Here is a 70,837-nt window from a genome sequence, read left to right as displayed (position 1 = left end):
ATTGTTGATGTGCGTTTTGCCTTTTGTCAAGTGAGCCCATGTCTGCCACACATGTAAGCCTTTATGAAGGCTTGGTGGTGTAAACTAGCACAGATACGTGTGCTATTAGTGCCTGAAGGCGTGGTGGTGACCCCTGCTTAGTGAATGGCTACTGCAGAGATAATGACTGGGGGAGGAGGTGGGAGAGGAGGGGAAAGGAAGAGAGAGGAGGAGAGCCTCAGACTAGTAATGATCCTCCTGTGCCTTTTATGAGTGTGTGTGTGCGTGTCTTTTATAAGGGTGGGCTCACAACGGCCCCCTAGCTATGATTTAAATTAGACTGCTGTTCCCTGTTACACCCCTTCAGTCCCTAGGGGCACAGGGACAGATCTCTCTCACTCACACACACTGCTATAACCAAAACCTGCTTACAAAGATACAACTGGAACCACACATGGACACCCACAGACAACCACACACAGTAGACAGTGATTAATGATGTTGTGTGTACCACCACATCTGCTGCCAGGGCCAGAGCACAGCATGAGCCCGAAACAATATGGCCATCACAGCCCCATTACACCAGGGGGTAAACCGCCCCTCACACACACACAGCCCGACACGACCCATACACACCCCACATGGCCCAACCCCCACCATCCCTGGTCTCTAACAGACGATGGCGAGGTGTGTTCCGTCCCTGAACACTTGCATGACCCTAGACCTACCTCGCACTCTTAGTGGCCTACATCCAACCCCAACCTTACTGCTAGCACACACCCCAGACAGCAGTCGGCTCTCTCAATTTGTCTCTCTGTCCTGTCTGCCGTTCTCCTGGCCTGGGGAAAAGGTTGGCTCTCGGCGAAATGTGCATGCATGTGCCTATGTGTTGCCGTCTCCCTTGTGTGTGTGTGTGATGTCCCTACCAAGGGCCACATATGAGCACAGCAGCAGGGGCCACATGGCCAGACAAAGCCTGGGCGTGGTGGGCAGTTTTGTGAGGCCTGACTGATGCGGGTGGCGCGCTGTGTGTATGTGTATCCGTGTGTTTATGTTTTCTCTGAGGACAATAGTGGGCGGGGCTAACAGCTGACTATAGAGGAATTACTACTGAGACAATGTAACATTTTATTCAACCATTTGGGACGCCCCTCTATTCACCCCTTCTGTTCATGGGGAGGTCACCTACAGAGCAAAGCAGAGGCCTTTTTTCCCAAAAGGACCCACACATAGGCATCAGTGGAGGCTGCTGAGGGAAGGACAGCTCATAATAACAGATGAATGGAGTCAATCAAATGGTATCAAACAACTCAATGATGGGTTTTTCCATGTGGTTGATGCCATTCCCTTGACTCCATTCCAGCCATTATTATGAGCCGTCCTCCCCTCAGCAGCTTCCACCGCTAGGCATAAAGTCATAAGAATCCCAAATCAAATGTTATTTGTCACATGCACCGAATACAAACGGTGTAGACCTTGCAGTGAAATGCTTACTTACAAGACCTTAACCAACAACGCAGTTTTAAGAAAATATTTTTTTTAAAGTAAGAGATAAGAATAACAAATAAATAAAGAGCAGCAGTAAATAACAATAGCGGGGTTATATACAGGGGGTACCGGTACAGAGTCAATGTTCAGGGGGCACTGGTGTCGAGGTAATTGAGGGAATATGTAAATGTAGGTAGGGCTGTTAAAGTGTCTATGCATAGATAGTAACAGAGTAGCAGCAGCGTGGGGAGGGGGGTTGGCAATGCAAATAGTCTGGGTAGCCATGTAATTAGCTGTTCAGGAGTCTTATGACTTGGGGGTAGAAGCTGTTTAGAAGCCTCTCGGACCTAGTCTTGGCACTCCAGTACCGATTCCCGTGTGGTAGCAAAGAGAACAGTCTATGACTAGGGTGGCTGGAATCTTTGACAATTTTAATCTTCCTCTGACACCCCCTGGTACCAAGGTCCTGGATGGCAGGAAGCTTAGCCCCAGTGATGTACTGTGGGCTGTACAACCCTCTGTGGTGCCTTGCGATCGGAGGCCGAGAAGTTGCCGTACCAGGCAGTAATGCAACCCGTCAGGATGCTCTCGATGGGGTAGCTGTAAAACCTTTTGAGGATCTGAGGACCCATGACAAATCTTTTCAATCTCCTGGGTGGAATACGTTTTGTTGTGCTATCTTCACAACTGTCTTGGTGTGCTTGGACCATGTTAGTTTGTTGGTGATGTGGACGCCAAGGAAATTAAAGCTCCCAACCTGCTCCACTGCAGCCCTGTTGATGAGAATGGGGGCGTGCTCGGTCCTCCTTTTCCTGTAGTCCACAATCATCTCATTTGTCTTGATCACGTTGAGGGAGAGGTTGTTGTACTGGTACCACACGGCCAAGTCTCTGACCTCCTCCCTATAGGCTGTCTTGTCGTTGTCGGTGATCAGGACTACCACTGCTGGGTCATCAGCAAACTTAACGATGGTGTTGGAGTCGTGCCTGGCCGTGCACTCATGAGTGAACTGGGAGTACAGGAGTGGACTGAGCACGCACCCCTGAGGGGCCCCCGTGTTGAGGATCAGTGTGGCGGATGTGTTGTTACCTACCCTTACCACCTGGGGGCAGCCCGTCAGGAAGTCCAGATTCCAGTTGCAGAGGGAGGTGTTTAGTCCCAGGGTCCTTAGCTTATTGATGAGCTTTGAGAGCACTATGGTGTTCAACGCTGAGCTGTAGTCAATGAACAGCATTCTCACATAGGTGTTAATTTTGTCCAGGTGGGGAAGGGCAGTGTGGAGTGCAATTGAGATTTCATCATCTGTGGATCTGTTGGTGCGGTATGCAAATTGGAGTAGGTCTTGGGTTTCTGGGATAATGATGTTGATGTGAGCCATGACCAGCCTTTCAAAGCATTTCATGGCTACAGGCGTGATGTGGTTTTGTGGAATGGAAGGAGTATGGTGCCCATTTGACAACCAATGTTCCTTTATTTGGTGCACTGATCAAATTGTAGGTCTTGTGAGCGGAAACTTGAACATTGTGAGAATTTTGTGCAACTTCCGGCACGCGTTTACAGTGAACACTGAGGCTGTATCCTTACAGTTTTAGACAGTAGCCAATAGGCTATTGTGGCTATTTGAGCATCATGTAGGTCTACCAACAAAACCATTGGAGCAAATCCCATAACATTTTCCCTTGGAAATAGCTTTTGATTTCTATGATATAGCCTACAGTAACCTATATGTGGTGTTCAATGCAGGCCTACTTTGCATGAGTCTTTAAAAACGTTTTTACATTATGAAAGTATTGACATTCATTATTTTTTACTTGGTCTGTAACACCATGGGCAAATAGGTGACAATAAATTGCCTTGTTTTGTGTTGTACGATGCAAGAAACCACTTTACAAAATCAAATGTATTATTATTTCTAAGACAATGTAGCCTACCCCTCTGCCTATTGGCTTATATTCAAGCCTGTCTCAAGATATAACTCTGCCCCGTTAATTGAGCTTTTTACCTGACTGGCTTTTCAAAGACACCTTTAAATGTAGGCTACGCGTTTTCTGCTCTTGTGTGAAGCAGTAACTCCTTCTCCATTGCTGACATATACTCATAACATGGTCTCATAACTCCCTGACTCACAAATAATATCAACAAATGTGCACAATGTGGGCTACCCTCTGATCTGAAAACAGCGCGTGGGCTACCCTGTCAATATAATTGTACTCCGTTGCGGTCTGGCTCTGCCTACAACAAAAGCACAGACTAAATTTTGCAAATTAAGATGGTGTTGGTTCTTTGCATTGAAAATGAACTGATACAATGTTGATTCGATAACAGATAAAACGTTGATCTATGTCGTGCAAACTAATGGGACGAACTCAGTGAAGTTCAATATTTTGCGTCTCTGCGCAATCTGGCATTTCTTCTGCGCAGCAGTCCTGCGCAGTTTAGAAGGAACATTTCTGTCAATTTACGTCGATGTATATAGCGGTCCTAAAATGGACACCATAAAAGTAGAGACTACAGTACTTATCTGATTAACATAACGCAAAACACATGTTCAAACAAAGAGTATTACACACACACACACACACACACACACACACACACACACACACACACACACACACACACACACACACACACACACACACACACACACACACACACACACACACACACACACACACACACACATACAGGCAAAAACAGCCTGAGCCAGAAAGTCAGAGACAAAATAACAAGTAGAATTTGAGAATCATTGTTGGTATCATTCACAGCCATTGTTTAAGTTCATGGAACCAACCTAGTTGTTTTATGCATACCTACCACGTTTCCCCAGACATTATTACAGATAGATGATTACATATACATCATCAAAATGATGGTAATAGCATATTCTGGAGCAGCATGAAAGTGATCTATCCTCTCCATTCATCCAGTAGTGTGTATGGTGGGATTGCAATCATAGGTTCTGTAAATGCAGACCATTCAGTATTATTAACTCACACTTAATGCTAAGACGGGGAGCAGCGCTCTAACACCCACAAACAAACACGCTTACACACACTTAATGCTAAGATGAGGAGCAGCGCTCTAACACCCACACCTACAAACAAACACGCTTACACACACACACTTAATGCTAAGTCGGGGGGCAGCGCTCGAACACCCACACCCACAAACAAACACGCTTACACACACACACACTTAATGCTAAGACGGGGAGCAGCGCTCTAACACCCACACCCACGCTTACACACACAATTAATGCTAAGACGGGGAGCAGCGCTCTAACACCCACACCTACAAACAAACACGCTTACACACACACACTTAATGCTAAGTCGGGGGGCAGCGCTCGAACACCCACACCCACAAACAAACACGCTTACACACACACACACTTAATGCTAAGACGAGGAGCAGCGCTCTAACACCCACACCCACAAACAAACACGCTGACACACACACACACTTAATGCTAAGACGGGGAGCAGCGCTCTAACACCCACACCCACACCCACAAACAAACACGCTTACACACACACACACACACACACACACACTTAATGCTAAGACGGGGAGCAGCGCTCTAACACCAACACCCACAAACAAACACGCTTACACACACACACACACTTAATGCTAAGACGAGGAGCAGCGCTCTAACACCCACACCCACAAACAAACACGCTTACACACACACTTAATGCTAAGACGGGGAGCAGCGCTCTAACACCCACACCCACACCCACAAACAAACACGCTTACACACACACACACTTAATGCTAAGACGGGGAGCAGCGCTCTAACACCCACACCAACAAACAAACAGGCTTACACACACACACACTTAATGCTAAGACGGGGAGCAGCGCTCTAACATCCACACCAACAAACAAACAGGCTTACACACACACTTAATAGGGAGAGAGCAGAGCTGTCTACAAAAGTAGATAATTAAACCAGAGGGAAATGAAAGGATTCTTTTATACATTCTCTTTCTCTCCCCCCCCCATCTCTCATCTTACAACCTCTCCCTCTGTGTCCGTCTGTCTGTCTGTCTGTCACTCCCCTCCTCCCTCTCTCCTCTGGTTCACCCTGCACCAACTGCTCCTCAGCAAATCTGTCTGATTGTAGATTAAACGGGGACCCTTGGGCAGGGTGGAGAGAGGGAGGAGTGAGGGATGGGGATGAGAGAGAGGAGAAGAGTGGAGGAGAGAAAAATACAATTGTTAGAAATAATGAAAGCAGGCACAATCCTGAAATAAAAATCTAATTATTCCATGTATTAATCCCATTTATAACATTAAAGGTGCAGTCAGTCACTTTCTCCTACACAGTATTGCTTAGTTTGAAAGTAATGTGGGTTATCAGTGGAGTCTGGGTGTGCAGACGACAGCTAACTGGTAATTTATAGGTTTAATTTAGCATTTAGTGACCCATCCTCCTCACTGGACAATGCTACACCCCTGGGTATAGTAGCTCTCTCCCCCTTTCTCTCTGTCTCCCTCTCTCAATACCCCCTCGCTTTCCCATCTCCCCCTCTCTTAAACCCCCTCTTTCCTTCTTCCATCTCCCCCTCTCTTAAACCCCCTCTCTTTCCCTCTTCCATCTCCCCCTCTCTCAAAACCCCCTCTCTTTCATCTCCCCCTCTCTTAAACCCCCTCTCTTTCCCTCTTCCATGTCCCCCTCTCTTAAACCCCCTCTCTTTCCCTCTTCCATCTCCCCCTCTCTTAAACCCCCTCTCTTTCCCTCTTCCATCTCCCCCTCTCTTAAACCCCCTCTCTTTCCCTCTTCCATCTCCCCCTCTCTTAAACCCCCTCTCTTTCCTTCCAATCTCCTTTCTCTCTCAATCCCCCTCTCTTTCCCATCTCTCTCATCTCCTTTCTCTCAATCCCCCCCGGGTAGAAATGTCCTTTTCCTTGGTGATTAATGTTAACAACCTGTGTGTAAATGGACCTACAGAGGTAATAGGTAACTGTCATCCTATCTGTCTCTACTACAGTTTACTGAACAGGTAAAGTAATCCTAGAGATCCTCACTGCCTCTCAGGTGACCTGACAAAGTTCTGTTTTAAGGCTGGGGGAATTAGTAGCAGTGTGTGTGTTTGTCGGTCTCATCCAAGATGATTATATTGGCTGCCTCCATTGTCCTCTAGGGCTCTAATATGAATAACAAATACACACCACAGCTGGGCAACAGACACCTACTGCCTTCTCCCTGAATATGCATTAACACACACACACAGCACGGGCTATTGTCTCTCCATCTAGCCAAGGACCGGAGAGGGGGAGGGGTGTTACCATAGTAACAGGAGTGACAGAAGGAAGAGGTGGCCTGGCTTGTGACTGCCTTCTGGCCCTTATTGAGGAGGTGATGGCTGTCACTTGTGTGTGTGAGGGGAGGGGGCATTGTATTAACACACACACACAGTATACTAATAACAACAAGATAACTAATGTAAAACATACTGTGTCCGTAAAACGTATATAGGGTAAAACATATAGAGGTTAAGAACTTTTGTGAAAGTGCACAGTTTGAAAGATATGGCAAATAGGAATCAAACCAGATGGACATCCGATATAGATGGGAGAGGTTGAGGGTAGAGGAAGGACAGGAGTGAAAACAAGCTAAATAAAACTATTGTAAAATAGACTGTGTCCATAAAATGTATATAGTATGTATTAGCTGGAAATGCAGGCCTAAGTGTTGTTGTTCACTAGTTTGCTCCAATTGGGGAGGGGTGGTAGGGTTGGAGGGTAATAAAGGAAAATATATATCTAAAAAATATGTATAAATATGCATGTATGTGTGTATGTATATTGTGTATATATATGCCCCAAAATATATGGGCGATAGGAAGTGATGCAAACATTACCTTGATGGAAGCTACACTCTGCACTATTAAGGCTGATCTACCCCCTTAAAAAAAAATATGGCATTCTCTCAACCAGCTGGTATGCATTTCACTTAACAGGTGTGCCTTCTTAAATGTTAATTTGTGGAATTTCTTTCCTTCGGAATTCGTTTGAGCCAATCAGTTGTGTCCAGTTGTGTCCAAGACCAAGTCCATATTATGGCAAGAACAGCTCAAATAAGAAAAGAGAAATTACAGTCCATTAGTACTTTAAGACATGTAGGTCAGTCAATCCGGGAAATGGCAAGAACTTTGAAAGTTTCTTCAAGTGCAGTCACAAAACCATCAAGCACTATGATGAAACTGACTCTTGTGAGGACCGCCACAAGAAAGGAAGACTCTTCTGCTGAAGAGGATAAGTTCATTAGAGTAACCAGAAATTGCAGCCCAAATAGATGTTTCACCGAGTTCAAGTAACAGACACATCTCAAAATGTTCAGAGGAGACTGTGTAAATCAGGCCATCATGGTCCAATTGCTGCAAAGAAACCACTACTAAAAGGACACCAATAAGAAGATGAGACTTAAATGGACCAAGAGACATGAGCAATGGACATTAGACTGGTGGAAATCTGTCCTTTGGTCTGATGAGTCCAAATTGGAGATTGTTGGTTACAACCGTCATGTCTTTGTGAGACGCAGAGTAGGTGAACGGATGATCTCCGCATGTGTGGTTCCCACCGTGAAGCATGGAGGAAGTGTCATCGTGTGGGGGTGCTTTGCTGTTGACACTGTGTATGATTTATTTAGAATTCAAGGCACACTTAACCAGCATGGCTACCACAGCACTCTGCAGCGATACGCCATCCCATCTGGTTTGTGCTTAGTTGGACTATCATTTGTTTTTCAACAGGGCAATGACCCAACACACCTCCAGGCTGTGTAAGGGCTATTTGACCAAGAAGTAGAATGATAGAGTGCTGCATCAGATCACCCAACCTCAACCCAATTGAGATGGTTTAGGATGAGTTGGACCGCAGAGTGAAAGAAAAGCAGCCTACAAGTGCTCAGCATATGTGGGAATTCCTTCAAGACTGTTGGAAAGTATTCCAGGTGAAGCTGGTTGAGAGAATGGCAAGAATGTGCAAAGCTGTCACCGGGGTGGCAGGGTAGCCTAGTGGTTAGAGAGTTGGACTAGTAACCAAAAGGTTGCAAGTTCAAATCCCTGAGCTGACAAGGTACAAATCTGTCGTTCTGCTCCTGAACAGGCAGTTAACCCACTGTTCCTAGGCCATCATTGAAAATAAGAATTGGTTCTTAACTGACTTGCCTAGTTAAATAAAGGTAAAATAAAACAAGGTAAAGGGTGGCTACTTTCAAGAACCTAAAATATATTTTTGATTTGTTTAACACTTTTTGGGTTACCACATGATTCCATATGTCCATTATTATACAAACGCTCCACACCGCGTGGCCGCGGCCACCCTAATCTGGTGGTCCCAGCGCGCACGACCCACGTGGAGTTCCAGGTCTCCGGTAGCCTCTGGAACTGCCGATCTGCGGCCAACAAGGCAGAGTTCATCTCAGCCTATGCCTCCCTCCAGTCCCTCGACTTCTTGGCACTGACGGAAACATGGATCACCACAGATAACACTGCTACTCCTATTGCTCTCTCTTCGTCCGCCCACGTGTTCTCGCACACCCCGAGAGCTTCTGGTCAGCGGGGTGGTGGCACCGGGATCCTCATCTCTCCCAAGTGGTCATTCTCTCTTTCTCCCCTTACCCATCTGTCTATCGCCTCCTTTGAATTTCATGCTGTCACAGTTACCAGCCCTTTCAAGCTTAACATCCTTATCATTTATCGCCCTCCAGGTCCCCTCAGAGAGTTCATCAATGAGCTTGATGTCTTGATAAGCTCCTTTCCTGAGGACGGCTCACCTCTCACAGTTCTGGGCGACTTTAACCTCCCCACGTCTACCTTTGACTCATTCCTCTCTGCCTCCTTCTTTCCACTCCTCTCCTCTTTTGACCTCACCCTCTCACCTTCCCCCCCTACTCACAAGGCAGGCAATACGCTCGACCTCATCTTTACTAGATGCTGTTCTTCCACTAACCTCATTGCAACTCCCCTCCAAGTCTCCGACCACTACCTTGTATCCTTTTCCCTCTCGCTCTCATCCAACACTTCCCACACTGCCCCTACTCGGATGGTATCGCGCCGTCCCAACCTTCGCTCTCTCTCCCCCGCTACTCTCTCCTCTTCCATCCTATCATCTCTTCCCTCTGCTCAAACCTTCTCCAACCTATCTCCTGATTCTGCCTCCTCAACCCTCCTCTCCTCCCTTTCTGCATCCTTTGACTCTCTATGTCCCCTATCTTCGAGGCCGGCTCGGTCCTCCCCTCCCGCTCCGTGGCTCGACGACTCATTGCGAGCTCACAGAACAGGGCTCCGGGCAGCCGAGCGGAAATGGAGGAAAACTCGCCTCCCTGCGGACCTGGCATCCTTTCACTCCCTCCTCTCTACATTTTCCTCCTCTGTCTCTGCTGCTAAAGCCACTTTCTACCACTCTAAATTCCAAGCATCTGCCTCTAACCCTAGGAAGCTCTTTGCCACCTTCTCCTCCCTCCTGAATCCTCCTCCCCCTCCCCCCTCCTCCCTCTCTGCAGATGACTTCGTCAACCATTTTGAAAAGAAGGTCGACGACATCCGATCCTCGTTTGCTAAGTAAAACGACACCGCTGGTTCTGCTCACACTGCCCTACCCTGTGCTCTGACCTCTTTCTCCCCTCTCTCTCCAGATGAAATCTCACGTCTTGTGACGGCCGGCCGCCCAACAACCTGCCCGCTCGACCCTATCCCCTCCTCTCTTCTCCAGACCATTTCCGGAGACCTTCTCCCTTACCTCACCTCGCTCATCAACTCATCCCTGACCACTGGCTACGTCCCTTCCGTCTTCAAGAGAGCGAGAGTTGCACCCCTTCTGAAAAAACCTACACTCGATCCCTCCGATGTCAACAACTACAGACCAGTATCCCTTCTTTCTTTTCTCTCCAAAACTCTTGAACGTGCCGTCCTTGGTCAGCTCTCCCGCTATCTCTCTCAGAATGACCTTCTTGATCCAAATCAGTCAGGTTTCAAGACTAGTCATTCAACTGAGACTGCTCTTCTCTGTATCACGGAGGCGCTCCGCACTGCTAAAGCTAACTCTCTCTCCTCTGCTCTCATCCTTCTAGACCTATCGGCTGCCTTCGATACTGTGAACCATCAGATCCTCCTCTCCACCCTCTCCGAGTTGGGCATCTCCGGCGCGGCCCACGCTTGGATTGCGTCCTACCTGACAGGTCGCTCCTACCAGGTGGCGTGGCGAGAATCTGTCTCCTCACCACGCGCTCTCACCACTGGTGTCCCCCAGGGCTCTGTTCTAGGCCCTCTCCTATTCTCGCTATACACCAAGTCACTTGGCTCTGTCATAACCTCACATGGTCTCTCCTATCATTGCTATGCAGACGACACACAATTAATCTTCTCCTTTCCCCCTTCTGATGACCAGGTGGCGAATCGCATCTCTGCATGTCTGGTAGACATATCAGTGTGGATGACGGATCACCACCTCAAGCTGAACCTCGGCAAGACGGAGCTGCTCTTCCTCCCGGGGAAGGACTGCCCGTTCCATGATCTCGCCATCACGGTTGACAACTCCATTGTGTCCTCCTCCCAGAGCGCTAAGAACCTTGGCGTGATCCTGGACAACACCCTGTCGTTCTCAACTAACATCAAGGCGGTGGCCCGTTCCTGTAGGTTCATGCTCTACAACATCCGCAGAGTACGACCCTGCCTCACACAGGAAGCGGTGCAGGTCCTAATCCAGGCACTTGTCATCTCCCGTCTGGATTACTGCAACTCGCTGTTGGCTGGGCTCCCTGCCTGTGCCATTAAACCCCTACAACTCATCCAGAACGCCGCAGCCCGTCTGGTGTTCAACCTTCCCAAGTTCTCTCACATCAGCCCGCTCCTCCGCTCTCTCCACTGGCTTCCAGTTGAAGCTCGCATCCGCTACAAGACCATGGTGCTTGCCTACGGAGCTGTGAGGGGAACGGCACCTCAGTACCTCCAGGCTCTGATCAGGCCCTACACCCAAACAAGGGCACTGCGTTCATCCACCTCTGGCCTGCTCGCCTCCCTACCACTGAGGAAGTACAGTTCCCGCTCAGCCCAGTCAAAACTGTTCGCTGCTCTGGCTCCCCAATGGTGGAACACACTCCCTCACGACGCCAGGACAACGGAGTCAATCACCACCTTCCGGAGACACCTGAAACCCCACCTCTTTAAGGAATACCTAGGATAGGATAAAGTAATCCCCCCCCCCTTAAAAGATTTAGATGCACTATTGTAAAGTGGCTGTTCCACTGGATGTAATAAGGTGAATGCACCAATTTGTAAGTCGCTCTGGATAAGAGCGTCTGCTAAATGACTTAAATGTAAATGTAATGATGTTGATGTCTTCACTATTATTCTACAATGTAGAAAATAATAAAAATAAACAAAAACCCTTGAATGTGTCCACAATTCTGACTGGTACTATACACACACACACACACATATATATAAATAAAAACTCTGCATCCCAGCCTGGCAAGAGCAGCCAAAAGGGTGTTAAGCATCCAGCCTCTGCAAGCGCAGAGAGGATATTCTTCGCTGCTTGCCTCTCCAGGCACCACATGCCTGAAGCCACAGACTTTGGCCAAACTGATGTTTCTGAAAAGGAATTCAAAGCTACTGTAGACTGAGTCTAAGGCATTTTTCATTTAATTTGTATTTAATTCTAAGTAAGTTACATCCTATATGTGCAGTTGATAGAATATAATGATTTAATACAATGAAATGTTGTTTCAATGCTGGGCGCTTAATGTCCCCGACTCCCTACCATCCTAGTGGGCCGCACTAGCAAATGCTTCACAATGTATTTCTTTGTAGAATTTAGCCTTGAAATAATTGAAATAATATAGCCTAAATAATTCATTTCTGTTCCTTCTTAGGCTCCCTGTCTGGCTCCTGACCTACTTAGAGTGTTTAGATGCTGTTTAATATGACATGTCGCCTCTTTGAAATTGTGAGCGGTTCAAATACTTGTCATTCAAATCATATGGTTTGGTTTCAATACTTCAAAACCAAATAGTAGGTCCAGGTAGTCACAACAATAGATGGGTGTTGGTTCAATTGTGAATAGAGCGAATTTGGAGCAGCAGTTTTTCCCGTGAGTGCGGAGCGGTTGGAAAGGACATGGAGCACCAGATACACAGCTCCATGAGTAATGAGCTGGATTTCCTACAGCTCAACTCCACTCATATACTCTGCACAGCTGTAATCGCTGCCAAAGGTGCTTCTACTAAATATTGACTCAGGGGTGTACTTATGTAATACTTATGTAAATGTTTGTATTTCATTAGCAAGATTTTCTAAAAACATATTTTTACTTTCATTATGTGGTATTATGTGTACATGGGTGAGAATAAAAAACGATTCAACCCATTTTGAATTCAGGTTGTAACAAAAACAGAAAGAGGAGAGAAGATCTTGAATGATGTTGCTTTAATTACTTAACACTACTTCCTACATTTGCCATCTATAGTTTATAATAGGAATACAGTTTATACTTTATTTAAAAAATGGAACTGTTAGGAACAACCATTATTATTTCCAATACTCTCATTGAACTAGATAGCATTCAGTGTTATAAAAGCTACTCAAGGCCAGGAACTGCAAATAACAAAGAGCAAGGGGATCCACCTCTAGCAGAAAGACTATTTCAATCAAGAAACCTCACATTCCCGCTCTCTTTCTGTCTCACTCCTAGGGGAATGCTGAAGACAGAGAGAAAAAGAAGGAATGTGGAAATCATAAAAGAGAGGAGGAAGGTAACCTAGGTAACGGTCGAGAATGTGTGATTCGAGGGTGACTAGCCTGCGTGCCCACGAGGAGTGAAACAGAGGAAGAAAAACTGTTACCTCAAACAAGTAATTCACACACGCACAAAGCCAGCACCACCCACCCAGTACATCACTGGGGCCAAGCTTCCTGCCATCCAGAACCTCTATACCAGGCGGTGTCAGCCGAAGGCCCTAAATATTGTCAAAGACTCCAGCCACCCTAGTCGTAGACTGTTCTCACTGTTACCGCAAGGCAAGCAGTACCGGAAGGTCAAGTGTAGGTCCAAGAGGCTCCTAAACAGCTTCTACCCCCAAGCCAGACTCCTGAACATCTAGTCACATGGCTCCCCAGACTATTTGCATTGCTCCCCAGACTATTTGCATTGCCCCCCTTTTACACTGCTGCTACTCTGTTATCATCTATGCATAGTCACTTTAATAACTCTACCTACATGTACATATTACCTCGACCAACCCGTGCCCCCGCACACTGACTCTGTACTGGTACCCCTTGTATATAGTGTCAATATTGTTATTTTATTGCTGCTCTTTAATTATTATACTTTGATTTCTTAATCTTTGTATTTTTTTTTCAAACTGTATTGTTGGTTAAGGGCTTGTAAGTAAGCATTTCACTGTAAGGTCGACACCTGTTCGGCGCATCTGACAAATAACATTTGATTTGATTTTATTCAGCAATGTCACGGCAATTTTCAACTATGTACTCAAATGGAATAAAAAGTGAACATGAATAAACTGAAGAAAAACATACAAAGGACATTTAGATTAAAATCCCTCCGCTCTGCCTTGCCCTGTGCTGCTGGGGACTGAAAGGTTTACGCTTGACCTATGATGTGTCATTGCAGGTGATTAAAAAAAACACCTGAAGAGAGGAGCGCAAAATGCTGACGGCATATAACAAGTATAGGACAAAGCGAGGTAGGGGAGGAAGATAAGGAGAAAGATAAAAGGAAGAGAAAGATAATGAAACAAAGATGCCCCCACACATATGACACCACCTGTTCCCCTAAGGACAGATTGCATTGTCATGTCTGTGCGTCGCTGAAGAGAGCACTGAGGTCTCTGTCACTAACGAGCCAATTACTAAGCAACCAGGCATCTACACTGAACAAAAATGCAACATCTAAAGTGTTGGGCCCGTGTGTAGGTCATGAGCTGAAATACAAGATCCCAGTCACTTTCCATACACACAAAAAGCTTCTCAAATTTTGTCCACAAATGTGTTTATATCCCTGTTAGTGAGCATTTCTCTTTTGCCAAGATAATCCATCCGCCTAACAGGTGTGGCCTATAAAAAAGTTGAGGGGGACAATAAAAGGCAACTCTAAAATGTGTAGTTCTGTTACACAACAATGCCACAGATGTCTCAAGTTGAGGGAGCATGCATTTGGCATTCTGGCTGCAGGAATGTCCAACAGAGCTGTTGTCAAAGAATTGAATGCTAATTTCTCTACCATAAGCCACTTCGTTTTAAGAGAATTTGGCAGTGTCTCCAACCAACCTCACAACCACAGACCATGTGTAAAGCATTGTGTGGGCAAGTGGTTTGCTGATGGTGGCAGTGGGGTTATGGTATGGGTGGGCATAAGCTACAGATAAACACAATTCCAGTTTATTGAAGGCAATTTGAATGCACAAAGATACCGTGGCGAGATCCCGAGGCCCATTATTGTGCAATTCATCCCCCGCCATCACGTTTCAGCATGATCATGTACGGCCCCATGTCGCAAGGCACACAATTGTTGGCAGTGCAAAATTCCTAGAAGCTGAAAACATCAGATTTTTCCGTGGCCTGCATACTCACCAGACATGTCAGCCATTGAGCATGTTTGGGATGCTCTGGATCGACATGTGAGATAGCGTGTTCAGTTCCTGCCAATAATCAGCAACTTTGCACAGCCATTGAAGAGGAGTGGGACAACAACTCTTTGTGAAGGAGATGTGTCGTGTTACATGAGGCAAATGGTGGTCATACCAGACACTGACTGGTTTTCTGATCCACGACCCTAACATTTTTTTCAAGGTACTGTATCTGAGCAACAGATGCATATCTGTATTCTCAGTCATGTGTTATCCATGGATTAGGGCCCAAAGAAAGTATTTCAGTTGACTGATTTCCTTATATTTACTGTAACTCAGTAAAATCTGACATTGTTGCATGTTGCATTTATATTTTTGCTCAATGTCCAACTGGGGTAAGGTGTTTAAGGTTAAACATATTATGTCCTTTTTTGGTGCAAAGTATTTCAAAATAACGTATGCTTTGCTTTGTTTAATCCGATGCAACATCTTGAAGCTACAGCATGCATGTTCATTCTTTCATATTGGTTGCAGTGTTTTGTCTTAAGGTCTTGTAGTCAACATTAAAGTCTCCATTCTATCCCGTTGTCTTCATATTTCTAATCCGGTGACCAGGCTCCCAGTCTTCAAGATGATAAAAAACCCTGCTTCACTGGACATAATAATAGGGAACATCCTGCTCCCCCCCACCCCAGGGAGTTGGCGTTCAGGCTCAGGGGGAGTGTCCCTGTCTCTCTTCCCCAGCAGGAGGCAGCATGCTGGGCCACGACCTACCCGGATGACGGCTCCCTGGTCCTGACGGCTCCACGCTTCTGGAGCATTTGTCTCAGAACAACCCCACACCACAGAAAGTATGCGCTCGCGTGCTCCCTTCACCATGGTGATGGTCTGATCTGGCCACATACTGTAGGGAGAGAATGTTTCCAAATGGAAAAGAGAAATTGAAAAGCATTTCCATTTGACAAATTCTGTTGGTTAAAAAGAAAAAAATATCCCTTTTCCTTCTTTAATGCCCACTGAACACAACCTCTTACAATGTAATGTCCTTGGTGATTTGACCCTTGGATGAAAGAATATACTGTGACATTGAGGCCTTTACTTCTTATACATTGAACTTTAATTGTAAGTCTCTGTTCGTGAATTGTGATCTACAAGGCGCTAGCATGGCAGTAAATACCAGACTAATCTTTCAATCACAAGCCCATTTATTTGCAAAACAAACAAGGAAAACAAAAACTAACAAGATAAAATCAAAACAAATTGGAGGGTTGCAAACCTCTGGGCGAGTTTCTTGCCCATGAATAAGACCCCTTTTGATACCGGAGCTTGATACAAAACGGAGTCACAGTCCAGGTCTGCAGTGTTGTACAATGATGTTTAAGTCTTTACAAAAAAGGTTCTGTATGAGTATAAACATTATGTACATCTTGTAGGTGGGATCTCAACACAGCATGAGGAAACAGTTTGCCAGATATCAGATTGAGAAAATGTTATATTTCCAACACAACTAAAAGAAACTTGAAAAAGGCAATATGTTCCTGGCTGACAGTTCTTCCTATCAAATCATCAGCTCTAGCTCCTTTTATTATTTTTTTGAACCCATCCATAAAGCATCCATGACACATTACTCTTCCCACATCAGAAACAAAGAATTGCTCCTCCAACTACCTCTACCACGCTCTCAATCTATTTCTCAAAGTCAACAACACACTTTTTTCATGAATATTCCCTGAATATTAATACATGTCATCAGGTTGACTCATTGATCGTGCTGGGTGAGACCCCACTGTGGCTTTAAGCAGGGGGTTAAGGGTCAGGGGGATTAAAGGTCAAGGGTCACTATGAGGGGGGGTCATCTCCATGGATAGCCTTGTACTTGGTCATCTCCTCTGGAAACACCTTCCCCAGCTCAGAGATCAGCAGGCTCTTGAATTTCTGCAACCAAAGACAGAACAGAGGGGTCAGAGATTGAAGCTGTAGATGATTTACTGTTATTTAGTCTGGATCTTTATGGTTCTGATGGTAAAAAGACAGTATAATGGGGTTATACTGTATATGCTTAGGACACATCTTAGAATGTATTATTTAAAACATATTTTTAATTTTATTTAACTAGACAAGCCAGTTAAGAACAAATTGTTATTTACAATGACGGACTACCGGGGAACAGTGGGTTAACTGCCATGTTCAGGGGCAGAACAACAGATTTTTACATTGTCAGCTATTCATTCCAGCAACCTTTTGGTTACTGGCCAAACACTCTAACCACTAGGCAGCCTTACAATCACACCCTAATGCATTGTACCAGAAGGTTTTGACTAAAAGTGTAACCAAGACTATTTGTCATTTAGTAATTTCCTCAAAGTACTGATCTTCAATTTCTAGGCCGTTATTAGGCTTGAATCTACTGCCACTTACCGTCATGGTGTCAATCTTTCCTTTGACCTGCTCGTTCTTGGCCAGGGCCCTTTCCAGACACTCCTTAGTGTACAGCTGGGGGTTACGCCCCTGGTCTATGTATCTGACAACACAAGACAAAACATTACATCAGTTGAGTTAGGCTGAGGGTCTGTGACCAAGTGGAGATCTGAGGGAGAGAAAGTGCTGGTACATGGGTGACTGTCCTTCCGTTATGCTCACCATAGTCTAGCGTGGCCATCCTCCGAAAACTTAACTATTGGATTTTGCATTTGAATGAGAGCTAGGGATGGGCATTTGAAATGGACTTCACTATTAAAATAATATATTTTTGGGGCTATCCGGATAGTCAAAATGCATACCTTTCCCTAATGTCAATAAGCATGGTCTACTGCTGTTTTGGTTAGTAATTTTTGTCTTATTTCACTGTAGAGCCTCCAGCCCTGTTCAATATGCCTTAGCTAGCCCCTATGTTCCACCCCCCACACTAGAGGTCTACCGATTAAAATCGGCAAGGCCAATTAATTGGGTCCAATTTCAAGTTCTCATAATCTCTATTTTTGGACGCCGATTATGGACGATTATATTGCAATCCACGAGGAGACTGCGTTGCAGGCTGACCACCTGTTACGCGAGTGCAGCAAGGAGCCACGGTAAGTTGCTAGCTAGCATTAAACTTATCTTATAAAAAACTATCAATCTTAACATTTTCACTAGTTAACTGCACATGGTTGATGGTATAGTTAATAGTTTGTGAATTTATCATCGAATCACAGAATACATAGCCAAACGGGTGATGATTTAAGAAAAGCGCATTTGCGAAAAAAGCACATTCGTAGCATCAATGTCACAAGTTATAACCATATCGAGCCCTGTGAAACTTGTTACCACAAATCTTTATATTGTCCATATTGTAACAAACTTGTGGTTGCATAACAGCACATTGTGTAACATTACCACGGGGATCAAATACATTTTTCCCTCACTGTATATTAGCTTAACTTTTAAAAACTAATATTATACAGTGCCTTAGGAAAGTATTCAGACCCCTCTTCCCACATTGTTACTTTATAGCCTTGTTCTAACATTGAGTTACATTTTTTTTATTTAAATATCTACACACCATACTCATTTAATAGCACCCGCAAAACACCAATCTCAATGTCAACAGTGAAGAGGTGACTCCGGGATACTGGCCTTCTAAGCGAAACTAATGCGTGATAGTGAGAAGGACAGATGTCGTGTGGGAAAATTGCTGTTTTTCACTCGATCTGTCCAATTTATTGCCTCTAAAATGTAAATAAACACTATAAAGAGTTTATATGTGTCACTACATACCTATTTGAAGGTTTGTGTCGAATTTGAATGGGGTTTTTAGGGAGGTGCTAAAGTGATCTTAGAAGTAAACAGCAGCTTTGAGAATGATGATCGCATGCGGTGATGACGCAAAAAAATGACTAGATATCCCCCCTTTACACCCGTCACTGTCCATTTCCTGTTTTTAAAGGATGAAAGAAGTGCTACACCTGGTGGAGAGAGATTGTAAGACAGAAAACATTTGCTTTATGTGTGCTGTACGTTACACTACATGATGTAACGGAGGGTCAGTTTTCTCAACTTCTCCAATACTAGAGAGCCATTACCATGTCGATCAACGCTTGAATAGAAACGTAATTCACACCCCAGATTATGAAGTCAACACAGTCGCTACAGTCCCATTAGTTCTTTCCTGCCTCATTTGAATGTCACGTTGCACACATTTGTACGGAATAGGGTGAGTTTATGTTACACACAATAGCCCACAATGACAAAGCAAAAACAGATTTTTAGAATTTTTTGCACATAAAAAAGAAAGAAAACACAAATACCTAATTTACTTAGGTATTCAGCCCCTTTGCTATAAGACTTGGAATTAAGCTCAGGTTCATCCTGGTTCAATAGAAAATCTTTGAGATGTTTCTACAACTGGATTGGAGTCCACCTGTGGAAAATTAAATTGATTGGACCTGATTTGGAAAAGCCCATAACGGTCTACACTACTGGTCAAAAGTTTAAGAACACCTACTCATTTCAGTTTTTTTTCCCGTTTTTTTTTCTTTTTACTATTTTCTACATTGTAGAATAATAGTGAAGGCACCAAAACTATGAAATAACACATATGGAATCATGTATCATGTGTTAAACAAATCAAAATATATTTGAGATTCTTCAAATATCCACCCTTTCTTTGCCTTGATGACAGCTTTGCACACTCTTAGAATTCTCTCAACCAGCTTCACCTGGAATGCTTTTCCAACAGTCTTGGAGTTCCCGCATATGCTGAGCACTTGTTGGCTGCTTTTCCTTCACTCTGCAGTCCGACTCATCCCAAACCATCTGAATTTGGTTGAGGTCGTGGGATTGTGGAGGCTAGGCCATCTGATGCAGCACTCCATCACTCTCCTTCTTGATAAAATAGCCCTTACACAGCCTGGAGGTGTGTTGGTCATTGTCCTGTTGAAAAACAAATGATAGTCCCACTAAGCCCAAACCGGCTGTGATGGCATATCGCTGCAGAATGCTGTGGTAGTTCATGCTGGTTAAGTGTGCCTTGAACTCTAAATAAATCCCAGACAGTGTCATCAGTAAAGCACCCCACACCATCACACCTCCTCCTCCATGCTTCACGGTGGGAACTACACATGAAGAGATAATCCATTCACCCACACCACATCTCACAAAGACACGTGGTTGAAATCCGAAAATCTAAAATTTCGACTCCAGACCAAAGGCTCAATTTCCACAGGTCTAATGTCCATTGCTCATGTTTCTTGGCCAAAGCAAGTATCTTCTTTTTGGTGTCCTTTAGTAGTGGTTTCAATTGGATAATTGGACAATGAAGGCCTGATTTACGCAATCTCCTCTGAACAGTTGATGTTGAGATGTGTCTGTTACTTGAATTCGGTGAAGAATTTATTTGGGCTGCAATTTCTGAGGCTGGTAACTCTAATGAATGTATCATCTGCAGCAGAGGTAACTCTGGGTCTTCCATTCCTCCTCGCGAGAGCCAGTTTCATCATAGCGCTTGATGGATTTTGCGACTGCACTTGAAGAAACTTTCAAAGTTCTTGACATTTTCTGTGTTGACATTTTCTGTATGTCTTAAAGTAATGATGGACTGTTGTTTCTCTTTGCTTATTTGAGCTTTTCTTGACATAATATGGACTTGGTATTTTACAAAATAGGCCTATCTTCTGTGTACCCCCCATACCTTGTCACAACACAACTGATTGGCTCAAACACCTGATGAAGGAAAGAAATTCCACAAATGAACTTGTTTAACACTTATTTGGTTACTACATGATTCCATATGTATTATTTCATAGTTTAGATGTCTTCACTATTATTCTACAATGTAGAAAATAGTAAAACTACAATCAGTTGACAGTGCATGTCAGAGCAAAAACCAAGCCATGAGGTCGAAGGAATTGTCTGTAAAGCTCCGAGACAAGACTGTGTCGAGGCAGAGATCTGGGGAAGGGTCCAAAAACATTTCTGCATACCAAAACATTTCTGAAGGTCCCCAAGAACACAGTGACCTCAATCATTCTTAAATCGAAGAAGTTTGGAACCTCCAAGACTCATCCTAGAACTGGCCTCCCGGCCAAACTGAACAATCGCGTGACAAGGGCTTTGGTAAGGGAGGTGACCAAGAACCTGATGGTCACTATGACAGAGCTCTAGAGTTCCACTGTGGAGATGGAAGAAACATTTAGAAGGACAACCTTCTCTGCCGCACTGCACCAATCAGGCCTTTATGGTAGTGCGGCCAGAAGGTAGCCACTCAGTAAAAGGCACATGGCAGCCCGCTTGGAGTTTGCCTAAAGGTACCTAAAGACTCTCAGATCATGAGAAACAAGATCATCTGGGCTGATGAAAACAAGATTTCAGCCCAAAGACTTAAGGCCAAGCGCCATGTCCTGAGGAAACCTGGCAACGTCCCTACGGTGAAGCATGGTGGTGGCAGCATCATGCTATAGGGATGTTTTTCAGCAGCAGGGCCTGGGAGACTAGTCAGGTTCTAGGGAAAGATGAATGGAACAAAGTACAGATCATTGATGAAAACCTGCTCCAGATAGCTCAGCACCTCAGACTGGGGCGAAGGTTCACCTTCCATCAGGACAACGACCCTAAGCACAAAGCCAAGACAACGCAGGAGTGGCTTCGGGACAAGTCTCTAAATTTCCTCGAGTGGCCAAGCCAGAGCCCAGAATTGAACCCCATCAAACTTCTCTGAAGAGAACTGAAAATAGCTGTGCAGCAACACTCCCCATCGAGCCAAGCTTGAAGCATCATACCCAAGAAGACTTGATGCTGCTTCAACAAAGTACTGGGTCTGAATTAGAGTTCGACCGATTATGATTTTTCAACGCCGATACCGATTATTGGAGGACCATAAAAGCCGATGCCGATTAAATCGGCCGATTTGATTTATTTATTTATTTGTAATAATGACAATTACAACAATACTGAATGAAGTTATTTTAACTTAATATAATACATCAATAAAATCAATTTAGCCTCAAATAAATAATGAAACATGTTCAATTTGGTTTAAATAATGCAAAAACAAAATGTTGGAGAAGAAAGTAAAAGTGCAATATGTTCCATGTAAAATATGTGCCATGTAAGAAAGCTAACGTTTCAGTTCCTTGCTCAGAACATGAGAACATATATTCCCAGGTAAGAAGATTTAGGTTGTAGTTATTATAGAAATGATAGGACTATTTCCCTCTATAACATTTGTATTTCATTAACCTTTGACTATTGGATGTTCTTATAGGCACTATAGTATTGCCAGTGTAACAGTATAGCTTCCGTGCCAGTGTAACAGTATAGCTTCCGTCCCTCTCCTCGCTCCTCCCTGGGCTCGAACCAGGAACACATCGACAATTAGCGCGCGCTAACTAGCTAGCCATTTCACTTCGGTTACACGAGCCTCATCATCTCGGGAGTTAATAGGCTTGAAGTCATAAACAGCGCAATGCTTGACGCACAATGAAGAGCTGCTGGCAAAACGCACGAAAGTGCTGTTTGAATGAATGTTTCTGCCTACCACCGCTCAGTCAGATACTTGTATGCTCAGTCAGATTATATGCAATTTAGGACACGCTAGATAATATCATCAACCATGTGTAGTTAGTTAACTAGTGATTATGATGAATTGTTTTTTAGAAGTTTAATGCTAGCTAGCAACTTACCTTGGCTTACTGCATTCGCATAACAGGCAGCCTCCTTGTGGAGTGCAACGAGAAAGAGGCAGGTCGTTATTGCGTTGGACTAGTTATGGTTGCAAGATTGGATCCCCCAAGCTGACAAGGTGAAAATCTGTCGTTCTGCCCCTAAACAAGGCAGTTAACCCACTGTTCCTAAGCAGTCATTGAAAATAAGAATGTGTTCTTAACTGACTTGCCTAGTTAAATAAAAGGTGTAAAAAAATAAATAAAAAATAATAATAATACATAATAAATAAATAAATACATTTTAAGAAGTCGGCAAATCGGTGCCCAAAAATACCGTTCCGATTAATCGGTCGACCTCTAGTCTGAATACCTGGGTAAATGTAATTGCATTTGAGATATAGCTATATTAGCAAAACAAATCTAAAAAACAGTTTTTGCTTCGTCATTATGGGGTAGTGTGTGTAGATGTATGAGGGAATAAAATGATTTAATCAATTTTAGAATGAGGCTGTAATGTAACCCAATTTGTAAGTCGCTCTGGATAAGAGCGTCTGCTAAATGACTTAAATGTAAATGTAACAAAATTTAAGAGGTCTGAATACTTAACGAAGGCAATGCAGGATACGCTAAAATATTCTGTCAAACCTTGAAATACTTTTTTTTACAAATGTAGGTTATTTTCATACTTATTTTGTTTAGGCTATTTAACAGCTTTCAGAAAGTATTCATACCCCTTGACTTTTTCCACATTCAAAATTGATTACAATTGAGATTGTGTGTCACTGGCCTACACACAATACCCCATAATGTCAAAGTGGAAGTGTTTTTGGAAATGTTTACAAACTAATGACAAATCAAAAGCTTAAATGTATCGAGTCAAGTATTCAACCCCTTTGTTATGGCAAGCCTAATGAGTTCAGGAGTAAACATTTGCTTAACAAGCCACATAATAAATTGCATGGACTCACTCTGTGTGCAATAATAGTGTTTAACGGGTTTTTTTAATGACTTCCTCATCTATGTACCCCACAATTACAATTATGTGTAAGGCATCTCAATTGAGCACTGAATTTCAATAACACTGATCCAACCACAAAGACCAGGGAGGTTTTCCAATGACTCGCAAAGGGCACCTATTAGTAGATGGATAAACATCTTAAAAAGCAGACATTGAATATATCTGAGCATAGTGAAGTTACTAGATGACAATTTCGATGGTCTATAAATACACTCAGTTACTACAAAGATAAAGGCGTCCTTCCTAACTTAGTTGTGTCATGAAGTTGGCCTGAGTGGGGGAGGTTTATGACCCCCCATAAATACCTTCCCCCTTTTTCCTCTCTCTACTCTACCGATGTGACTATTGAAAATCCCTTGGTTAACATTGAGAAAGAATCTGGTGACATCAAAAGATGGGAATGGAACCATATTTTTCGGTAATCCAACCAGCTGAAAATATGCGTTGGTACTAAATGAATTTGATGCCAGATCAGTTGGCGTCTGAGACATTAATACTGATGATAGGACGACAAACTGTATCTTGGAAAATCTACACATTCAAGTTGTCAGATTCACCTTCAGCTACATCATGTTATGGATATGCTTGTCATTGGCAAGAACTAGGGAGTTTAAAATAAAAAGAAACTGAATAGATCTAAGTAAAGGGAAAACCCTAGAGGAAAACCTGGTTCAGTCCATTTTCTAACACACTGTGAGAAATTCATCTTTCAGCAGGAAAATAACCTAAAACACAAGGCCAAATCTACACTGGAGTTGCTTACCAAGACGACATTGAATGTTCCTGAGTGGCCTAGTTACAGTTTTGACTTAAAATTGGCTTGAAACTATAAGGCAAGACGTGAAAATGGCTGTCTAACAACGATCAACTTGACAGAGCTTGAAAAATTGTTTAATGAATAATGTGCAAATATCGCACAATGCAGGTGTGCAAAGCTCTTAGAGACTTACCCAGAAAGACTCAACTGTAATCGCTGCCAAAGTTGATTCTAACATGTACATGAATACTTATGTAAATTAGATATTTCATTTTCAATACATTTTTAAAAAATAATATAAAAACATGTTCTCACTGTCATTAAGGGGTATTGTGTCTAGATGGCGGAGAAAAAAAAGGTGTATATTTAGGATTTGTACCGTTTGATAGGGAAAAAGACATAGCCTAAAGATAATAGACTTATTCATTTTTAGCCTAAGCCAATGTTCATTCAAGTGCTAGAAAGAATGTTACAGGCAAAACGTCAGTATAGGGACAAAGTGGAGTCGCAATTCAACAGCTCAAACACAATACTTATGTGGCAGGGTCTACAGACAATCACGGACTACAAAAAGAAAACCAGCCATGTTGCGGACACTGACGTCTTGCTTCCGGACAAGCTAAACACCTTCTTCGCCCGCTTTGAGGATAACACAATGCCACCGACGCAGCCAGCTACCAAGGCCTGTGGGCTCTCCTTCTCCGTGACCGACGTGAGTAAGACATTTAACACAATGCAATCGCCATCGCACTGCACACTGCCCTATCCCATCTGGACAAGAGGAATACCAATGTAAGAATGCTGCTCATTGACTACAGCTCCGCATTCAACACCATAGTACCCTCCAATATCATCATTAAACTCAAGGCCCTGGGTCCTGGACCTGACAATTCACCCCCAGGTGGTGAGGGTAGGAAACAACACCTCCACTTCGCTGATCCTCAACACTGGGGCCCCAAAAGGGTGCGTGCTCAGCCCCCTTCTGTATTCCCTGTTCACCCATGACTGTGTGGCAACGCACGCCTCTAACTCGATCATCAAGTTTGCAGATGACACAACAGTAGTAGGTTTGATTACCAACAATGACGAAACAGCCTACAAGGAAGAGGTGAGGGCTCTGAGAGTGTGATGCCAGGGAAATAACCTCTCACTCAACATCAACAAAAAAATGGAGATGATTGTAGACTTCAGGAAACAGCTGAGGGAGCACCCCCCTAATCCAAATTGATGGGACCGCAGTGGAGAAGGTGGAAAGCTCCAAGTTCCTCTGCGTACACATCACTGGCAAACTGAAATGGTCCATCCACACAGACAGTGTGGTGAGAAGGTGCAACAGCGCCTCTTCAACCTCAGGAGGCTGAAGAAATGTGTCTTGGCACCTAAAAGCCCTTAACTTTTACAGATGCATAATTGAGAGCATCCTGCCAGGCTGTATCACCGCCTGGTACAGCAACTTCACCGCTCACAACCGCAGGGCTCTCCAGAGGGTGGGGAGGTCTGCCCAACGCATCCCTGGGGGCAAACTACCCACCCTCCAGGACATCTAAAGCAACAGATGTGTACAGGAAGGGAAAATCATCAAGGACATTAAACCCCCGAGCAACTGCCCGTTCACCCCACTATCATCCAGAAGGCGGGGGTCAGTACAGGTGCATCAAAACTGGGACAGGAAGACTGAAAAACTGCTTCTATCTCAAGGCCATCAGACTGTTAAATAGCCATCAGTAACACATTAGAGGCTGCTGCCTATATACATAGACTTGAAATCACTGGCCACTTTAATAAATAGAACACTAGTCACTTTAATAATGTTTACACATTTTACATTATTCATCTCATACTGTATTCTATTCAAATGTATCTTAGTCTATGCCGCTCTGACATTTCTCGTCCACATATTTATAGATTCTTAATTCCATTCCTTTACTTAGATGTGTGTATTGTTGTGAAATGGTTAGATATTACTGCACTGTTGGAGCTAAAGACACAAACACTTCGCTAAACCCGCAATAACATCTGCTAAACATGTATGTGACTAATACATTTTGATTTTGTGCTAAATGATCATTTGTTTATCTTTTACATGAATGCACAATTCATAAGTTATTGAAAATAATGTTTGAGACAACTCAGACACCGACTCATCATTAATTCATTTTTTGGTCGCGCTTTTTGAAAGTGCTGCTGCGGGAGCATATGACCGATTGCCTGTTGTGCGGGACATTAATAAACACGGACAGTATTACTATAATAAACACTGACAATATTACAAATATTAGTTTATCATTTTAACTTGTCAAAGTAACATTTACTGCAACTTATTGACAGTAGCCTGTGTGTTGGCATACAGTGCCTTGAGAAAGTATTCGGCTCCTTTGAACTTTGCGACCTTTTGCCACATTTCAGGCTTCAAACAAAGATATAAAACTGTATTTTTTTGTGAAGAATCAACAAGAAGTGGGACACAATCATGAAGTCGAACGACATTTATTGGATATTTCAAACTTTAACAAATCAAAAACTGACAAAAATGGGCGTGCAAAATTATTCAGCCCCTTTACTTTCAGTGCAGCAAACTCTCCTCCAGAAGTTCAGTGAGGATCTCTGAATGATCCAATGTTGACCTAAATGACGAATGATGATAAATACAATCCACCTGTGTGTAATCAAGTCTCCGTATAAATGCACCTGCACTGTGATAGTCTCAGAGGTCCGTTAAAAGCGCAGAGAGCATCATGAAGAACAAGGAACACACCAGGCAGGTCCGAGACTGTTGTGAAGAAGTTTAAAGCCGGATTTGGATACAAAAAGATTTCCCAAGCTTTAAACATCCCAAGGAGCACTGTGCAAGCAATAATATTGAAATGGAAGGAGTATCAGACCACTGCAAATCTACCAAGACCTGGCCGTCCCTCTAAACTTTCAGCTCATACAAGGAGAAGACTGATCAGAGATGCAGCCAAGAGGCCCATGATCACTCTGGATGAACTGCAGAGATCTACAGCTGAGGTGGGAGACTCTGTCCATAGGACAACAATCAGTCGTATATTGCACAAATTTGGCCTTTATGGAAGAGTGGCAAGAAGAAAGCCGTTTCTTAAAGATATCCATAAAAAGTGTTGTTTAAAGTTTGCCACAAGCCACCTGAGAGACACACCAAACATGTGGAAGACGGTGCTCTGGTCAGATGAAACCAAAATTGAACTTTTTGGCAACAATGCAAAACGCTATGTTTGGCGTAAAAGCAACACAGCTCATCACCCTGAACACAACATCCCCACTGTCAAACATGGTGGTGGCAGCATCATGGTTTGGGCCTGCTTTTCTTCAGCAGGGACAGGGAAGATGGTTCAAATTGATGAGAAGATGGATGGAGCCAAATACAGGACCATTCTGGAAGAAAACCTGATGGAGTCTGCAAAAGACCTGAGACTGGGACAGAGATTTGTCTTCCAACAAGACAATGATCCAAAACATAAAGCAAAATCTACAATGGAATGGTTCAAAAATAAACATATCCAGGTGTTAGAATGGCCAAGTCAAAGTCCAGACCTGAATCCAATCGAGAATCTGTGGAAAGAACTGAAAACTGCTGTTCACAAATGCTCTCTATCCAACCTCACTGAGCTCGAGCTGTTTTGCAAGGAGGAATGGGAAAGAATTTCAGTCTCTCGATGTGCAAAACTGATAGAGACATACCCCAAGCGACTTACAGCTGTCATCGCAGCAAAAGGTGGCGCTACAAAGTATTAACTTAAGGGGGCTGAATAATTTTGCACGCCCAATTTCAGTTTTTGATTTGTTAAAAAAGTTTGAAATATCCAATAAATGTCGTCCCACTTCATGATTGTGACCCACTTGTTGTTGATTCTTCACAAAAAAATACAGTTTTATATCTTTATGTTTGAAGCCTGAAATGTGGCAAAAGGTTGCAAAGTTCAAGGGGGCCGAATACTTTCGCATGGCACTGTATGTTATTGGCTGTTTGGTTTGCAAGGAGGGATTTTCTGACGGCACAATTTACTTTGCCAACACTTTGGTCAAGTAACGCAGAAACGTACCATGTGTGTTCATACTTCCTATTCGATTAGTCTATCTCTCTCATAACTATACTATGTTTTTTAGGCTATTTTCAAACAATTGTCTGAGTTGGAACTCTGTTAGGCCTATAGATTAATTTGATGGTTGATCATGAAAGAGTAGGTTATGCCTAAGCCAACAAGTCATCTTCAAATCGAATGGGGAGAAAAAGGGAAATTACGATTTTAAAACAAACCAGACGACAGAGTGCCCGCTGTAAAAGGCCCATGATCATCAGACATTGGAGGGGAGGGGGGAAAATCACAGGCACTGTGACAATTTGTACTGCTTTGAATCTCTCCTCTCTTTGTACAATGTACATTGTCCTCTTGCCTGATGCTAATATTCTAACTACCTTATATGTATTGAACATTTAGGCTATGGGGAAAAGGGTATAGGCCAATTGGCATGTCGCCCTGCTGTGTGCTCATTGGTAAAATCGTCCAACCCTAGTGGCAATGTGTCACTAGTTTCCATCATCTTCCTGAGAACTTCCCCAGGCTTTCAAAAGTAAACTACAGAACTAGACATGGAAAGTGTATGTTTAAGTTGGAACATCTACTCACTCAAAAGCCTCGAGAGGAACGTTAATCTCATGTAGCTGCTGGCGACATTTCTCAATGTCCTGCAGTCCCGTGATCATGTAGTTTCTGAAATGCACAGGAGTAGAGACGTTTCAACAACTACCAGGCAAAATCATCAACCACAACTACCATACAACTAACTTACTACCTCAACATTACTGTCAGCGTTTAACCTAGTCTGCAAACTGGTCACCTCTGTATGCAAGGAGATACCTACTGCAGCCCTCATCCTCCACCTGTTCTGACAGCCACATTCTGTTAAAGGTCACCAAAGCACACATATCTCTGGGTCGCTCCGCTTTTCAGTTGACTGCAGCTAGCGACTGGAACCTGCTGCAACAAACACTCAAACTGGACAGTTTTCGCTCTTCATTCAAAGACTCAATCATGGACACTCTTACTGACAGTTGTGGCTGCTTTGCGTTATGTATTGTTGTTTCTACCTTCTTGCCCTTTGTGCTGTTGTCTGTGCCCAATAATGTTCGTACCATGTTTTCTGCTGCTGTCATGTTACGTTGCTGCTACTATGTTGTTGTCATGTGTTGCTATCACGCTATGTTGTCTTTGGTCTCTCTTTATGTAGTGTTGTGGTGTCTCTCTTGTGATGCGTTTTTTAATCCCAGTCCCTGTCCCTACAGGAGACCTTTTGGTAGGCAGTCATTGTACATAATAATTTGTTCTTAACTGACTTGTCTAGTTAAATAAACGTTAAAGAAAATAATATGTGCAGTCTTTTATACCATTTTGTGTGTCTATGACCGCGATGTGCAACTTTAGTCCTCGGGGGGCTGGTGTCACTTTTTCCCCAGTTCCAACTAACACGCCTGACTCCATTTAAATAAACTAATTATGATCTTCCGCTTTTTATAAAGTGTGACACCACTCCGGCCCCCGAGGACTGGAGTTGCCCATCCCTGGTCTATGACATTGACTGTACTAATTAGCTATCAACGTAGCTAGCTAACTTAACTATGTGGAGGCTAGCTAGCATTGGTTAACCATAATCTTACTTTTGTAAACAACTCGTGTATTGATAACTTGGGGAGTTAGTAGTAACATCTTTAAGTGGCTAGCTATGATGGCTAGTAATACTAGAAACACCTAGCTAGCTAACTGGCATCACTTACAGTTTTTGGTTGAGTCCTGTTTGACTGCTAGGTTGAAAGTCGCTAACGATAATTCCCATCTGTCGAATATTTTCAACGAACTTCTCGAGATGCTCCTCGAGGTTATCAAATTTCTCAGCCATGTCGCCAACAAAACGTTATGTGTTCATTTCTCATAAACATAAAATATTTGTGAAAATATAAAACCCCAGACAAAGCCCTTTGTCAATTCATCACAATGCTAATCACTTCCCAGACCCCCATGGGGTCGTCACTAGTTACCACAGCCACAAGGGGCGCATTAAGGCTAAACCCCGCCTATTTCTAAAATGTATCTTCTTAGAATCTGATTTTAAAACAAACCTTAACCCCAACATTACCCACACTGATAACCTCACGTCTAACCTTAAATTAATATCAAAAAGCACATTTTTGTTTTCAACCATTTACTTTGTGGCTGTGGTAACTAGTGACAAACACTCCCATGGCACACTGCTTTCCGGAAGGGTGAGAGTCAATCATTGGCGAATGTGTAGTTGCCGTAGCGACAGACTGCCGTCTGCTGCTCAAGATTACCGCAAAGCGTCGTGTTCTAAAATCTCGAAACATTGTTGCAAATAACATTGATTTTAAAATGTATCATCATCCTCACCATGCATGTGTAATGCAGTGAATTTGCGTGCATATATGTATAGTTTGGTGGACAATGTTATGTAAATGTTTTTAATGAATAAAAGCAGTGCAGTGAAACATTAAAATATACAAAATATAAAATAGAGTAAAATACTTTGTAGGCTACTTAAGACAGCCTGTTTGAAGCCACTTTGTAATATAATAGCCTTAACATTAGGCTATAGGCTACACTAAATATATCCCCACCTCTCTTGTCCTGTTAGGATAGAACATAAACATGAATAAGCTACAAAATAATTTAGAGGACCAGTTATTTCCGTTTTGGAATTGGAATTTGGTTTAGGGTGAAATATGCATGAGTGGGACACTTTTTGGTAGATAGCTATGAAGACGATCAAAATCAGTTTACCCCTACTCTAGTGATGCTAATTTCAATTAAGGTCTTATCTAAATGTTTATGATCAAACAACTTGAAAATGTATTATTCAGTGGATGCTACAACCACTAAAAGAACACCAGACCCATACGTTTGCTAAAGCATGGCTTTCAGTGTTAGTGGGACACTTTAGTAAATGAACTGGGACACTATTTTTCTCATTGGAAATACATTAGTGTTCCACTTGACCTCACACTTGTCATGAACTCATCAATAAGACTTTGTAGAAGCTTGTAGATAACACACTCTGTTTTTACAATTTTGTGACAATAACCGTTTAAAACAAACCTCTCCATGCCATTGGAAAATGTATTTGAAGACATTCCAAGATCTTGGTGAAAATCTAACTAAGGGAGTCTGTACAGCTTTTACTTGATCCCGAAACACCTCTACTATCCCCCAAATTCTGTCCCCGTTCATAAATGTAGACTCTTTTCTATCCTCCATTTCTTACATGTCAGGTGCTTGCTTCCTTTCTTTCTTTTCCTACCCTTATTATATCCCCCTGATTCCTTCAACCGTCATCATATGATGTTTATTTACTATATAGCATCTAAAATCGATTCAGAGATGTTATGAACAACTAAAACAACATATTTCAGTGTATTTATATAATATCTAATGAAGGGAAATACATTTACATTTATTAAAGGTTTGTTTTGTAGCTGAAAAGGTCCCACTATTCAAGCACAATTCAGGGGAAGTGGAACAGCACTAAAAATCTAAGTTCATGAAATATAATAACTTTTTACATGAATGGTTATTAAATACTGAGCAAAAATATAAACACGACATGAAACAATTTCAACAATTTTACTAAGTTACAGTTCATAAGGAAATTCGGCCCTAATCTATGGATTTCACATGACTGGGCATAGGTTCACCCACTTGGGAACCAAGGCCTACCCCCTGGGGAGCCAGGCCCAAACAATCGGAATACGTTTTTTTCCCACAAAAGGGATTTATTTGACAGAAATACTCCTCATTGTCGTCAGCTGTCTGGGTGGCTGGTATCAGACGATTCCTCAGGTGAAGAATTCAGATGTGGCGGTTTATGGTAGAGAAATTAAAATTCAACTCTCTGGCAACAACTCTGGTGGACATTCCTGCAGTCAGCAAGCCAATTGCACGCTCCCTCAAAACTTGAGACATCTGTGGCATTGTGTTGTGTGACAAAACTGCACATTTTAGAGTGGCCTTTTATTTTTTCTGTGTATAGATCATAAAAGACCACTGGATCTTTTATGTCAGCTCATGAAACATGGGACCAAGACTTTACATTTTGCGTTTATATTTTTATTCCGTATATATTTTTAAACACTACAAATAACTACTAATTTAACACAAAAAGCTAGATTGTTGAATTATAATTGAAAGAATCACAGCCCTGTCAATCTAGCACAAGGTTTCATAAAGTGCCTTGCAAAAGTATTCATCCCTCTTGGCGTTTTTCCAATTTTGCATTCTTGAGGGAAAATCTTCCAGAGATTTGAGACTAGGGCGGAGGTTCACCTTCCAGCAGGACAATGACCCTAAGCATACTGCTAAAGCAACCCTTAAGTGGTTTAAGGGGAAACATTTAAATGTCTTGCAATGGCCTAGTCAAAGCCCAGACCTCAATCCAATTGAGAATATGTGGTATGACTTAAAGATTGCTGTACACCAGCAGGACCCATCCAACTTGAAGGAGCTGGAGCAGTTTTGCCTTGAAGAATGGGCAAAAATCCCAGTGGCCAGACGTGCCAAGTTCACAGAGACATACCCCAAGAAACTTGCAGCTGAAATTGCTGCAAAAGGTGGCTCGACAAAGTATTGACATTGGGGGAGTGAATAGTTATGCACGCTCAAGTTTTTGTTTTTTTGGTCTTATTTCTTGTTTGTTTCACAATAAAAAAATATTTTGCATCTTCAAAGTGGTAGGCATGTTATGTAAATCAAATGATACAACCCCCCCCCCCAAAAAATATATTTTAATTCCAGGTTGTAAGGCAACAAAATAGGAAAAATGCCAAGCAGGGTGAATACTTTCGCAAGCCACTGTATGTATGGCGGTGTTTCATGAGTTTTAATGGGTCATCCCATCTAGGAAACCTGACCACACACACTACAATGACGTCACACTAACTCACAGCTATTTGTTCATACACAGAACACATTCAGGAGAAACCAAATAACTTTTGTTGTGCATGGGTTGCAACATTACCATAGTTCAGTACAATCTAACGAAAATGTACCACTACACCTGATGTCCCACTAATGCTGACATCACCCTGCTTTCTGAATTGACTGGAGTTTAAATGGAATTGTCCCCAGCCCTGAGGCATATAGGCCTATATTACGGGAGTGGGAAAAGCTCTTACGTATCGGCTATGATAGGATGACATTGGCTGAGAAGCCCAGCCCACTTTCACTTTCTCCTGTTTCGTCCACATCTATCCCCCTCTCTCCACATCATTAACCATTCAAACCAGGTAGAGCAGCGGAAGCCAACCCACGTCTGGCCGGTCGTCCCTTTCCGCTGCTATTTGTGTGTGTGTGAGCGCAGCGAGCTAACGAGGATTGTGTGAGTCCTCGCCAAGGATTAGCGGGGTTGGTTCGTCCTCAGTAACATTAGAGACAGTGTCGCGGCAGCTGCAGTTAAATCAAAGGCTTTAGCTCGCTTTGTTGGATGGTAACCGTTTAATATCCCTCTCTCTCCACTGTAATAGCTGCTGTCAATGCAGCTGAAGACTCGCATTTTCGTCGCATAGGTTACACGAGGACATTGAGGGTTTAATTTTTCCGAACGGAATTATAAATGGTAAATCGATGTGTATATTAAAATAGAGGTGGTGTACTATATGTGAATTATAACCGTTTATAAGAGTAATAACAGTGTAAATGCATATTTCAAAGCAGCTATCTATTCTGTACCCTATGTAGTTTATTGGATAATAGCAGCGATATTCAGCAGCCATTGATCGCCACTAGGAATGCAGTCAATTTCTACAACACAGTCAGTCCACTACGCTACGATTGAATAGGATTATTTTATCTTCAGTGGCAGATTCATTAAACTGCAAAACGAATAGACAGCAGTTCATCGGTTTATTAATGGTGTGTGTGTTTTTTCAGTCGGACCTCGTCAGAATGATGCACTGAAGAAGGAATAGGCTACGTGCAGGCGTCTGTCCAGAGGCTGCAGTATAGCTGAGGGATTGCGGTGCAAAGTTTTTTTTACGGTTTCACCGTCTAACATCAGTGGTTGGCTATAAAGGGAGAATCGTGAATCTCGATCCCCCTGCGCTCGGCGGAGACATAATGGCCACTCTACTGCGTAAAATCGGTCTGATTCGTCTTCACGACCGGGACACAGAGGACCCCAAGCATCACCAGGGCTCGCTAAAGGGGACCAAGGGGAACACCAAGAACAACGCCAAGCAGCACTCTCAGACCACCAACGAGACCAACAACCTCCTCAGCACCCCCGAGATAAAAGCGAAGAAGCTGGATCAGCACAGCAGCAAGGACAAACCGTCCGTAAAGGATAAGCAACAGGCCAAGGACACCAAGGAGAAACAGCAGATGGGAGGCGGAGGAGGAGGAGGTGGGATCGGGGTTGGGAAATCAGCGACCAGTGCCTCGATACCACCACTAGCCCCTCACCGGCAGCACTGCACCCAAGTCCGGACGAGAAGACTCATGAAGGAACTCCAGGAGATCCGGCGGTTGGGAGACAACTTTATAACGGTCGAGCTGGTCGACGACAACCTATTTGACTGGAACGTCAAGCTCCACCAGGTAGACAAAGACTCGGCGCTGTGGCAGGACATGAAAGAAACGAACACCGAGTTCATACTGCTGAATGTCTCTTTCCCCGACAATTTCCCCTTCTCCCCGCCTTTCATGCGGGTGCTCACCCCCCGGTTGGAAAACGGGTACGTGCTGGATGGCGGAGCGATATGTATGGAGCTGTTAACCCCCCGCGGATGGTCCAGCGCCTACACAGTGGAAGCCGTGATGAGGCAATTTGCCGCAAGTCTTGTAAAAGGACAGGTGAGGATCTATTTGTTTTATTAATGCATGGGTCTCTATCCCCCAGTCCCTTGTGCGTGTTGTTTTGAAACACGAGACGCAGTGGACGGTAAAGTCTTGGTGTTGAATGTTGACACTTGACACTCATGCGTCATGCGCAATGTTTAGTGTAACCGTACTGCGTAAAAGGTGTCAATGTAGTAGCTTACCCGTGTTCATATCTGCCAAACTGTGTTGAATCGGAATGTTGTTTTATTGTGATACAGATCTCATATTTGTGAGACCTATTTCTCTCCCCTGTCTCAGAGAGAGAGAGCGAAGGAGAGAGAAGCAGAAATCTATCTACACATTTTAGACGTGATTAATCTTTAGCTGTGACATTACAGCCGCCATTTCGCAGCTGTGCTCTGAATGTTCTCTACTCTGTGTGAGATTCATATTCATCCTCCTACCTCTTCATCGGAATGCATCATCCTTTATCACCTCCAGAAATCCTCACCGTTAGTGGAGAAAATAAATGTCTAACATAGAATGACAAGGTCACTCCATATCATTTGATAAATGGCGAGATATGGAATAGGTGAGCATGGGAGTTTAATTTCGTAATTTATCTTGTTTGGTAATATTATTTATTATTTTTTTGTTGTTCATTTTAGTCACAACACTTCTCAATTGACAGTAGGTCAACCAATCAGCTGAGCAGCCTGACTTGTTAGCCACCTTTTTGCATCATTTCTTTGAACCATACAATTATTGAATTCATCATCGATCCAGGGACCTCTAACAGTTCTCTCGGGTAGTTTCTTAACAGGTGCATTTGTGCATGACAAGAGGAACTTATGTAAAGAATATCAAGGACCCCCCTCCCCTCCAGCGACATAAGAGGGGTTTATTTTTTACCTTTACTTTTTAGTTGCAGTTGAAGGTTGCAAGTGACATCATCAAGCAACTTTGCTGTTACATGAAGCAACTCAAACCCGATTAAAATTGCATGCAGCAGCCAATCAAATTGAAGCTGCTTGTTTGAGAATTCTAAACTCACACCATGTCATCTGCTGCATTACATTGTGGTTTCACAAAGTATTTGTTTATCCAACCGTTTGGTTATTGTAACAGTAAGCATATAAAATAACTGCAGCCTGTATAATTTAGCTAGGTAGCCAAAATGACATTGCAAACACATCACAGCTCGCTAGCTTGCAATGAGCTAACCAGGCAAGCAATGAAATAAACTTAGCTATCATAGTTAATGGTGGACAATTTCAGTGGAAACTGGTCAGTTGAAATTGATTCACTTTTAGCAATTACATTTATTGACTGCTAAACCATGTACAATAATTTTTATACATCTCCTGAATAAAAGTGTCTTGATCTGTCAATCATGATCATGGGTTGTGCTGCTCAGCACTGACAGCTGTGTTGACATGACAACCGGGTCGGAATCCCGAACCTTCGAATGGATTATGTGACAAAAGTGTTGTTGCTTTTTATTTTTGTAGTAATTTTGACCCCTTTTTTGCCCCAATTTCACGATATCCAATTGGTAATTATAATATTGTCTTATCACTGCAACTCCCCAACGGGCTCGGGAGAGGCGAAGGTCAAGTCATGCATCCGATATCGGGATGTAAAGAGACACCTAATCATGATGTCAATATAAATTACTGCATTGAGACCGCACTTGCTAGAAAGTAACAAAAAGCTAAACCAACAACCACACAAACTGAAATTGGAGGAAAATGAGGGAAAAAACAGCAACTTTTGTTTGATTTAGTGACTTTCTTGTTGGTGTGTGTGCCTGCTCGGCCGAGCTCAGCTGTGCCGCTTGCGGCTCCGCCTTAGCCGGCTGCTGCGTGTGTGTGCACCCATCACTTGTACCCCTCCCCCCGCCTCTCAGTCCTCTCCAGCCTCTCGGTCTTCAGCAGCAAGTGAAGTGAATGTATTAATTTGGTTCCTTGTTGTTCTCCTTCAAATATTATATTTTACTTTGGATAATTTATCATTGCATGAGCTTGGGCTCCCGAGTGGCGTAGCCGTCTAAGGCACTGCATCTCAGTGCAAGAGGCGTCACTACAGACCCTGGTGCAATTCCAGGCTGTATCACAACCGGCCATGATTGGGAGTCCCATAGGGCGGCGCACAATTGACCCAGCGTCGTCCAGGTTAGTGTCTGGCCGCGGTAGGCCGTCATTGTAAAAAATAATTTGTTCTTAACTTACTTACCTAGTTACCTTACCTAATAAAATAAATTGTCACGGGTGTGTGTACTGGTAGTGAAGTCAGTTGCAGGAGAGCAGAGAGTTGTGAACAGGCTCACACTTTATTATTGCAGGAGCAAACAGCAGACGGATGCAACTGCGTCAAAACCTCCAGCAAAAATGGCAAAAGTGCAAAGCGCGAAAACAGTCATAAAAGCTATAGTTTACTAAATAAACATACTTAGTGAAAATAAACATGGAACATGGAAAACCAGCCTGGCGCGTCACATAAAACACGTAACACAAAACACGGCCTCGGGGGCGACCCGTAGGGCGAGGTGCAGGGCGATTTGCCGGAGACGGTGGAACTACCGCAGCAGTTCAGTGTCCAACACGTCCGCCACCGGAACCCAGTACCTCTCCTCCGGACCGCACCCCTCCCACTCCACGAGGTACTGTAGGCCCCTCTCCCGACACCTCAAATCCAGGATGGAACACACAGTGTACGCCAGGGCCCCCACGATGTCCAGAGGGGGCGGGGGAACCTCCCGCACCTCAGACTTCTGGATCGGACCAGCCACCTCGCCTGAGGAGAGACACATGGAACGAGGGGTTAATACGGTAATCTGGGGGAGGCTGTAACCTGTAACTAACCTCGTTCAGTCTCCTCAGGACTTAGAATGGCCCCACAAACCGCGGGCCCAGCTTCCGGCAGGGCAGGCGGAGGGGCAGGTTTCGGGTCGAGAGCTAGACCCTCACTGCAGTGACGGTCTGTGCCCACTTTCTGGCGCAGCACAGCGCGCTGAAGGTGGACATGAGCAGCGTCCCATGTCTCCTCCGCGCGCCGGAACCAGTCGTACACCGCATGAGCCTCGGTCTGACTCTGATGCCAAGGAACCAGAACCAGCTGATACCCCAATACATACTGGAAGGGGGTGAGGTTAGTGGAGGAGTGGCGGAGTGAGTTCTGGGCCATCTCTGCCCAGGGCACAAACGCTGTCCTCTCCCCCAGCCGGTTCTGGCAATAGGTTCTCAGAAACCTACCCACATCCTGGTTTACTCTCTCCACCTGACCATTACTCTCGGGGTGAAAACCTGAGCTAAGGCTGACCGAGACCCCCAGACGTTCCATGAACGCCTTCCAGACCCTCAATGTGAACTGAGGACCCCGATCAGACACTATATCCTCAGGCACCCCGTAGTGCCGTTAAGACTTGTGTCAACAAGGCCTCCGCAGTCTGTAGGGCCGTAGGGAGACCGGGCAAGGGAGGAGATGACAGGACTTAGAAAAACAATACCACACAATGACATGGGGGGAACAGAGGAATATATATACACAATGTGATTAGGGAATGTAAACCAGGTGTGCGGAGAACAAGACAAAACAAATGAAATATGGAGCGGAGATGGCTAGAAGGCCGGTGACGTCGACCGCCGAACGCCGCCCGAACAAGGAGAGGAGCCGACTTCGGTGGAAGTCGTGACATAAATAGAAAACATGAGAGACAGCATAAATTGGCGTCAACTAGCGACAAATTCAGCAACCAACAACTACTTTCCTTGGAAAATTGTTGGCAACACTGGCAGCATCTTCCGACGACGTAACGTGATGAACATTCATTTCTCTGGTCCTTCAACAATGTTGCAGTCATGTCGCATGTGGTGCTGTGCTGTCAAAATGTCCTACATGTTTCTAGTTTAATCAGCTGTTTTCAGACACTGATACTGTTCAATTTGGTTGTTATATTGGCAGATTTGCTAGCAACAAACTATTTCACTTTAGCTAGCTTCTACTTTAGCTAGCTTCTGCTAAGTGTTTCATTTGCAATGCGATCTCCTCGACTCCTGTAATGAACAGTGTCCTGACGAGGTAGCAAATGTTCAAAACCAGGCATTGTTATGGTCAGATGTATCCAAATAGATGTTGCTACAAAACAGATGTTGCTACTTTGCTGTTATTCTGGCTCAGGTTGACGTAACTGTGTTAGCGGAGTTGGCTAGTTAGCAAGCAACCGTTGGCTGGCAACGGAACATAAAAAACGAACGATGTACATATCGAAATAACAAAAATAATTAACAGCTGGTGATAGAACAAATTTGAAAGAGGAGAAAGTATGAATTCATTATCAAAATGAAAATATACCCGAAAACATGTTATTTTTACAGGTATATGTGTGCTTTAGTATTGTTTTCTTTGGCAACTGTGGTATAAGCGGGATAAACGCCTCCGTTCTGTACATTACCTTGGAAAATGAACTCTGCGACGTCTATTATTTACAAGGTAATTGACAGAACATTGGCGTTTATCCCTTACTCTGTGTGTACAAAACCTTAAGAACACCTTCCTAATATTGAGTTGCACCCCCTTTGCCCTCAGAACAGCCTCAATTCGTCAGGGCATGTATTCTACAAGGGGTCGAAAGCGTTCCACAGGGATGCTGGCCCATGTTGACTCCAATGCTTCCCACAGTTGTGTCAAGTTGGCTGGATGTCCTTTGGGTGGTGGGCCATTCTTAATACACACGGGAAACGGTTGAGCGTGAAAAACCCAGCAGCATTGCAGTTCTTGACAAACTTAAAACATTGCACCTGACACCTACTATCACCATCAGAATGGCACACATACACATGTCTCATCAACAAACAAACAAATCTTTAACCCCCCCCCCTTAATCTACACTGATTGAAGTGGATTTACAAGTGACATCAAGAAGGGATCATAGCTTTCACCTGGATTCACCTGGTCATTCTATTTCATGGAAAGAGCCAGTGTTCTTATTGTTTTGTACACTCAGTGTCGTATCATTTCAAATGATATAGTTACATTGACACATATGATGTGGTCACAACCGTAAATGCATGGGCAATGTAAAGAAGAACACCCAAAGAGGTCCATAGCAAAGACATCAATAATCTAGATTGGTGTTGGTCACATCATCTCAAATATTTAATTTTACTTAATATATTTGTCCCTAATGATGCATTGTGAGCAGCAGGCCCACCGCCTGAGGCCTTAGGCCTGTGAAGGAGACTCATGGCTGCTACTGGAAATGCTCTCCTGGGGAATTGGTGATCATTATTCTGCTTCAAGGGGGACATTTTTGCCTTCAGAATGCAGTTAAATGCTGCTCAATCAATCACATGCACAAACACAGTAGCCTACACACACACACACACACACACACACACACACACACACACACACACACACACACACACACACACACACACACACACACACACACACACACACGCATCTTGATTAGCAGTTTGTTTTTTCCATCTTATCTGTGATTACACTCTGATGGGGTGATATTAAAAGGGAGACAGAGCGTGTGAGAGAGAGAAAGAGAGAGAGCGAGAGCAGCTCTGCAGTCAGTGTACACTAATTACATCCCAGTGCCTTCCTCCTCCAGTTTGCTAATGAAAACAATATTGATTAATTATGCAAGTTTGAGCGTGCACATGCGTCTTTGCTTGTGCGTTTGTATGTGTATCCTGATTTCCCATGTGATTGGTTTGCCACATACCAAACGTGAAACTAACACAGTAATTCCTACTTGAATGCTACTAGTAATGCTACTCTGTGGTTCCCTGTGGTGGTTCTACTTGAGAGAGAAATAATCACATCCAATAATAACTCTAATAATAATAACTAATAACTAAAAACTCTCCTGCATGGGAGGATGATATAATTACTGAATAGAAAGACAATAGATTCCTATGGTTTCCCCATTGCTGTGTACTAGACTAGATTGAAGTTTAATGAAAAAAGTGCTGGTTCTTTAATTTTACAGTACCAGAGTTAATATCCAAGTGATTATTCTATAAGCGGTACTCAAGCAGTAGAAAATGTGAGGTGCACCACTCCAATTCAAGTACTGCATGGTCTTTAGGAGCGGTTTGGCCTTGTCTGATTATCAGTGTTATCATACATGTTATCACAGCTATTTGGGTCAGTGGTCATGACCATGAACCTAACCACATCCAGAGAGGACCATTATTGAATTAAGACCAAATTTACTCTGAAATGTTTTACCTTTCTACACTTCATCTTTTGTCAGGAAGAGATTAGTAAAAGTCTATAAACAGTTTATAAACCCATACCCTCTATACATTTATTTGTATGATGCACAGCTACAGAAAATGAACTATAATAGATGTAAACTACTTATAAACCTATTACAAACCCTTTATAAATACAGTACCAGTCAAAAGTTTGGACAGACCTACTCATTCAAGGATTTTTCTTTATTTTTACTATTTTCTACATTGTAGAATAAAGTGGATACATCAACATTATGAAATAACAAATATGGAATCATGTAGTAACCATAAAAGTGTTAAATACATCAAAATAGATGTAATATTTTAGATTTTTTCGAAATAGCAACCCTTTGCCTTCATGACAGCTTTGTACACTCTTGGCATTCTCTCAACAAGCTTCACCTGGAATGGTTTTCCAAAAGTCTTGAAGGAGTTCCCACATATGCTGAGCACTTGTTGGCTGCTTTTCTTTAACTCTGCGTTCCAACTCATCCTAATGGAAACCACACATGCAGAGATCATCCATTCACCTACTCTGCGTCTCACAAAGACACTGAGGTTGGAACAAAAAATCTCGAATTTGGACTCATCAGATCAAAGGACAGATTTCCATTTCTCTTCTTATTGGTGTCCTTTAGTAGTGGTTTCTTTGCAGCAATTCGAACATGTAGGTCTGATTCACACATTATTCTCTGAACAGTTGATGTTGAGATGTGTTTGTTACTTGAACTCTGTGAAGCATTTATTTGGGCCTCAATTTCTGAGGAAGGTAACTCTAATAAACTCTGGGTCTTCCTTTCATGTGTCGGTCGGTCCTCATGAGAGCCATTTTCATCATTGCGCTTGATGGTTTTTGCGACTGCACTTGAAGAAACTTTCAAAGTTCTTGAAATGTTCCAGATTGACTGACCTTCTTGTCTTAAAGTAACGATGGACTGTCGTTTCTCTTTGCTTATTTGAGCTGTTCTTGCCATAATATGGACTTAGTCTTTTACCAAATAGGGCTATCTTCTGTATTCCACCCCTACTTTGTCAAAACACAACTGATTGGCTCAAACGCGTTAAGAAGGAAAGAAATTCTACAAATTAACTTTTAACAATTGTTAATTGAAATGCATTCCTGGTGACTACCTCATGAAGCTGGTTGACAGAATGCCAATACTGTGCAAAGCTGTCGTCAAGGCAAAGGGTGGCTACTTTGAGAAATCGCAAATAAAAAATACATTTTGATTTATTTAACACTTTCTTGGTTACTACATGATTCCATGTGTGTTATTTCATAGTGGTGATGTTTTCACTATTATTATACAATTTAGAAAATAGTAAAAATAAAGAAAGACCCTTGAATGAGTAGGTGTGCAAACTTTTCACTGGTACTGTATATTTGTATGTTGCACAAGCTACACACAATCAGACATGATGTGTTGACATCACATCACGTCATATTGCAATTCCAGTATATCTGTTTGCATATTGCACATTAATCTCCACAGTCAACAACAAGTCTTCAGTGATATGTTGTTGTGTTGATAATATGTCCACCTCTCCAGTCCCATAGCATGTTTATTCATCTTGATCCTGTTCTCTGGCACATGTAGCTAGGTTTTATGCAATCATCCCAGGTTCAAATCCACTTCCCAAGATGCACTGGGGCACTGAGCGGAGTGTCGCCTGGCCCATTGACTGATCTCCATTCACAAGATTACCCATCAACCACTTCACTTCACACAATGGACAAGTGTGTGTCCCACTGGATGTGAGCAAGCGAGGGAGGGAAGGCTTAAGTGAACTAGATAAACAATGACAGACTACTGCAGTGTACAGCCTCAACACACTCTGGATGCAAATACAACCTCACCAAGACATCCGCACGCACGTACGCACACACACACACCTGTCCTCTCTCTGACTCCCTCCCTCCTAACATTAGAGAGTTAATTAAAGCTCAATTTCCTCTTTTTAATTCTCAAATCAAAGAGCTTTTAGAAAGGCTGCCCATTTACCTCACTGAGCTCATGAGTGCTCTCTTTCGACCTCTCTGTCTCTCTCTCTCTCTCTCTCTCTCTCTCTCTCTCTCTCTCTCTCTCTCTCTCTCTCTCTCTCTCTCTCTCTCTCTCTCTCTCTTCTCACACACACACACTCTCATTCTCTCTCACTCTCTCTCTCTGTGTTTTCTCTCTCCCCTCTCTCTCTCTCTCTCCATCTCTTTCCTGCTCCCCTCTCTCTCCATCTCTTTCCTGCTCCCCTCTCTCTCTCTATCTCTCTCAATGTTATTTCTGTCTCGTTTAAGCGTCTGCCTGGACATGCCCTAAGGCAGGAATGAGTTATTTCTGTCCCTAGTCTGTCCACACACACCACCACTGCAGCCTGTCCCCTGGCAAACATAGGCACCCTGGCAAGGGGGAAGTTAATACCCAGTGCACAGGTCAGACAGGGGACGGAAATAATCGTCACACAGCTAAGGGGAAGGAAATAACTGCTGTGGTGGCTAGAGGGACGGAAATAATCGTTGCACGTTAATGTGTGTGCTGACCGATGGAGTGATATTGTTGATTGATGCAATGTAAGCCACATGGTAGTCAGTCTCTACATTGCTCTCTTCCAGGCAAGGTGGATTAGGGGAAAGGGGAAATAAGGCCTAGCTCTTAAATGGCTGTGATATCCAGTTTAATTCAATCAGTGCAAGACAATTCGGGAAATTGGTTCAAATTTAATTGGTTAATTGGTCATAATTGATGAGATTTTAGAGTTTCTGCTGTGCGTCCGTGTGTGTATGTGTGTGTGTATTGTCATTGGTCTAATAATGGGTGTGTGTTAATCCACTGGCCAGTCTCCCTGTCAGTCATCTATGTATATAGAAATCTGTGGTTGTAACAGCGGCAACTGGCACATAATATAATATTATTCAGACATGGACAGGATTACACCAAGCTAACGATTAGGTAGGCAAGCAGTTGACCTTTCACCTCTCAGGAAGGGGTCCTAGGTTTCAGGAACTCAGTGATTTATTCATAAGAAGGTTGTGTCTGTCTCGACGACTGAAGTCTTTTCTGGATTCCTCTGCCTGGTAAAATACCAAACGTTTCTTTCACTTTTCCAGTCATTCTAGTCGTTTTGAGAGAAAAGGGTAGCCTTTGAGCGAGCATATCAATAGTCTATGGGAGACTCTCAATTGCATACTCATTGCGTCCTCTCTCCTCTCAAAAAAAAACATTGGATGAGAAAGTCAGAGGTCCCTCCCCTCTGATCTTCTCCTTCATTGGGTTTTGAGAAAGAGGCGAAGAGAGAGGAGAGAGAGGACGCGAGGAGCATGCAATTGAGATACTCCCTATAGTGGGCCTACCACTCTAACTTTTGAGACACAGCCTTAGTCCTGAGCTGATGATCCTCCTGTTCTTATTATGTTCCTGTTCTAATCTGTCTGAGTCACTTAGTCTCATTAACCAGCTCAGTCAGACATGGAAACTGTGTTGCTAATTACCTGACCACTCAGCATTATGATCTCATCCTACTCACCCCCAGCATCCTCAAGACACAAAATGGCCGACCAGACACACAAGCCCTTCATTTGACACAAAAATGGCTGTATCTGAAACAATCTCAAGTTCTACATGAAGTACAACAATTCTGACCAGAAATGACATCCTAAGGTATTGAACAATATAAGGAATAGGGTGCCATTTCAGATGCAGACAGAGTCAGCATCATGCACTACTTTTCACCAGAGCCATGAGGAGATTTCTTGATCCCTATGACCCAAAATGACGTCTAGACACTTAGCCGCTCGTTTAATACATTTTTTTTTAATGTGGTTTAAGTGTGACCAATGGAAACTGATTTAACATTGTGGTGGCAAGGAGCCATTCTGGCCTGTGTTTTCTCAGCACTTCTCTCTCTCTCTCTTTTTCTCCATGCCTGTGTGTACGTGGGCGTGTGAGTTGACTCTCCGACACGTTATGCTCCAGAGGTGAATCATAAATTAGATGATGTAATTTAAAACAATACACGATGCCTCCAAAGGCAGAATCAGCCGTGCATCTTATATTAGCTTTAGTATGCCCCTTATTGTGCCACTGAGGCTAAATATTCACATTTTTAAGATAAAGTCAGGGACTTTATGTTGTGTTATTTTGTTCTCCCACCCACACAATGCTCTTTAGAGAAGACTGAGCCACTGTTGCTAAGAGATCGATGAGCTTTAGTGTCACATGCACCGCCTACACTCTCTCTTTTCTTTTTCTTCTCTCCCACATATATTATTAGCCTTTGTGTGCGAGGAAAATACAGTTGTTGCTCTTTTATTACCAAGATGGAAGATGGTGGTTGGGTGAAAATACTTGAGGTGTTGAATGCAGATGTAATGTACTCATTATCTATCTCTCTTTCTCTATAGTATCAGTGATTGGTTGAGGCAATGAATTATGTAAATACTGTACTAATCATGTCTCTCCCTCTCTCTCCCTTTCTTTCTCTCTCCGTAGGGGCGTATCTGCAGGAAAGCAGGAAAGTCCAAGAAGGCTTTTAGCCGCAAAGAGGCAGAGGCCACCTTTAAGAGTCTGGTGAAGACCCACGAGAAGTACGGCTGGGTCTCCCCCCCTGTGTCTGACGGCTGAGGAAAGAGGTTGGCCATGACGCTAGCTAGCCATGCTAACCACGACACACCACGCTAATTCAACTCCTCCTCCTTCTTGACACTACAGCTCCACCGCTCCAGTTGTTTTGTTTTTAGTTTTTGTTGTTTCAATCACCTCACTGAAACTCTTCAGAAAAATGAACAAACGAACGCTCGTCATCGAGGTCTACTTCTTCACTTTGCCGATCATTGCCATCATCAAGTCGTCATTTCTCCACATCCCTCCAGCGCTGCACTCCTCTTTCCCTCATTCCCTCCCTCCTTCACTTTCTCTTTCTCTCCCTTCGGCTGAGTAGAGGGTTCAGAGTGAGGTGTGTCTGTCAGTGGAGGGTGTGTCAGTGGAGTGTGTGTCACAGCGGGCCATGGATTGGGTTTCCGACACACACACACCCACACACACTGAGGGACATTCAGACAGACTGTGTGGATCTACGGGTAAAGACTGTGAAAGACTACTGCGAAGAGGGCGATGTATTCTCCTCTCCAACCTGTACCCCACCTTCCCTGCTCACCTTCCCCCCTCTCCTCTTCTCCTCTCATCCTTCTCTCCAAGCTGACACCACACTGCACTGAACTGTAGTCAAACTTTCCATCCCCTCTGCCTGCTTGATCATTTACCTACAAACCAGCCTGTTGATGTTTAATAGACTGGCTGTGCAGGACGGCAACTCAGTCATTCACCCCTTCCTTTTCTCTTCTTTTTCTCTCTGTTCCTTTCTTTTCCTTTTGACTGTGCTGTTTTTCACAGTTCAATGCAACATGAAGATTGTAATGTATGTAGAGCTGTGCTCTCTATCTCTCTATCGTCCGTTCTCCTCTCTCTCATTCTATCCCTCTTTGTGGCTAAATTTAGACCTCACTGTGTTTGCATACATGGTTATTGATTTCTAATGGAGAAAAAACATCACTTGTTTTATATCCAGAGACTCTGTACGATGAAGAGAATGGCAGTCAACTACAGCGCTCTCTCTCTCTCCCCTCTCCCCTCTCTCTTTCTCTCTCTACTCTTTCTAGCTCTCTCTTAATCTCTCTCACCTCTCACTCTCTCTCTCTTTCTCTCGTCATATTATCATGTGTAGGAGAAGACCAGCAGCTATAATTCCCATGATTTAGATACCAGATGGTCGAGCTAATAACCATGCACATGAAGGGTGTGTGTGCTTTCATGCATGTGCGTGTCTCAACATGGCTTTTCATTGTATTCCTATGTGATGGTAACTGTACAATGCTGATCTCTTTACCGTCAGTATGCCAGTAATGGTATTAGTACATTATTACTGTATGGAGATGTTGTTACAGGGGTAATGATGATGATGTCCTGACCAGAGGAAATGATCATCTCTACTAGTTCCCTATGGGATTGTACACCACACACTTCAGAGTGGCTATTTTGCATTGGCACATCACACACACACTCCTCAACATTTAGCGCTGATATTCATATGTGCACGCGCACACACACACACGATACCCCTAAATGAGGATGGACAAAGCAGAGCCCTGGTGAGGATGGAGTGGTGTAATAATAAACGAGTGTCCTCTGAGAGATGAGCGTGTCTCAGTGAGCTCCTGATTGATGTCTGGATTAGAGGGAGGAAGAGAGGGAACACGGGAGGAAGAGGAAGAGGAAGAGAGAAGGGTGCGTGGCAAAGCTTTGATGTTTCCCGCCGGCTTCTCAAAATGTCAGCTGGAATCCAAAATGGCTGAAGAGAAGCGTGTGTGTGTGTGTTTCATAACAATTACACACACACACACTCTCTCTAGCCTCCAAGTCCCTCCTATGCCGTGCATTATATGTGTGGCTGTGAATGAGCACTACGGAGAGATAGCTGCTAATTGCGGTGAAATTTGAACAGAGAGACAGAGTTGTCAGATGAATAACTAGTGATAGTGATGCCATCATATGTCCTGCTCTGCTCTGCTCACACACACACCCAACTCTGCTCTGCTCTGACATTCTATCACTCTCACTTCCCTGAGCTCCACACATCTAATTTTTTGCTTTACATTGTGTGTAAGGCAATGTTCATACAGCATGTTCTTATACAGTATGTTCCTCATCAGGGGGGATGAAATGTGTGTGAGAGGGGTTGCTGTGTCTGTGATGCTCCCTTGGGGAAAGAAACAGAAATCACCATCTGGTATCTAATCATGGGAAAGGGTAGGTTTCAAAATGGTGCCCTACTGTAATACCCATCTAGTGCACTACTTTTGACTAGAGCCCTATGTAGGGAATAGGGTGCCATTTGGGATGAGGCATAAGTCAATGCTGATGATGGTCTTCTCTCTTCTTTTGTGGGCAGTGAAGTCAGGGTTGGCTGTGGGTGTTTCACTGGGCGATGAGAGGAGAAATCTACTGTAAAGTGAACAATTAATAGAAGATGAAATATCTCCAAATTGGGTGTTTGCTGGTTTAAAAAGTATCATTTTGTGATATAGTTTAGATCGGTAGTTTGCAGACACTAACTGAGTGAATCGATTCTGTATTATATCTGCATGTGGTAAGTGATTGGTAGCTAGCTATCTTTTTTTCAAGAAAAGCAACGAAAAAAACGAAGTCGGGGTAAAAAACGAACAGTAAAATGCTTCTCTTCTCTTGTTCTCTTGATTTCTGTTTTCTGTATGTATATGTTTCTTTCCGACTACCCTAAAAAATACTGTCACGTTGTGTTCTCTGAATGTTTGTGTTTTAATTTATTTGTGGTTTGCCAAAATGAAGATTTTGAAGCATGTCGCAGGTATTGTCACAGAAAAAGAGAAAAATAAATCCGAACTAAGAATGATGATGTGTATCTGTGTCAGAAGGGTGTTCAGGTGTATATTTTGTGGGAGACTTTCAAGGAACCAGATTAAGAAGGACTAGATAATGATGTCATAAAGCCCCAACATTCTCCAGGAAGTAATCTGTCACAAGGAGCAGAATTCTATGGAGCTCAATGGAACTGAAGGATCAGTCAACTCTTGGCTCTCACATGTATTTCCTACTCTCCTCTGTGATATCACCAATGTCCATCCTTCTTTCTCTGGTTCCGGACTGCGTTACTGCTTGGGTAGAAGTTGGCCTTAGGCACAGATCTAGGATCATCTTACCCTGCCTAAACCCTAACCATTAGAGTGGAATGTGCAAATATGTTCCTAGATCAGTTTCTATGAGCAACTTCACCCTACTCCCGACTGAAGTGTCTAGTCCAGACCGAGGTCAACGGTTCAAAAGGTGAAAGGTCGTTGCAAGACCAAACAGGAATGTGCAATAAAAGTTACGGCTTATTAAAATTGACGAATGGACCTGGTTTTGTTTGCATTCCCTCACATGATACACAAACATTTATCTATTTATCTCTTCTCTATCCAAGATCTTTGCTGTTTTTCATGTCATCATGACCAAACTAGAGTTGTGAGACATCTATCTATCTGTTCAATGTCCAAGATCTTAGTTTTTTCTTCCCCTAACCACAGAGTTAGAGGTATTCTGGAGTAGTTTGAGTACATTGAATTAATAGTGGTTAACTGAGGCAGAGCAAACTGTTTCCAATGTTAGGGTCTCTTTACCGAGCAATACTACGCATTTATTAAGCATTGACTTGTTTTCACCTGTTTTTCAGAGTGAAAGGTTCTTCCTTAAGAAGTCAACTGTTACTTAGTGCTACATACATTTCCTGTGTTATCTCTTGGCTTCTGTTGTGCTCCAGTTTCATATGAAAACACAGTATCTTTCTACATTGTCTCAGATTCCATTAGCTGGCTCCAGTCTGAAGTGTTATCAGGTCTGGTTCAAGTGATATCAGAAGAGAACAGAACGTTCTTTATGATCTCTACTTGTCCTCTACTTGAGTGGGCACATTATTCTGTTCACGTTACTGTCTGTCCTTGCTTTCATCCTCTGTGCGTGTGTGTGTGTGTGTGTGTGTGTGTGTGTGTGTGTGTGTGTGTGTGTGTGTGTGTGTGTGTGTGTGTGTGTGTGTGTGTGTGTGTGTGTGTGTGTGTGTGTGTGTGTGTGTGTGTGTGTGTGTGTGTACACGTGCGAGTGTGTGTACGCATACGAGTGTGTGTGTGCATGCGCACGCTATGTCTCTACAGTCACTCAAACACTGTAGCCATTAATACCACTTCATCATCTCACTATTGAGGGGGAAATAGATGTGACAGAGTGGTGTTTATATCCCCACCGATTCACCACCCTCTACAACACAACACATAGAAGTACTGTCAATTACCTTGACCCAGAAAAGACAAGAAGGAACCACTAATTAGGGGTAAAACATTTAGTAAAAAAGACACTTAATTATATACAGTACCAGTCAATAGTTTGGACACAACTACTGAAGGGGGTTTCTTTATTTTTGCTATTTTCTACATTGTAGAATAATAGTGAAGACATCAAAACTATGAAATAATACATATGCAATCATGTAGTAAGCAAAAACGTTTTAACCAAATTAAAATATATTTTATATTAAGTATAATATTATATTATATATAAGTAGCCACCCTTTGCCTTGATGACAGTTTTGCGCACTCTAGGCATTCTCTCAACCAGCTTCACCTGGAATGATTTTCCAACAGTCTTGAAAGAGTTCCCACTTACAGTATGCTGAGCACTTGTTGGCTGCTTTTCCTACACTCTGCGGTCCAACTCATCCCAAACCATCTCAATTGGGTTGAGGTCAGGTGATTGTGGAGGCAAGGTCATCTGATGCAGCACTCCATCACTCTCCTTCTTGGTCAAATAGCCCTTACACAGCCTGGAGGTGTGTTGGGTCATTGTGTTGAAATCAAAATCAAATTATAGTCCCACTAAGCCCAAACCAGAAGGGATGGCAAATCGCTGCAGAATGCTGTGGTAGCCATGCTGGTTAAGTGTGCCTTGAATTCCAAAGAAACCCCAGACAGTGTCACCAGCAGAGCACCCCCACACCATCACACGTCCTCCTCCATGGTTCGCCTACTCTGTGTCTCACAAAGACATGGCGGTTGGAACCAAACGTCTCAATTTGGACTCATCAGACTGAAGGACAGATATCCACAGGTCTAATGTTCATTGCTCGTGTTTCTTCAAGCAAGTCTCTACTTTTTATTGGTGTCCTTTAGTAGTGTTTTTTTTCTTCAGCTATTTGACAATGAAGGCCTGATTCAAACAGTCTCCTCTGAACAGTTGATGTTGAGATGTGTCTGTTACTTGAACTCAATGAAGCGTTTATTTAGGCTACAATTTCTGAGGCTGGTAACTGTAATGAACTTATCCTCTGCAGCAGAGGTAACACTGGTTCTTCCTTTGCTGTGGCGGTCCTCACGAGAGCCAGTTTCATCATAGCGCTTGATGGTTTTTGCGACTGCACTTGAAGAAACTTTCAGAGTTCTTGACATTTTCTGTATTGACATTTTCTGTATGTCTTAAAGTAATGATGGACTGTTGTTTCTCTTTGCTTATTTGAGCTGTTCTTGCCATGATATGGACTTGGTCTTCTACCAAATAGGGCTATCTTCTGTATACCAACCCTACCTTGTCACAACCCAACTGATTGGCTCAAAAGCATTAAGAAGGAAAGAAATTCCACAAATTAACTTTTAAACAAAGCACACCTGTTCATTGAAATGCATTCCTGGTGACTACTTCATGAAGCTGGTTGAGAGAATGCCAAGCATGTGCAAAGCTCTCATCAAGGCAAAAGGTGGCTACTTTGAAGAATCTCAAATATATTTTGATTTTTTCAAGACTTCTTTGGTTACTACATGATTCCATATGTGTTATTTCATAGTTGTGATGTCTTCACTATTATTCTACAATGTAGAAAATAGCAAATATAAAGAAAAAACCTTGAATGAGAATGTGTGTCCAAACTTTTGACTGGTACTGTATATATATGTATGTATATATATATCTTATCTGTATCTCTCTGTATGACAACATACTGTGCTCACTAAAGAGGACACAACAATGCAAACAAAGCAAGACTTTAATGATTGTGATATTATTATATTATTCTACCCTACTGTCTGCCATGCTCTCACTCTCTTTTTGGGCTGTGGCTCTCTCACAATAGGAGAAAATACACACACACACCATGACGCACACCGAGGCACTCAAATGTCATTGACAAGGAACAAGCCCCACAAGAAACACATAGAAAGCAACTATACAAACAGAGAGAGAGAGAGAAAGAGAGAAACAACGATTCAGAGAAAATTAGTGCGAGAGAGAGAGACACACAGAGACAGAGAGAGGGAAAGACATCCCGTACTCCATGAGAATAGCATTATCTATGTATATTAGATGTGAGTAGCTGAGTGACTTTGCTGTTTCCTGGAGACTGCTGATGAGTCCTTTACAGCCAGCTGTGCCGGGTTGGATTGGCTCAGCTGAGGGGAGGTAGTCGATTGATTGTATTTATATATTGATTCATTTAATGTGTTCAATTAAAGGTACACAGAAAGTCAAGCCACTTGGGCAAGTCACCTATCACATGTCCTTTGAATAGAATATTTCAGTGCTCTGGAATTGCATCGGTTCCTTTGTGAAGAACATCTCTCTCTCGCTCTCAGTACATCTCATGTAGACTTCTGTCATCACACTATATGACTATAGCTAAAATACACAGAGAATTCAATTAATTCTGGAATTACTGTACACATTTCATGAATTATAAATGAATACAATGGATGAATGACATGAAACATGATAAAAAGATACATGGATACCAGTAAATGATTGTTTAGATCAACTACTTACAGTGGGTATAGAAAGTCACCCCCCCTTTCAAAACATTCATCTTTTGTTGCCTTACAGCCTGAAATGAAAACACAAATGTAGACTTTTTGCGAATGTATTTACACACAGTAACCCAACTGAAGCGGGAAAAAAATTGAAAGAATTCTGACAATTCATTAAAAGTAAAACAGTAACAGTAGAATTGCAATTGCAAGCTTGTTAAGGTATAACCAACTACCTTCCATGTCACAAATCAAGCTAATTGGCTTCAATCTGTGATCAATTGTAGTGACTTTGATTAGTTCAGAATAAGAGCAGTTGTTGATAGAGGACTCCACTGCTGAGTAGTGCAATTACATTTAAATTTACATTTACATTTAAAATTGAAAGCAAAGAATCCGTTATGGGCGGAAAGGTACTTTCACAAGATCTACGAGATAAAGTTGTGGAAAGGCACAAGTCAGGGGATGGAAATAAAAACATTTCAAATGCTTTGTCCCTCGGAGCACAGTTAAGACCATTATTAAGAAGTGGAAGCGTATGGCAGCACCCAGACCCTGTATAGATCAGACTGTCCCTCCAAACTGGAGGACCAGGCAAGGAGGAAACCGATCAGAGAGGCTACCAACAAGCCAACGGCGAGTTTGAAGGTTTGCCTTCATGGCAAAGACTGGTCAATGTGTGCATGTGACTACAATATCACCAGTGCTCCACAAATCTGGCCTCTATGGGAGGGTGGAAAGAAAGAAAAAACACTCCTCAAAAAAGCCAATTCAAGTCTCATTTGAGCGTTGCCAAAAAGCACATTGTAGATTCCAAGGCCAAGTAGCAAAAGGTGCTGTGGTCAGATAAGACCAAAATTGAACTTTTTGGCCTGATTGCAAAACGATAAGTCAAAAACCCAATACATCTTTCCACCAAAAGAACACCATGTCTACTGTAAAGAACACCATGTCTACTGTAAAGAACACCATGTCTACAGTAAAGAACACCATGTCTACTGTAAAGAACACCATGTCTACTGTAAAGAACACCATGCCTACAGTAAAGAACACCATGCCTACAGTAAAGAACACCATGTCTACTGTAAAGAACACCATGCCTACAGAAAAGAACACCATGTCTACAGTAAAGAACACCATGTCTACTGTAAAGAACACCATGTCTACAGTAAAGAACACCATGTCTACAGTAAAGAACACCATGTCTACTGTAAAGAACACCATGCCTACAGTAAAGAACACAATGTCTACTGTAAAGAACACCATGCTTACAGTAAAGAACACCATGTCTACAGTAAAGAACACCATGTCTACAGTAAAGAACACCATGTCTACAGTAAAGAACACCATGTCTACAGTAAAGAACACCATGTCTACAGTAAAGAACACCATGCCTACTGTAAAGAACACCATGTCTACAGTAAAGAACACCATGTCTACTGTAAAGAACACCATGCCTACAGTAAAGAACACAATGTCTACTGTAAAGAACACCATGCTTACAGTAAAGAACACCATGTCTACAGTAAAGAACACCATGTCTACTGTAAAGAACACCATGTCTACTAAAGAACACATGTCTAAGGAAAGAACACCATGTCTACAGTAAAGAACACAATGTCTACAGTAAAGAACACCATGTCTACAGTAAAGAACACCATGCCTACTGTAAAGAACACCATGCCTACAGTAAAGAACACCATGTCTACAGTAAAGAACACCATGTCTACAGTAAAGAACACCATGCCTACTGTAAAGAACACCATGTCTACTGTAAATAACACCATGTCTACAGTAAAGAACACCATGTCTACAGTAAAGAACACCATGTCTACAGTAAAGAACACCATGTCTACTGTAAAGAACACCATGTCTACAGTAAAGAACACCATGTCTACAGGAAAGAACACCATGTCTACAGTAAAGAACACAATGTCTACAGTAAAGAACACCATGTCTACAGTAAAGAACACCATGCCTACTGTAAAGAACACCATGCCTACAGTAAAGAACACCATGTCTACAGTAAAGGACACCATGTCTACAGTAAAGAACACCATGCCTACTGTAAAGAACACCATGTCTACTGTAAAGAACACCATGCCTACAGAAAAGAACATGGGAGGGTAAAGAAAAAAACAAAAAGCCAATGTCTCATTTGAGCTGCCAAAAAGCACATTGTAGATTCCAAGGCCAAAGCAAAAGGTGCTGTGGTCAGATAAGACCAAAATTGAACTTTTTGGCCTGATTGCAAAACGATAAGTCAAAAACCCAATACATCTTTCCACCAAAAGAACACCATGTCTACTGTAAAGAACACCATGTCTACTGTAAAGAACACCATGTCTACAGTAAAGAACACCATGTCTATGAACACCATGTCTACTGTAAAGAACACCATGTCTACAGTAAAGAACACCATGTCTACAGTAAAGAACACCATGTCTACTGTAAAGAACACCATGTCTACAGTAAAGAACACCATGTCTACTGTAAAGAACACCATGCCTACAGTAAAGAACACAATGTCTACTGTAAAGAACACCATGCTACAGTAAAGAACACCATGTCTACTGTAAAGAACACCATGCCTACAGTAAAGAACACCATGTCTACAGTAAAGAACACCATGTCTACTGTAAAGAACACCATGTCTACTGTAAAGAACACCATGCCTACAGAAAAGAACACCATGTCTACAGTAAAGAACACCATGTCTACTGTAAAGAACACCATGTCTACAGTAAAGAACACCATGTCTACAGTAAAGAACACCATGTCTACTGTAAAGAACACCATGTCTACAGTAAAGAACACCATGTCTACTGTAAAGAACACCATGCCTAAGTAAAGAACACAATGTCTACAGTAAAGAACACCATGTCTAAAGAACACCATGTCAGTAAAGAACACCATGCCTACAGTAAAGAACACCATGTCTACAGTAAAGAACACCATGTCTACAGTAAAGAACACCATGTCTACAGTAAAGAACACCATGCCTACAGTAAAGAACACCATGTCTACAGTAAAGAACACCATGTCTACTGTAAAGAACACCATGCCTACAGTAAAGAACACAATGTCATAAAGAACACCATGCTTACAGTAAAGAACACCATGTCTACAGTAAAGAACACCATGTCTACTGTAAAGAACACCATGTCTACAGTAAAGAACACCATGTCTACAGGAAAGAACACCATGTCTACAGTAAAGAACACAATGTCTACAGTAAAGAACACCATGTCTACAGTAAAGAACACCATGCCTACTGTAAAGAACACCATGCCTACAGTAAAGAACACCATGTCTACAGTAAAGAACACCATGTCTACAGTAAAGAACACCATGCCTACTGTAAAGAACACCATGTCTACTGTAAATAACACCATGTCTACAGTAAAGAACACCATGTCTACAGTAAAGAACACCATGTCTACAGTAAAGAACACCATGTCTACTGTAAAGAACACCATGTCTACAGTAAAGAACACCATGTCTACAGGAAAGAACACCATGTCTACAGTAAAGAACACAATGTCTACAGTAAAGAACACCATGTCTACAGTAAAGAACACCATGCCTACTGTAAAGAACACCATGCCTACAGTAAAGAACACCATGTCTACAGTAAAGGACACCATGTCTACAGTAAAGAACACCATGCCTACTGTAAAGAACACCATGTCTACTGTAAATAACACCATGCCTACAGAAAAGAACATGGGAGGGTGGAGAGAAAGAAAAACACTCCTCAAAAAAGCCAATTCAAGTCTCATTTGAGCGTTGCCAAAAAGCACATTGTAGATTCCAAGGCCAAGTAGCAAAAGGTGCTGTGGTCAGATAAGACCAAAATTGAACTTTTGGCCTGATTGCAAAACGATAAGTCAAAAACCCAATACATCTTTCCACCAAAAGAACACCATGTCTACTGTAAAGAACACCATGTCTACTGTAAAGAACACCATGTCTACAGTAAAGAACACCATGTCTACTGTAAAGAACACCATGTCTACTGTAAAGAACACCATGTCTACAGTAAAGAACACCATGTCTACAGTAAAGAACACCATGTCTACTGTAAAGAACACCATGTCTACAGTAAAGAACACCATGTCTACTGTAAAGAACACCATGCCTACAGTAAAGAACACAATGTCTACTGTAAAGAACACCATGCTTACAGTAAAGAACACCATGTCTACTGTAAAGAACACCATGCCTACAGTAAAGAACACCATGTCTACAGTAAAGAACACCATGTCTACTGTAAAGAACACCATGTCTACTGTAAAGAACACCATGCCTACAGTAAAGAACACCATGCCTACAGTAAAGAACACCATGTCTACTGTAAAGAACACCATGCCTACAGAAAAGAACACCATGTCTACAGTAAAGAACACCATGTCTACAGTAAAGAACACCATGCCTACAGTAAAGAACACCATGCCTACAGTAAAGCACACCATGACTACAGTAAAGAACACCATGCCTACTGTAAAGAACACCATGCCTACAGTAAAGAACACCATGTCTACAGTAAAGAACACCATGCCTACAGAAAAGAACACCATGTCTACTGTAAAGAACACCATGTCTACTGTAAAGAACACCATGCCTACTGTAAAGAACACCATGCCTACAGTAAAGAACACCATGTCTACAGTAAAGAACACCATGCCTACAGAAAAGAACACCATGTCTACTGTAAGGAACACCATGCCTACAGAAAAGAACACCATGTCTACAGTAAAGAACACCATGTCTACAGGAAAGAACACCATGTCTACAGTAAAGAACACCATGTCTACAGTAAAGAACACCATGTCTACTGTAAAGAACACCATGCCTACAGAAAAGAACACCATGCCTACAGTAAAGAACACCATGTCTACAGTAAAGAACACCATGTCTACAGTAAAGAACACCATGCCTACTGTAAAGAACACCATGTCTACTGTAAAGAACACCATGCCTACAGAAAAGAACACCATGTCTACAGTAAAGAACACCATGCCTACAGTAAAGAACACCATGCCTACAGTAAAGCACACCATGACTACAGTAAAGAACACCATGTCTACAGTAAAGAACACCATGTCTACTGTAAAGAACACCATGTCTACTGTAAAGAACACCGTGCTTACAGTAAAGAACACCATGTCTACAGTAAAGAACACCATGCCTACAGTAAAGAACACCATGCCTACAGTAAAGAACACCATGCCTATAGTAAAGCACACCATGACTACAGTAAAGAACACCATGCTTACAGTAAAGAACACCATGTCTACAGTAAAGAACACCATGCTTACAGTAAAGAAAACCATGCCTACAGTAAAGAACACCATGCCTAAAGTAAAGAACACCATGCCTACTGTAAAGAACAACATGCCTACAGTAAAGAACACCATGCCTTCATTAAAGAACACCATGCCTACAGTAAAGAACACCATGCCTACAGTAAAGAACACCATGCCTACAGTAAAGAACACCATGCCTACAGTAAAGCACACCATGCCTACAGTAAAGAACACCATGCCTACAGTAAAGAACACCATGCTTACAGTAAAGAACACCATGCCTACAGTAAAGAACACCATGCTTACAGTAAAGAACACCATGCTTACAGTAAAGAACACCATGTCTACAGTAAAGAACACCATGCCTACAGTAAAGAACACCATGCCTACAGTAAAGCACACTATGCCTTCATTAAAGAACACCATGCCTACAGTAAAGCACACTATGCCTACAGTAAAGAACACCATGCCTACAGTAAAGAACACCATACCTACAGTAAAGAACACCATGCTTACAGTAAAGAACACCATGCTTACAGTAAAGAACACCATGTCTACAGTAAAGAACACCATGCCTACAGTAAAGAACACCATGCCTACAGTAAAGAACACAATGTCTACTGTAAAGAACACCATGCTTACAGTAAAGAACACCATGTCTACAGTAAAGAACACCATGTCTACTGTAAAGAACACCATGTCTACAGTAAAGAACACCATGTCTACAGGAAAGAACACCATGTCTACAGTAAAGAACACAATGTCTACAGTAAAGAACACCATGTCTACAGTAAAGAACACCATGCCTACTGTAAAGAACACCATGCCTACAGTAAAGAACACCATGTCTACAGTAAAGAACACCATGTCTACAGTAAAGAACACCATGCCTACTGTAAAGAACACCATGTCTACTGTAAATAACACCATGTCTACAGTAAAGAACACCATGTCTACAGTAAAGAACACCATGTCTACAGTAAAGAACACCATGTCTACTGTAAAGAACACCATGTCTACAGTAAAGAACACCATGTCTACAGGAAAGAACACCATGTCTACAGTAAAGAACACAATGTCTACAGTAAAGAACACCATGTCTACAGTAAAGAACACCATGCCTACTGTAAAGAACACCATGCCTACAGTAAAGAACACCATGTCTACAGTAAAGGACACCATGTCTACAGTAAAGAACACCATGCCTACTGTAAAGAACACCATGTCTACTGTAAATAACACCATGCCTACAGAAAAGAACATGGGAGGGTGGAGAGAAAGAAAAACACTCCTCAAAAAAGCCAATTCAAGTCTCATTTGAGCGTTGCCAAAAAGCACATTGTAGATTCCAAGGCCAAGTAGCAAAAGGTGCTGTGGTCAGATAAGACCAAAATTGAACTTTTGGCCTGATTGCAAAACGATAAGTCAAAAACCCAATACATCTTTCCACCAAAAGAACACCATGTCTACTGTAAAGAACACCATGTCTACTGTAAAGAACACCATGTCTACAGTAAAGAACACCATGTCTACTGTAAAGAACACCATGTCTACTGTAAAGAACACCATGTCTACAGTAAAGAACACCATGTCTACAGTAAAGAACACCATGTCTACTGTAAAGAACACCATGTCTACAGTAAAGAACACCATGTCTACTGTAAAGAACACCATGCCTACAGTAAAGAACACAATGTCTACTGTAAAGAACACCATGCTTACAGTAAAGAACACCATGTCTACTGTAAAGAACACCATGCCTACAGTAAAGAACACCATGTCTACAGTAAAGAACACCATGTCTACTGTAAAGAACACCATGTCTACTGTAAAGAACACCATGCCTACAGTAAAGAACACCATGCCTACAGTAAAGAACACCATGTCTACTGTAAAGAACACCATGCCTACAGAAAAGAACACCATGTCTACAGTAAAGAACACCATGTCTACAGTAAAGAACACCATGCCTACAGTAAAGAACACCATGCCTACAGTAAAGCACACCATGACTACAGTAAAGAACACCATGCCTACTGTAAAGAACACCATGCCTACAGTAAAGAACACCATGTCTACAGTAAAGAACACCATGCCTACAGAAAAGAACACCATGTCTACTGTAAAGAACACCATGTCTACTGTAAAGAACACCATGCCTACTGTAAAGAACACCATGCCTACAGTAAAGAACACCATGTCTACAGTAAAGAACACCATGCCTACAGAAAAGAACACCATGTCTACTGTAAGGAACACCATGCCTACAGAAAAGAACACCATGTCTACAGTAAAGAACACCATGTCTACAGGAAAGAACACCATGTCTACAGTAAAGAACACCATGTCTACAGTAAAGAACACCATGTCTACTGTAAAGAACACCATGCCTACAGAAAAGAACACCATGCCTACAGTAAAGAACACCATGTCTACAGTAAAGAACACCATGTCTACAGTAAAGAACACCATGCCTACTGTAAAGAACACCATGTCTACTGTAAAGAACACCATGCCTACAGAAAAGAACACCATGTCTACAGTAAAGAACACCATGCCTACAGTAAAGAACACCATGCCTACAGTAAAGCACACCATGACTACAGTAAAGAACACCATGTCTACAGTAAAGAACACCATGTCTACTGTAAAGAACACCATGTCTACTGTAAAGAACACCGTGCTTACAGTAAAGAACACCATGTCTACAGTAAAGAACACCATGCCTACAGTAAAGAACACCATGCCTACAGTAAAGAACACCATGCCTACAGTAAAGCACACCATGACTACAGTAAAGAACACCATGCTTACAGTAAAGAACACCATGTCTACAGTAAAGAACACCATGCTTACAGTAAAGAAAACCATGCCTACAGTAAAGAACACCATGCCTAAAGTAAAGAACACCATGCCTACTGTAAAGAACAACATGCCTACAGTAAAGAACACCATGCCTTCATTAAAGAACACCATGCCTACAGTAAAGAACACCATGCCTACAGTAAAGAACACCATGCCTACAGTAAAGAACACCATGCCTACAGTAAAGCACACCATGCCTACAGTAAAGAACACCATGCCTACAGTAAAGAACACCATGCTTACAGTAAAGAACACCATGCCTACAGTAAAGAACACCATGCTTACAGTAAAGAACACCATGCTTACAGTAAAGAACACCATGTCTACAGTAAAGAACACCATGCCTACAGTAAAGAACACCATGCCTACAGTAAAGCACACTATGCCTTCATTAAAGAACACCATGCCTACAGTAAAGCACACTATGCCTACAGTAAAGAACACCATGCCTACAGTAAAGAACACCATACCTACAGTAAAGAACACCATGCTTACAGTAAAGAACACCATGCTTACAGTAAAGAACACCATGTCTACAGTAAAGAACACCATGCCTACAGTAAAGAACACCATGCCTACAGTAAAGAACACAATGTCTACTGTAAAGAACACCATGCTTACAGTAAAGAACACCATGTCTACAGTAAAGAACACCATGTCTACTGTAAAGAACACCATGTCTACAGTAAAGAACACCATGTCTACAGGAAAGAACACCATGTCTACAGTAAAGAACACAATGTCTACAGTAAAGAACACCATGTCTACAGTAAAGAACACCATGTCTACTGTAAATAACACCATGTCTACAGTAAAGAACACCATGTCTACAGTAAAGAACACCATGTCTACAGTAAAGAACACCATGCCTACTGTAAAGAACACCATGTCTACTGTAAATAACACCATGTCTACAGTAAAGAACACCATGTCTACAGTAAAGAACACCATGTCTACAGTAAAGAACACCATGTCTACTGTAAAGAACACCATGTCTACAGTAAAGAACACCATGTCTACAGGAAAGAACACCATGTCTACAGTAAAGAACACAATGTCTACAGTAAAGAACACCATGCCTACTGTAAAGAACACCATGTCTACTGTAAAGAACACCATGCCTACAGAAAAGAACACCATGTCTACAGTAAAGGACACCATGTCTACAGTAAAGAACACCATGCCTACTGTAAAGAACACCATGTCTACTGTAAATAACACCATGCCTACAGAAAAGAACATGGGAGGGTGGAGAGAAAGAAAAACACTCCTCAAAAAAGCCAATTCAAGTCTCATTTGAGCGTTGCCAAAAAGCACATTGTAGATTCCAAGGCCAAGTAGCAAAAGGTGCTGTGGTCAGATAAGACCAAAATTGAACTTTTGGCCTGATTGCAAAACGATAAGTCAAAAACCCAATACATCTTTCCACCAAAAGAACACCATGTCTACTGTAAAGAACACCATGTCTACTGTAAAGAACACCATGTCTACAGTAAAGAACACCATGTCTACTGTAAAGAACACCATGTCTACTGTAAAGAACACCATGTCTACAGTAAAGAACACCATGTCTACAGTAAAGAACACCATGTCTACTGTAAAGAACACCATGTCTACAGTAAAGAACACCATGTCTACTGTAAAGAACACCATGCCTACAGTAAAGAACACAATGTCTACTGTAAAGAACACCATGCTTACAGTAAAGAACACCATGTCTACTGTAAAGAACACCATGCCTACAGTAAAGAACACCATGCCTACAGTAAAGAACACCATGCCTACAGTAAAGAACACCATGTCTACTGTAAAGAACACCATGCCTACAGAAAAGAACACCATGTCTACAGTAAAGAACACCATGTCTACTGTAAAGAACACCATGTCTACAGTAAAGAACACCATGTCTACAGTAAAGAACACCATGTCTACTGTAAAGAACACCATGTCTACAGTAAAGAACACCATGTCTACTGTAAAGAACACCATGCCTACAGTAAAGAACACAATGTCTACTGTAAAGAACACCATGCTTACAGTAAAGAACACCATGTCTACTGTAAAGAACACCATGCCTACAGTAAAGAACACCATGTCTACAGTAAAGAACACCATGTCTACAGTAAAGAACACCATGTCTACAGTAAAGAACACCATGCCTACTGTAAAGAACACCATGTCTACAGTAAAGAACACCATGTCTACTGTAAAGAACACCATGCCTACAGTAAAGAACACAATGTCTACTGTAAAGAACACCATGCTTACAGTAAAGAACACCATGTCTACAGTAAAGAACACCATGTCTACTGTAAAGAACACCATGTCTACAGTAAAGAACACCATGTCTACAGGAAAGAACACCATGTCTACAGTAAAGAACACAATGTCTACAGTAAAGAACACCATGTCTACAGTAAAGAACACCATGCCTACTGTAAAGAACACCATGCCTACAGTAAAGAACACCATGTCTACAGTAAAGAACACCATGTCTACAGTAAAGAACACCATGCCTACTGTAAAGAACACCATGTCTACTGTAAATAACACCATGTCTACAGTAAAGAACACCATGTCTACAGTAAAGAACACCATGTCTACAGTAAAGAACACCATGTCTACTGTAAAGAACACCATGTCTACTGTAAATAACACCATGTCTACAGTAAAGAACACCATGTCTACAGTAAAGAACACCATGTCTACAGTAAAGAACACCATGTCTACTGTAAAGAACACCATGTCTACAGTAAAGAACACCATGTCTACAGGAAAGAACACCATGTCTACAGTAAAGAACACAATGTCTACAGTAAAGAACACCATGCCTACTGTAAAGAACACCATGTCTACTGTAAATAACACCATGCCTACAGAAAAGAACATGGGAGGGTGGAGAGAAAGAAAAAACACTCCTCAAAAAAGCCAATTCAAGTCTCATTTGAGCGTTGCCAAAAAGCACATTGTAGATTCCAAGGCCAAGTAGCAAAAGGTGTTGTGGTCAGATAAGACCAAAATTGAACTTTTTGGCCTGATTGCAAAACGATAAGTCAAAAACCCAATACATCTTTCCACCAAAAGAACACCATGTCTACTGTAAAGAACACCATGTCTACTGTAAAGAACACCATGTCTACAGTAAAGAACACCATGTCTACTGTAAAGAACACCATGTCTACTGTAAAGAACACCATGTCTACAGTAAAGAACACCATGTCTACAGTAAAGAACACCATGTCTACTGTAAAGAACACCATGTCTACAGTAAAGAACACCATGTCTACTGTAAAGAACACCATGCCTACAGTAAAGAACACAATGTCTACTGTAAAGAACACCATGCTTACAGTAAAGAACACCATGTCTACTGTAAAGAACACCATGCCTACAGTAAAGAACACCATGTCTACAGTAAAGAACACCATGTCTACTGTAAAGAACACCATGTCTACTGTAAAGAACACCATGCCTACAGTAAAGAACACCATGCCTACAGTAAAGAACACCATGTCTACTGTAAAGAACACCATGCCTACAGAAAAGAACACCATGTCTACAGTAAAGAACACCATGTCTACAGTAAAGAACACCATGCCTACAGTAAAGAACACCATGCCTACAGTAAAGCACACCATGACTACAGTAAAGAACACCATGCCTACTGTAAAGAACACCATGCCTACAGTAAAGAACACCATGTCTACAGTAAAGAACACCATGCCTACAGAAAAGAACACCATGTCTACTGTAAAGAACACCATGTCTACTGTAAAGAACACCATGCCTACTGTAAAGAACACCATGCCTACAGTAAAGAACACCATGTCTACAGTAAAGAACACCATGCCTACAGAAAAGAACACCATGTCTACTGTAAGGAACACCATGCCTACAGAAAAGAACACCATGTCTACAGTAAAGAACACCATGTCTACAGGAAAGAACACCATGTCTACAGTAAAGAACACCATGTCTACAGTAAAGAACACCATGTCTACTGTAAAGAACACCATGCCTACAGAAAAGAACACCATGCCTACAGTAAAGAACACCATGTCTACAGTAAAGAACACCATGTCTACAGTAAAGAACACCATGCCTACTGTAAAGAACACCATGTCTACTGTAAAGAACACCATGCCTACAGAAAAGAACACCATGTCTACAGTAAAGAACACCATGCCTACAGTAAAGAACACCATGCCTACAGTAAAGCACACCATGACTACAGTAAAGAACACCATGTCTACAGTAAAGAACACCATGTCTACTGTAAAGAACACCATGTCTACTGTAAAGAACACCGTGCTTACAGTAAAGAACACCATGTCTACAGTAAAGAACACCATGCCTACAGTAAAGAACACCATGCCTACAGTAAAGAACACCATGCCTATAGTAAAGCACACCATGACTACAGTAAAGAACACCATGCTTACAGTAAAGAACACCATGTCTACAGTAAAGAACACCATGCTTACAGTAAAGAAAACCATGCCTACAGTAAAGAACACCATGCCTAAAGTAAAGAACACCATGCCTACTGTAAAGAACAACATGCCTACAGTAAAGAACACCATGCCTTCATTAAAGAACACCATGCCTACAGTAAAGAACACCATGCCTACAGTAAAGAACACCATGCCTACAGTAAAGAACACCATGCCTACAGTAAAGCACACCATGCCTACAGTAAAGAACACCATGCCTACAGTAAAGAACACCATGCTTACAGTAAAGAACACCATGCCTACAGTAAAGAACACCATGCTTACAGTAAAGAACACCATGCTTACAGTAAAGAACACCATGTCTACAGTAAAGAACACCATGCCTACAGTAAAGAACACCATGCCTACAGTAAAGCACACTATGCCTTCATTAAAGAACACCATGCCTACAGTAAAGCACACTATGCCTACAGTAAAGAACACCATGCCTACAGTAAAGAACACCATACCTACAGTAAAGAACACCATGCTTACAGTAAAGAACACCATGCTTACAGTAAAGAACACCATGTCTACAGTAAAGAACACCATGCCTACAGTAAAGAACACCATGCCTACAGTAAAGCACACTATGCCTTCATTAAAGAACACCATGCCTACAGTAAAGAACACCATACCTACAGTAAAGAACGCCATGTCTACAGTAATGAACACCATGCTTACAGTAAAGAAAACCATGCCTACAGTAAAGAACACCATGCCTAAAGTAAAGAACACCATGCCTACTGTAAAGAACAACATGCCTACAGTAAAGAACACCATGCCTTCATTAAAGAACACCATGCCTACAGTAAAGAACACCATGCCTACAGTAAAGAACACCATGCCTACAGTAAAGAACACCGTGCCTACAGTAAAGCACACCATGCCTACAGTAAAGAACACCATGCCTACAGTAAAGAACACCATGCTTACAGTAAAGAACACCATGCCTACAGTAAAGAACACCATGCTTACAGTAAAGAACACCATGCTTACAGTAAAGAACACCATGTCTACAGTAAAGAACACCATGCCTACAGTAAAGAACACCATGTCTACAGTAAAGCACACTATGCCTTCATTAAAGAACACCATGCCTACAGTAAAGCACACTATGCCTTCATTAAAGAACACCATGCCTACAGTAAAGCACACTATGCCTACAGTAAAGAACACCATGCCTACAGTAAAGAACACCATACCTACAGTAAAGAACACCATGCCTACAGTAAAGCACACTATGCCTTCATTAAAGAACACCATGCCTATAGTAAAGCACACTATGCCTACAGTAAAGAACACCATGCCTACAGTAAAGAACACCATACCTACAGTAAAGAACACCATGCTTACAGTAAAGAACACCATGCTTACAGTAAAGAACACCATGTCTACAGTAAAGAACACCATACCTACTGTAAAGAACACCATGCCTACAGTAAAGCACACTATGCCTTCATTAAAGAACACCATGCCTACAGTAAAGCACACTATGCCTACAGTAAAGAACACCATGCCTACAGTAAAGAACACCATACCTACAGTAAAGAACACCATGCTTACAGTAAAGAACACCATGCTTACAGTAAAGAACACCATGTCTACAGTAAAGAACACCATGCCTACAGTAAAGAACACCATGCCTACAGTAAAGCACACTATGCCTTCATTAAAGAACACCATGCCTACAGTAAAGAACACCATACCTACAGTAAAGAACGCCATGCCTACAGTAAAGAACACCATGCCTACAGTAAAGAACACCATGCCTACAGTAAAGAACACCATGCCTACAGTAAAGAACACCATGCCTACAGTAAAGAACGCCATGCCTACAGTAAAGAACACCATGTCTAGTGTAAAGAACACCATGCCTACAGTAAAGCATGGGGGTGGCAGCGTCCTGTTGTGGGGGTGGTTCTCTTCAGCAGGGACTGGAGCACTTGAGGAGAACCTGCAGCCTTCTGCCAGGAAGTTGAAAATGGGAAGATGTTTCACGTTTCAACATAACAATGATCCAAAGCACACCGCCAAAGCAACCGTACAGTGGCTGAAGGACAAGAAGGTGAATGTCCTTGAGAGGCCTAGTAAGAGCCCCAACCTAAATCCCACCGAGAATATGTGGAATGACTTGAAGACTGCAGTCCATGAGCGGTCACCATGCAATTTGACTGAGCTTGAGCAATTCTGCAAGGAAGAAATGGGCCACTATTGCACAGTCTAGGTGTGCAAAGTCAGTAGAGACGTATCCAAAGAGACTCGTGGTTGTAATTCAAGCTACAAGTGGTTCCACCAAGTATTAACCTATGGGGGGTCACTTATCCGAATAGGGTATTTTACAGTTTAATTTTCATACATTTGAGTTTTTTATAATTTCATGTTCACTTGGATATTGTGTGTAAATAAATCTGGAAATAGTCTGATTTGATGTGTTTTCATCTCAGGATGTAAGGCAACATTTTGAAAGGGAGTGGTGACTTTCTGCACCCACTACACATATAAAAATGTGCCTGTGTTCTTTTGTGAGCGAGAAATTGGCGTAGGCCGTGAAAAATGAATGGAATGTACAGTACATTCATGTGAGTAAGATAGGACTACTTAGCCATTGAAGAAAGATAGGATGTGTTGTTAAGACTGGTCCAGGATAGCCGAGGTGGCCCAAGGCCCCATCTATAATCTATAACACCACAGCGCTCTACATGTTCACAGACCTGTTCAATAAATCATGCTTCCTCCTCTATATACTAAATATATATTCCATTAATAATACACATTCTACATGTACACAATGCAATACACATAATAGGGACTTAATTGTAACCCTTAACCTCACCCCTGAGCTTAAAATGTTTGTTTTTTTATCCTCGTGGGGATGTGGGAAATGGAGAATTTCCAAGTTTTACTAGAAGAAGAAGAGCCACCACACACACACACACACACACACACACACACACACACACACACACACACACACACACACACACACACACACACACACACACACACACACACACACCTCTCCAAGTCTTGCTGCATTAATACCAGAGCTAAAGGACTGGGAGTCACTATAAATATTTTATATGGCACAGTGCATGTGGGAAAAATGTATTTTTAGACACTTTTTTGAAGGCTTTCAGAAGCTTGGATCGCTGTGTGTGTGGATAGGGGGTGAAAGGGTGTAATGGGCGTGTGTGTTTGTTCCATTGTGTGAATGCAGACTGTACTCTGGGGATCCTCTCAAGGTGATCCTCTTATCTCTCTCTAGATTCCTTTTCCCTGAAGAACGGATTGATTTATAATACCCTGTTTGCCTGAGGTGGGACTCTTATGTGCATGTGAGTGTGCATGTGAGCGATCAACTGAATGGGACACATTGAGGGCAGACTCGGCACGAACTGGTCGAATGAACGTTGTTTAAATGGAATTTGTCAATGTATTGTGACGTGGAGTCTATGTGGAAAATGCACTGAATTTGAAATAAGTCAAACTGTTTTTAGGGGGAAATTTCAACAGGACTATGCCATCACAGTAACCAAATTTCAACAGACAAACCTTGTAAAATATGTTGAATTTGTACCTTTAAAACAGTCATATCTTCAAAGTTATATACACTGTCAGAAACCCATAGACTGGGCAGCAACTCCTACTGATAAATGAATCTATCTACAGCAGCCCTTTGGTCTCACATCCAGGGTATTAATCAAGCCCAGACCTGCTTAGCTTGCTAGGATATTTGTCACTGACTTTTACCAATGTGCTATAGTGAGAAGGATTGTTGAGAAATATACATAGATTCACTGTGTCTATCAAAGTCATTCCTAAGGGTATGTTTAACATAGCAAATTAAATGTGACCATACTCTATCACTCATACGGTATCATCAATCATGGAAAGTTAAAGAATAGGACTAAATTAAATCAAACTTGAGTTAAAGTGCATTTAAAGTTGGATTCTTTGATTTTGGTTATTGGTTGAGACGTGAATCCAACATATGAATCAAACATTTGGAGACAAACTGAAATTAAAGCCAGACTAAGTCAGTGGCACAGATGGAATTGTCCAAGCAGAACATGAATCTACTTAAATGTTGATATTTGGTTGCGTTGTTAACCAAACTATTCAATATTCATTTAGTAATACAGTAAATAGCCTAAAATGAAGGCTCTTACAAACGAATGGAAAAGGGTTAGGGTTAAGGTTAGCCCTAACCCGAACACAGCCATGACCACAATTTGTTGTTACTGTAACCATACATTTCTTCTTATGTAATCATATAAAGCGTGCATGTTCAAGATAGCATGCGTAGACAGCATGCGTAGATAGCATGCGTAGATAGCATGCGTAGATAGCATGCGTACGTCGTCGCAGGTCTCTGGAGATCTTCACAATTGCTGTAATAATCTGTGCAGAATCTTAAACAGCAGTGATCACTTGCACCATGTATTTTTGGTGTAATCTCAAGTTCTGCTATTAGATGGATCAAAGTGATAACACATTAAATCTGTTGAATAACTAAACACAATATTAGACATTTTATTTCCATTTCAACTTGCTGTACTTTTAAATGATTTAAAGCATAGTGATAACACATTAGAAACTCAATTGACTTTTGTCTGTCTTTTTGAGTGGGTAAATATATATTGTTATCTCATTGATTACAACCACAAGGTTTTAATTCTGACTTGAGACTGAGAGCTGGCAGTTGAAATGACGAGGTGTGCTCATCTGATCCCTCTCTCTCGCTCGCTCTGTCCTTACTCTCGCCCTCTCTCTTTCTATTTATTTTATTGGCATGGCTAACTTATGTTTGCATTGCCAAAGCAAGTGAAATAGACAGGAAATAAACAAAGATGAACAGTAAGCATTACACTCAAACATTTTAAAATATAGACATTTCAAATGTTATATTATTGGCTATGTACAGTGTTGTAACAATGTTCAAATAGTTGAAGTATGAAAGGGAAAATAAATCAATATAAATATGGGTTGTATTTACAATGGTGTTTGTGCTCCACTGGTTGACCTTTTCCTGTGGCAACAGGTCACAAATCTTGCTGCTGTGGTGGCACACTGTGGTATTTCACCAAATAGATATGGGTGTTTATCAAGATTGGGTTTGTTTTCAAATTCTTTGTGGGTCTGTGTAATCTGAGGGAAATATGTGTCTCTAATATGGTCATACAATCTCTCTCTTTTTCTCTCGCTCTCTCTCTGAATAAATGAATTTGTTCAACTATTGTCTCTCT

At 42.2% G+C, this 70,837-nt stretch overlaps 2 protein-coding genes across 2 annotated transcripts; one reads left to right on the top strand and one right to left on the bottom strand.

Annotated features, from left to right (window-relative positions):
- Positions 1 to 16,254: 16,254 nt before the first annotated feature.
- med10 (mediator complex subunit 10) lies at positions 16,255 to 30,657 on the bottom strand. Its single transcript, XM_035792926.2, has 4 exons — positions 30,274 to 30,657; positions 29,129 to 29,212; positions 17,486 to 17,588; positions 16,255 to 17,002 (listed from the first exon to the last, which is right to left on the bottom strand). The coding sequence occupies exons 1-4, from the start codon at positions 30,393 to 30,395 to the stop codon at positions 16,907 to 16,909; spliced, it is 405 nt and encodes a 134-aa protein (XP_035648819.1). The 5' UTR covers positions 30,396 to 30,657; the 3' UTR covers positions 16,255 to 16,906.
- Positions 30,658 to 33,548: 2,891 nt separating this feature from the next.
- On the top strand, positions 33,549 to 49,490 carry ube2ql1 (ubiquitin-conjugating enzyme E2Q family-like 1). Its single transcript, XM_035792925.2, has 3 exons — positions 33,549 to 34,121; positions 34,436 to 35,356; positions 46,062 to 49,490. Exons 2-3 carry the CDS (start codon positions 34,622 to 34,624, stop codon positions 46,191 to 46,193), a joined length of 867 nt encoding a protein of 288 aa, XP_035648818.1. The 5' UTR covers positions 33,549 to 34,121; positions 34,436 to 34,621; the 3' UTR covers positions 46,194 to 49,490.
- The last annotated feature ends 21,347 nt before the right edge of the window (positions 49,491 to 70,837 follow it).

The sequence above is a fragment of the Oncorhynchus keta genome, chromosome 19 (genome assembly GCF_023373465.1).
Source record: "Oncorhynchus keta strain PuntledgeMale-10-30-2019 chromosome 19, Oket_V2, whole genome shotgun sequence".
NCBI classification, from domain to species: Eukaryota; Metazoa; Chordata; class Actinopteri; order Salmoniformes; family Salmonidae; genus Oncorhynchus; species Oncorhynchus keta.
The sequence above is the reverse complement of the archived record's forward strand: the minus strand, read 5'-3'. Positions and strand labels throughout refer to the sequence as shown.

Bases quoted from the DNA above. Each gene is read 5' to 3' on its own strand.
- med10 (XM_035792926.2), bottom strand. From the start codon at position 30,395: ATGGCTGAGAAATTTGATAACCTCGAGGAGCATCTCGAGAAGTTCGTT. The intron at 29,213-30,273 runs GTAAGTGATGCC...TGTGCATTTCAG, and splicing joins ACAGGACTCAACCAAAAACT to AAACTACATGATCACGGGAC. The intron at 17,589-29,128 runs GTGAGTAGATGT...TTGTGTTGTCAG, and splicing joins GTTCCTCTCGAGGCTTTTGA to ATACATAGACCAGGGGCGTA.
- ube2ql1 (XM_035792925.2), top strand. From the start codon at position 34,622: ATGGCCACTCTACTGCGTAAAATCGGTCTGATTCGTCTTCACGACCGG. The intron at 35,357-46,061 runs GTGAGGATCTAT...CTCTCTCCGTAG, and splicing joins CAAGTCTTGTAAAAGGACAG to GGGCGTATCTGCAGGAAAGC.